Source organism: Podarcis melisellensis (assembly GCF_964234715.1).
Source record: "Podarcis melisellensis genome assembly, chromosome: 14".
Lineage (NCBI taxonomy): Eukaryota > Metazoa > Chordata > Lepidosauria > Squamata > Lacertidae > Podarcis > Podarcis melisellensis.
The window spans coordinates 45,963,360-46,018,735 of NC_138546.1; the positions used below are offsets into that span (position 1 = coordinate 45,963,360).

The window sequence follows — 55,376 nt, forward strand, 5'->3', positions numbered from 1 at the left end:
CTTGTTTTTGTTCCAACATAATCGCCCATTTTTTTAAAAAAATAAGCCTGATGAAATAATCTCAACCAGGACTAATACACTGCTTAAGAGAAATTATTTCCAATACTGCATATGGCATCTTCACATAATACTGCATTGTGTATTGTTCCTCCATAAGGCCAGTTCCTCGAACCGAACTGATCCCACCACCATTAAGCTCCTTCTCAGATTTCAGTCTATTTAATGTATTGCCTCGGTAATGGACTGGATGAGAGCCAACAAACTGAAACTCAATCCAGATAAAATGGAGGTATTGTTAGTGGGCGGTTCCCTCGACTGGATAGATGGGAGGTGGCCTGCTCTTGATGAGGTTGCACCCCCTCTGAAGGAGCGGGTTCATAGCTTGGGGGGCTCCTAGATCCTTGGCTCAGGTGGCCTCAGTGGTGCAGTCTGCATTCCTCCAGCTGCACCCCTATCTGGACAGGGATAGCCTAACTTCTGTCATCTGTGCTCTGATAACCTCTAAGCTAGATTACTGCAATGTGTCTCTGAATACAGTTCAGAAACTTCAGCTGGTACAGATTTGGATGACCAGGTTGTTCACCAGGAGAAGATGGTTTGAGCGTATTACACTGATCCTGGCCCGACTGCACTGGGCCCAAAAGCATGATGTTTGCATATCAGGGCTCATGTCTTTTAAATGCATTATGACAAGCAGAAAGTCGATAGGAGAAGCAGCAATGAGGCTCCACCTGATAATTTTCTGCCTGTCCAAGATTAAAACTAATGGAGTGCAAGGTGCATTGTGTTGTTCTGCTCTTAAAGCATAATTACCAGAAATAATAGCGATACAGTTTTCATTTTATTAAATGGGGGGGGGGTGCAAGTTTCTGCAGCCATCAAGATTCATTAACTAATCTCCTTTTACACTTCCCAATTCATCACATAACACTAATATTGTGTAGAGGTTTAATAATATTAATAATATTATTATTTATACCCTGCCCATCTGGCTGGGTTCCCTCAGTCACTATGGGCGGCATCCAACACATTAAAAATTGTAAAACGGACATTAAAAATTTCAGATGTCTTCTAAAAGTCAGATACCGAGAAGGCCCTCTGCCTGGTCCCCTGTAAGCCCACTTCTCGCAAGTTAAAAGGCTGGACTTAATTTTGGGAGACCTGACAAATATTCACAGTTGCTTCTCTTAATGTATACTTCATTATTATTTAAAGTACCTAAAACAAGCACCGTAGACAGATTTTTGGCAAACAGGGTGGCGCTGTGGGTTAAACCACAGAGCCTAGGACTTGCTGATCAGAAGGTCGGTGGTTCGAATCCCCCTGACGGGGTGAGCTCCCATTGCTCGGTCCCTGCTCCTGCCAACCTAGCAGTTCAAAAGCACGTGAAAGTGCAAGTACGGTAGATAAATAGGTGCCGCTCCGGCGGGAAGGTAAACGGCATTTCCGTGCGCTGCTCTGGTTTGCCAGAAGCAGCTTAGTCATGCTGTATGCCAGCTCCCTCGGCCAATAAAACGAGATGAGCGCCGCAACCCCAGAGTCGTCCGCAACTGGACCTAATGGTCAGGGGTCCCTTTACTCTTTACCTTTACCGGCCCTACCCTTGGGCATACAGGGCAAGAGACACGATACATTGCGGCAATTTGGAGGAAGAAGGAAACAAGCAAATGCAAGTTTCCAAACTGTTAATGGAAAGGACTCTGCTTCTTAATACTTCTTACATTCTTCCATGCCTCCTTTACCCCGCCTGCAGCTAGGTTTGCAAGAAAAGCCCAATGGCAACCAGCCAGCCCCAGTGAAGCAAACAGAACAAGCCCTGCTGTCTCTCCTTGCTGCAAATGGGTGGAGCTGCCACTGGGAGTTTCAACAGAGCAATTTTGGTGATCATTGGGCGACCTTCAAGTCTCAGCCTTGCCTACTTTACAGGGATGTTGTGCTAATAAAGGAGGAGCACAGAATGCTGCTCCTTTACTCTTTGGACAGGATGGGAAATTCATAAACGCTCTCCAAACCACTGCAATAAAAAAGGAAATGTGCTCTGTGAGCCCATAATTTACGAACACACACACACACACACACAACAACAACAACAGGCACCTCTGGGAAGTGTACAGGTGCAGGGAATGTTCTTTGATATGTAGTGGACATACAAAAGGGTAAATGAATATTGGGAAATGATTTATAATGAATTGAAAAAAATGCTTAAAATTACAGAGTCCTATTTGTTGGGGATAATTGAGACTGAAATTTCCCCAGGCGTCAGGAAATGTTATTTATGTGTGCAACAACTGCAGCCTGTGTTTTGTTAGTCCAAAAATGGAATATGAGCCAGGTCCCAACCAAAGAAGAATGGCAACTTAAGTTGACAGAATATACACAACTTGAAGACTTGGCATATAGAATAAGAGAAGAAGAAGAACCTATGTTGAAAGACGTTTGGAAAACGTTTGTTGAATATATGGAAAATAATTGTGTACAGCTGAAAACGCTGGCAGCATTAAGATAAATTCAACGTGTAAATAAGTTTTGATGGATGCAATAATGGAAAACTGATTGATAATAGTTTTTGCACTGTTTTTAACACTTGATTGGGAGCCGCCCAGAGTGGCTGGGGAAACTCAGCCAGATGGGTGGGGTATAAATAAATTATTATTATAATTATTATAATTATTATTATTATTATTATTATTATTATTATTATTATTATTATTATTTGCAGGGGTATAAGATACGTATATAAAATGGACCATGGAAAGAGAAGAAGGGAAGTCATGGATATCTCAAGTATGTGACATGTTTATCTGAAATTGTAAAACAAAATTTAATTAAAAAATCGTATTTTAAAATAAGCGCCTCGGTTTCTTAAACGTTCTGCCTTCACCTTCCTCGGCGCGTGCAGCTCCGGGAGGGAAGGGGCGTGGAGGACCAGGTTCCCTCGGGCCGCTCTGGGGAATGGATCTCCATGGTCGGGCTGGGCGGAAGCGGTGTCAGGCGACCGGAAGCGGAAGTGCGGGGCTCCATTGGTTTCCCCGGTGCTGGCATTTTTTTTTGTTCCCCCCCACCTCTCCCTCCCCAAGTCCCCTCGTGATGCTTTCTCTGGATTTCTTAGACGATGTTCGGCGGATGAATAAGCGGCAGGTGCGCGAGGACGCCCGGAGGGGACGGGGAGGCGCGGCCCCCGAGGGCCACGAGGGAGGGAAAGAGAAAAGGAAGGGAGGAGGGAAGGGGAGCTGCAGCCCTGAAGGGGGGAGGGGGGAGGAAAGGGAGGGGGAGGGGAGCTGCGGCCCCTGAGAGAAGAGGGGGGGAGGGGAGCCGGAGGGGGGAGGGGTGGTGCAGCCTCGTAGGATCAAAGGCCTGAGGGGTCGTCTTGAGGGGGGAGGAGGATTAATTAATTTAAACCCCGCCTTCTCCCCTGACAGGGACCCAAGGCGGCTTGCAGATAAAACCAAGAAAAGCTAAGAACATAGGGGAGGCGGGGGGGGGGGGAATCATTAAAAAAAAAACAATTAAACATTAACAGAATCAAAACTAGACTTTGATATCCCTCCCTTCCTTAATGGCAGAACTTGGAGGCAGGGAGGAGCCACCTAATGATGGGAAAAAAACCTCGCTGGCCGTAGATTTAGGACAGACAGCATAGAGCCGTGGTTCTCAAACTTTGCTCACACCACACCAACTTTTTTATTCATTATATATACAGTGGTATCTCAGGTTAAGTACTTAATTCGTTCCGGAGATCTGTTCTTAACCTGAAACTGTTCTTAACCTGAAGCACCACTTTAGCTAATGGGGCCTCCTGCTGCCGCCGGGGCACAATTTCTGTTCTCATCCTGAAGCAAAGTTCTTAACCCGAGGTACTATTTCTGGGTTAGCGGAGTCTGTAACCTGAAGCGTATGTAACCTGAGGTATCACAGTACATTGGACAACACAGCTAGGATTGTCCTCGGTATCAGGTGGTGCTCTAGCTCTCATTTTGAAAAGATATCTGTGCACATTCTGTAAACAGAAATATTTTGATACAGTGGTACCTCGTGTTACGTACCGTCCCCCTTACGAATGCTGTGGGTTACATGCTCCGCTAACCCAGAAGTAGATGCCCCTCATTGCGACCTTTGCCCCGGGATGTGAGCGGAAGTCGCGCTCCAGCGGCACGGCAGCAATGGGAGGCGCCATTAGAGAAAGCGCGCCTCGTTACGGGCAGTTTCCTGTTATGAACAGACCTCCGGAACGGATTAAGTACGTAACACGAGGTACCACTGTACTGTGCTAAACTAAACTGAAATGTTTGAATGTTTCTTTGATTGCCCTTGAATCTTCCCACCACAACCTTTGAGAGCCACTGACATAGAGCATAGGAAGCTGGGAGTCAGGATTCTCATTGGTCCATCTAGCTCGTTATTGTCAGTACTAACAGGCAATAATAAGTAGCTCTTTGAGGTCTTCAGGCAAGGAGCCTCCCCTAACCTGAAGATGCCATTGGAGATTGAGCCTAGGACCTTGCACATGCAAAGTAGGTGCTTTGCCTGTTGGATTGTGGCTTCCGCCCTATGCAATGGGCCCTCTTCACATAGCACATTGTTTTAAGAGCACAGGGAGCTTCCTTCTGCTAGGCTGACACCTGTATGTTTATCTAGCTCAGTGATGTCTGATTTGACAAGCAATGGATTTCCAGAGTCTTTCAAAATGAGCTGCTCCCTGATCCTTTATAGTCTTGATTTGCAGTGAAATCCTTTTTATGATGGTGTGCACTGTCAATTAAAATTGCATGTTAGGGAGGGACCGTACTTCAAGTAGTATGCCACTTGCTGTGTACAAAACAATTTTACTCAGAAGTCAGTCGTGTCTAAGGTGGCAATCTTAGGAAATTTGATGTTACATGATGTGCCTCCCCTGGCTTACAGCCTGAGGCTAAACATCTTTATTTAGAAAGAAACCCCATTGATTTCAATACAGTATGTGCTTATAATTGGCCTTAGATGGCTTTGAAATGGGGTTTGGCAGGTATCGTCAACCTTTTCCAACCTTGAACTTACCTTTAACCAAGCATGCATTTGGGGGCAGATTTCTTAATCTTTTACCATATATTTGCATCACTGCATGGTGATAATGCTGTTGTGACCCACCTTGGATCAGACTTGCTCCCACTATGCTTAAAGCTTGGTTGTCCAGGTAAAGGATGCTTTTTCCTTTTTCCTTGGCTCAGCTGGAGATTAAGAGCAAACAGATTGTAGATAAAGCTATTTGGAAGTAAGTCCTGCTGTGTTTAGTGGAGCTTGGTTCCGTTTGCAAAGGACTGAAGCCATGCAATATGAACTCATGCTTGTTTATTTAGAAGTAAGTGCTATCAATTGAAAAGAATTTACTTTCAATTAAGTGTGGCTAAGATTGCAGCTTGAAGGTGTGGTGGGAAGGGGCGCTGTCATGCAACACTTGCATGAAGCAGTGTTCAGCTGCTCGACTCAAGGTGATTTGCTATCAGTAGATACAGGAAGAGTTGAGCTGTTAGCACAGAGCGCCAATAAAACCATCCAAAGTCCCAACATCCTGCTGCAAGATTGGAAGTCCATTAATTGGCCCCTGTGCACAAACTTGTGTTCAGTATCCCCCAAGGAGACAGCAGAGCACTGAAGGGCAAGTGTGACTAACTGTTTTGGGGCAAAGGGCTAGAGAACCAATGACAGACCCTCCAAGTCTGATGTGTGATTAGTGCAAAAGTGGGCATAGTCATTAAAATTCAGATCCAGTATGTTGACCTCCAGACAATATCGGGTCTCAGAATATTTAAAGCTGCCAGTTTAAACCACTTTATTTGAACTGGGTTCCATTGTTTTAACAGTGCTTGAGAATTCAAATGTAATTGTATGTCCGGGCAAGCTGCTGGTTGCACTCCACTTACTCCCAAGTAGTGCTGTTGACAGTGCTGGGACTTGCAGACGAAACAAGTTTGCCAACTACAGTTAGAGAAAGCAGGGTGGGCTTTTTGGAGTGGGGTTTCTCTTGAGAGAGATCTTTGTGCCTATGTATCTTGGGCAGTGGGGTGGCTTTTGTGTTCTCAGTGCCTACCTCACCCTTGTCCCCTTCACCCCCTCCCAGCTGTATTACCAGGTGCTGAACTTTGGGATGATCGTTTCCTCAGCGCTGATGATCTGGAAGGGGCTGATGGTGGCAACGGGCAGTGAAAGCCCCATCGTGGTCGTGCTTAGGTAAAACTGTGCTGGGAATCTCTGGTTGCAGGGTGAGACCTCAAGGACTGCTGGAGCTCAGATAGCCTGGAATGGCTTGTCTGGGCTGGAGCATCTTCTGGGCATGGCCTCTGCCAACCAGCACAGACCCTTTCACCACTGCCATCTTGACAGAAGGGCCTATGAAACCCAGAATAGCAAGAAACTGCTATTCAAACATCTGTAAAAAGGCAGGGTGCAAACCCTAAAATATCCAAAAGCCCACCATGTAGGGGGTGCGTTTCTTGGGTGACAGAGTGCAAAAAGGCCTGTCCGTTATTAAGTAAACTGTATTTTTCAAGATAGGCATTACACTTTTAATGTAGGGAGGGAGAGATCTTTTGAAGAAGAGAGTAATGAGCCCTTGAGGGGAGGCATTCTAGGAATATGAATGTATCTATTCATATGAAGTCAACTCCTTGGGCTATCTAGTCCAGTGTTGTCTAGTTTGATTGACAGCAGACCACAAAGACTTCCAGTGTAATACTTTCCTAGATGTGCCTCCTGAGGCCCTTTTAATGGGAGCGGGTTGGGCTTAAACTGGGGCTGCAGAGCAGAAAGAGACCGTAAAACTACCCAGAGTTCTGAACCTGCATTTTGCTGTGAGGGAGGCCAGACCATCTCCACTGGTGGCCACTTGAGCTATGGGGTTTCTGATAGCTTGATTATAGTAGTAAAATAGTTGGGCTAATGCTGGCAGATCTTCATCTACTCCAGGATAGATTCCCAGGGTTACCTAGGTCTTCTACAGCTGCCTTTGAAGCTGCTACTCTAATGGAGCCAGCAATGTGAATAATAAGTACTAAACTGTTACGTAAAAGGGAAAATATGGACCCACAGCTTGAGAAGAGCCAAGATCTGTTTCTTGGTACCCACATATTAATGTGTATGAAATGAAAAGAAAGGCTGTCAAGAGATCAGTAGTCCAAGTCAGCTGGCAGGGAAGACTAAAAGGCACAATAAAGTGTGCAGCTTCCTGGCTTCCTCAGTACAGACTGTCCTGAGAGAGCTGGTGGTGTATTTCTTTTCTGGCTCTTTTAGCTGCAAGGATAGAAGGCCTTGTGAATTTTTATCTCTCTGCCTTCTGCATGCAGTTGAGTCCACTTAATGGGGATCCTTCAGCCCTCCAGATGTTCTTGGCCTCCAGCTTCTATCCAACGGTCAGGGATGATGGGAGTCCTGGTCCAACAGTATCTGGACAGCACAGGTTCTCCATCCCTGCTTTAAACATTAACAGCAATGCCATGAGATGGACTCAGGGAAAAGAGTGTAACATGTCGAGGACTCCTGTAGAGCTCATTACTTCTTGGAAAAGTTTCCATTGTCAGGTGTGGCAGTAGAGTAAAGTAGCTTCAGATGGGCTGGATTTTATATAAAGGCAACTCCCCATTTGCGCAGGGGTTGCGTTCTGGGTCATAGCACGATTGTGTGAAATAGCTTCTTGGTGGAACACCCATGGAAAAGCCTTCACACACCTTGTTCTGCCCCCTTTTTGTGACATATTAGGGTCACTTCCTGGTTCGACATGATGCACGCTTGTGCTGTTGCATACATATTGGACACACCTAAAACATTTGCTGCCTGTACTTACGATAACATGTCTATACCAGCTTCCTTTGTGATGCAGACACAAGACACATAGCAACAAACAAAATGAAACAAGACCCTAACAATAAAACTGATTGAAATATAAACAAAGTCCTTAAAGATGGAACAAATCCTAAAACGCTTTAATTAATAAAAACACACACACTGAAAAGGAGCAGTCTTAGGATACCAAATATACCCATCTGAGATTGTTGTTCCACAGTATGGGGCCACTACTGAGAAGGCCATCTCTTGTGTTTCTATGAGCCTCCATCAATGGTGGGACTGTAGGAAGGGCTTCAGATGCTGTGCAATTTTCTCTAAAATGTTTATACAGGAAGAAGCAGCTCTGAAGAAAACCCTGGTCTTAGACAGTAGGCCAGTGTTCCCCAGTTTGGGGCCATTCAGATGTAGTTGTTTTCTATAAGGGTTGATGGGAGTTGTAGTCCCAACATCTGGAGGGCCCCCAGGTTGATGAAGATTGCAATAGCCAAATAATATTCCTAAGCTTACATCCCATATGGCTGATGGCTTGCACTATCTGCAGATCTTCTGCCAGAGCTTGAAATGAGACACCAGAAGACTCCCTCTTTGCCTTTGCTTTCCTTGTCAGAATGTCAGTATTTCCTGGCAACTGGAGGCATAGCACACAGATACACAGTGCTTACAAAGTTCAGCATCTCTGCCTGCACTAGATCAATTATTGTAAAATTTGAAAGGTTAAGGATTTTGAATCACTTTGCCATTTCCCAGACATCAGTAATGACCTAGCAGTGCCTGGGATAAAATAATGCTGGTGATAGAGAGAATCAATAACAGTCCCTTACTGCAGCACATGAGGAATTAGATTCCCGGGAGTATTCATTTGCATGCACATGAAGATTCCCGCTGTATTTCATTCTTAAAGTGATAGCTGGTGTAGTTTAGTCCATTCTAGCAGTCCTGCAGCCCTTCAAAACCACCCTGGGTGGTGATATTTCACGACACAAACGCTGTGCTCATTAACTGATGGCTTTGTCTTCCAGCGGCAGTATGGAGCCTGCATTTCACAGAGGAGATCTCCTGTTCTTAACCAATCGTATCGAGGAGCCAATCAGAGTGGGCGAAATCGTGGTTTTTAGGATAGAAGGAAGGGAAATTCCAATAGTGCATCGGGTTTTGAAAATTCATGAAAAGTACGTGTGCCTTTCTGGATGGCGATTGCTGCAAAAGTCTGTTGACATGTCGCTTTATGCTGGAATCCTTTTCCAGACAGCGGCTGCGTTCAGATGTCACATTACCATGGTTTAGATGATAGAGAACAAGTTCTGTGCTTGTGCAATCCCTTCTCCTCTTCTATGCTCAGTTTCATTTGTTACTTTGTGGTTTGAATAAACCGCAGCCTGCCATTGCATCCAAACCCTCAATCTGGCTTGAGCAAACCCTCTGAACCAGGAGTGCAGTCATGATTTGATCCTCATTTTGAAATTGTATTTGAACGGCTTGTTCAAATCACAGGTTACTGATTCAGATCAGCAAACTATTTTGGTTAAACCTGGAGTAGTTTTATTAAGTCCAGTGCTTGAAGAGAAGAGGAAGCTTCTTCCTGATCCTTTAAAGATCACAAGATAAGGGTATGTGATGTCTGAACGTGTTTGGCTGCCTTGGAAATAACACAGGAAATAGCATTCTGTCCTTGGCTTAGTGGGGGTATTTGCAGTTCTGGAATAGCTGTGGAATCTAAACCATGGCTATTTTATGCTTTGGCACAGTTTATTGGATGAATGCTGCTGTTCCTGTCCCCCCATCGTCGTCCCCTGCTGAGTTTATTGGACTGTTTTATTCTTTTAATCCATCTTGCATCCTACCGTATTTTTTGCTCTATAAGACTCACTTTTTCCCTCCTAAAAAGTAAGGGGAAATTTGTGTGCGTCTTATGGAGCGAATGCAGGCTGCGCAGCTATCGCAGAAGCCAGAACAGCAAGAGGGATTTCTGCTTTCACTGCACAGCGATCTCTCTTGCTGTTCTGGCTTCTGAGAGTCAGAATATTTTTTTTCTTGTTTTCCTCCTCCAAAAACTAGGTGCGTCTTGTGGTCTGGTGCGTCTTATAGAGCGAAAAATACGGTATGTTTATAAGAAGGCCTCTCACATCTATTCTCATAAAAGTATATATGCAGTGACCAAATAAAATTGTCTTTTTGATAGGAACTACTTTTAATGTGATCCCCTCCCCAATAGCTTGATTCGATAACATTTTTTCTGTCCTTTAGCTTTGCAACATCCCTTAAAACCTGTAGTCATATGGACCTGACAAAGTATCCCAGTAGAGTGTGTGTGTGTGTGTGTGTTTGTGCAGGAGTGCATGCAACATGGCTGTCTAAGACTGAAGGTGCATACTTTATATTCTAGTCGCTTTGGGGTGTCTCATGAGAAGTGACTAATAAATGAAATGAAAATCAATGATAATTTTGTAGAATCTCTCCCAGACTTGCATCCCAATCATTTTCTCTCTCTGGCGCAGGCATTTCTGACCTTTGCACACATTTGTAACCCTGTTGTGCAATGCCATCCTGTCCAGAGGAATGAGAGGCACACCAGGTTTTTTTTATTTAAAAAGTTGCTGGATTCTTCCTTGGTTGCCCTTCAGCAGCTACCTAACTTTGGTTTTTCCTCCCCAAGACAAAACGGAGACATCAAGTTCTTGACGAAGGGTGACAATAATGCTGTTGATGACAGAGGCTTGTACAAGCAAGGCCAGCACTGGCTGGAGAAGAAAGACGTGGTGGGGCGAGCAAGAGGGTAAGCTGTGAGCCAGCAGGGGACGATGTGTAGCATACCTTGCATGTTCAATTTCCAGTTAAGCTGTCAGTCTTTAGCTCACATTTTTTAACATTCCTCTTTGTTAAAAGTAAAAAGAAACCAGCACCAGAAGGGGAGGGGCTGGGGTGGAAGTTCTCTCTCAATGTGCTAACTTTTGACTTGCAGAATTTTCGGAGAGCAAGCATTCAAATGTTGCATTCCCCCACCTGCTCTCTGAAATGGTACCATTGCATGAGTCGGCCATCTTGTTTTTCCTCCATGTGGCCAAGGCCTTGTCTTATCTATCGAATGCATCTTCAGAACCAACAGTCAACCCAATGTGTGTCTAACAGTGGCATAATCCCTTTCTTTTTAGATTTGTGCCATACATTGGAATAGTGACCATCCTTATGAACGATTACCCAAAATTTAAGGTATGATCTTCCACTCAGTTCATCTGCTGGAGAAATTATCTCCTCCCTTAGGCAGGAAGCTTTTATGTAGAAAAATTGTTAGCAGGATCTCTGCAGTTCTTCACAGATCTTCCCACTTGTGCAACAGAATTCCTTCCTCTCCTCCCCCTGTATATCCTCTAAATTGGCTCTGAGGCTTCCCCCAACCCTGTGGAACAGATGTGGGGTGGGGGGCACATGGGGAGAGGAAAGGGGACAGGAAGTTCCATTGTGCAAGATGAGCGAGTCAGATACTGTCCCAGATAGAGATCCTGACCCCCTTTTAAACAGATCAGACGATGTGTTTTTATTTTATTTTTAATTTTTATTGGAATTTTATTTACAACATAACACAACCCCCCCACCCCCAATACACAAATCCACCCTCATTAAATGTGAACATAACAAAAATACAAAAGCTTTTCTACTAGTGATAACAGACAGATATAGCAAGAGAAGATCAGAAAATACTCCTCTATGCCACCGGAGCGGCAAGGATCCTAATTGCTAAAAACTGGAAAAATGAAACTGTGCCAACCAAAAAGGAATGGCAAGACAAACTGATAGAGTATATTGAACTGGCCAGATTAACAGAGGCAATTAGAGATCACACTAGACGAGTTTCAAAAAGCATGGGGGGGGAGAAGCATGTGGAAAATGCAGAGAATATTTCACAAAACAGTGCCCTAAAATACATACCTGGACTTGTTTCAATTAATGTCTGCAGGAGACTTTGTGGATATTTAAGTTATAATTAGAAAAGTCTTAATAATTATTCATAAAGGAAACAGTTTATAAGAAGTAAATAAGGAGGCCAGATACAGGATAAAGGAAGTCATTTATTTGGTTGTTTGTATTGTATGTTATGCTCACTGTATGTTATGTTCAGATCAGACAATATGAATCTGCTTCTAATTATGTGATCGCAGTGTTTGAGCATACTCTCCACCACCACTTTGCAGAGCTTGGAGCTTTGCTTAACTCTTTGGGCATGGACTGAGGGTGAGGATAGGCCAGAATACTTAAGGTGGGGAGGCATTGATGAGGACTTAGCATGATAGGGAAAGCCAAGGAATTGCAGCACATCCCACACTAAGACTTGTTCTGACTTCCAAACGGGTAAAGAAACTCTACATATTCTAGACATTTTCCATTGCATCTCTTCAGGCTTGCTCCTCAAGGAGGTGATAACCCTGTGCCTGGGACGTCCCACTTCAGATTGGGGTGTGTGTGTTACATGATTAATCCCTCCATTAAAAAATAAATCCCTGAACCTAAAAAACCAGCACAGTCAGGGTGAAGGCTAAGCTAGAACCATTTCTCCTTTGCCATCTAGCTTTTTGTGGAGAGAGAGAGAGAAGAGCAGGGGTGGGTTTGATCCCATCACGTAAACCCCACCTGCAGTCTGAAGGTGGTGGTATGGTCCACTGGCCAGGTATTAGTTTGCCACCTTGATGAGCATTATTATTATTATTATTATTACTGTTAGGTTTTTTGTTTTGGTTTAGTTAAGCTGGGATGTTGTGGTTCTATGAAATCTTGAGATCCTGTATAGTAGCCTGTCTTCCATTCTATTCTACAAATCACAATTGTGCATTCTTATACCTAAGCTGTAAGTGTGTTTGACAGCTCAAATCCTTTTGTCTTTCCCCCCCACAGTACACTGTCCTCTTTCTACTGGGCTTGTTTGTGCTGGTGCATCGAGAGTAGCCTGCCACCCGGGGAGGCCAGCTGGAGATGCCATTTGCTCTTGAGTAGACAGTGAGGTGTGATGTATGTACATTTCACTGCTTCTTAACCAAGTTCGGTTTGGCTTTTGTTTTTGTTTTTCAACAGCCGTGTAACAGGAGAGTCGATCCCAGTATTTTGAACAGTTTGTCACATTTTAGCATTTTTGTACATCAGTGAATTTTTATATTAAAAGATTTAAGCCAAAGCATCTTGTCTTTCTATGAGCTTATGAGTTCTCTCTTTGTTCTTGCCTTGGTCACATTAAGTTAGACAGGAGCAGGACTTTGGCTACCAGCTTGAGGTCACCACGAGTGAATGAATCCATGGGACAAGCAGGCTGCATCAGGATTTGAATGAAACCTTGTGAGGCACCCATAATCCCTATCATACCTTCTGATTTTAAAACTGTAAAAGTATAGCAGCTTCTTGAGAGTCCCATGGACTGCAAGAAGAACAAACCGATCCATTCTTAAGGAAATCAGCCCTGAGTGCTCACTGGAAGGACAGATCATGAAGCTGAGGCTCCAATACTTTGGCCACCTCATGAGAAGAGAAGACTCCCTGGAAAAGACCCTGATGTTGGGAAAGATGGAGGGCACAAGGAGAAGGGGACGACAGAGGACGAGATGGTTGGACAGTGTCTTCGAAGCTACAAACATGAGTCTGACCAAACTGTGGGAGGCAGTGGAAGACAAGTGCCTGGTGTGCTCTGGTCCATGGGGTCATGAGAGTCGGACACGACTAAACGACTAAACAACAACAACAACAAGGTCTCCTTTGAGAACTACAGGGAACAGCATTGAGTACTTGACTTGGCATTTGAATAGCCATGCTTATTTTACCTGGCACAATACAATTCTCCTCCTCCATCTTTCCTTGAGTGAAAGGCTCCAATTTTTGTGGCACGTATAGCTTCTATATGTTTGCAAGAACTCCCATTAGGACAACACAGTCCCTGCTGTGTTGTAGTGGAACATTATTTGACACAGCATGCAAAATCCAGTTGCAGTAGGAACATCAGAAGCTACCTTGTACTGAGCCGGACCATTGGCAATCTAGCTCAGTCCTGTCTCCATTCACTGCCAGCAACTCTCCAGAGTTTCAGGTGGGGTTTTCGCCCCCAGCCCTACCGGGAGATGCTAGAAATTAAACCTAGAGCCTTCTGCATGGAAAGCAGGAGCTCTGCCAGTGATCCATGAGGCATCATTAAGACAACTAGGAAATTGTTTTAAAATGTGTGCCCTGCCCCTCCCACAAGAAAGCTTCAGGATACAGTGGTACCTCGGGTTACATACGCTTCAGGTTACAGACTCCGCTAACCCAGAAATAGTGCTTCAGGTTAAGAATTTTGCTTCAGAATGAGAATAGAAATCACGCGGCAGTGGTGGCGCAGCAGCAGCAGGAGGCCCCATTAGCTAAAGTGGTGCTTCAGGTTAAGAACAGTTTCAGGTTAAGAACGGACCTCCAGAACGAATTAAGTACATAACTAGAGGTACCACTGCAGTCATACCTTGGGTTAAAGTTGCTTCAGGTTGAACGTTTTTGGGTTGCGCTCCACGGCGACCTGGAAGTAACGGAACGTGTTACTTCTGGGTTTTGCCGCATGCGCAGATGCTCAAAATGATGTCACGCGCATGCGCAGAAGTCGCATATCGTGACAAGTGCAGATGCAGGTTGCATTCTCTTCAGGATGCGAACAGGGCTACGGAATGGATCCCGTTAGCATCCTGAGTTACCACTGTACTTGCACAGGACACAGTGGGATGTGAATGGGCAATGGTGTACAGCCTATCAAGAAGAGGTACTGAGTTCTACCACAAAAGTCAAATGAAGACCACATGGGACTCTTCATAGAAAGGACCTGGTTGACACCTGCAGCTGAATAAGATGGGAGAATCTGGAGGTGCAGAGTGGACCGTACCACCTCAGACTGGGAATGTCCTTTGTGAATGCTTCCCCCTTGTGTAAAAACAAAAAAATAAGGTAATCAGACAGAAAACTGGGGAAGAAACTTCTAACCCAGCTCATGCTTAGCTTTCTATTTGCAGGGAAATGTTTAAGCAGGGCTTTTGTTCTTTAAAGAGCAGAACAGAGTACTTTGGACTCGGCTGCTTCATTGCTGCAGGGATCTGTTGGGCGTGTAGAGCAGTTCAAGTATATTGCCATCACTAATGGCAATATACTGGTGTGTGTGCAAAAAGGGCCTTAAAAATGTGCCAGACTTTTGGTAGAAGCAAGAAAGTCATGTCCCTGTGCAAGGATCTTGCATTCTAAAGCCAGACAAGTCTGAACATAGCAGAGGAAATGCAAAGGTGAGGGGAAACGCAAAGGAACATGAGCAAATGTAACTTCACAGACTTGGGGACAAAGATGGGTTAAGCACAGGCTTTGGCGTACCTCTTTGGGGAAAGAGCCATAGCTTGGTGGTAGAATGCATGCTTTGCCTGCAGAAATTCCTAGGTTCAATCCCTGGTATTTATCATCTGGTATCAAGTGAATAGAGAGAATGCACTGTCTGAAACTCTGGAGAGCTACCTTCAGATACAGAGGAACAGGCAATGATTGGTTAGATCAGGGATGGGGGACATGTTGGATTCCAACTCGACATCAACCTCGTCCGGAACGGTCAGGCATGGGGGGTTGTAGTCCAACTGCACCTGCAGGGTCAAAGGTTCCCTATATCCCTGGCCTAGATGGACAAGGAGCCTGACCTGCCACAAAACAATCTTCGGTGTTCCTAAAGCTGGGTTCTGAGACAGAACTTAAAGGAAAAGAAAAGGAGCCCTTGTGTTCTGGAGTCTTCACTGTGCGCTACCCAGAGACTTGCTTCTCTGCATTCTAAAGATGTAGAGGACCCCTCCCCCCCCATGGTTTCATTGATGCTGTGCTTGCATGGCAAGCTTGGGAGTGCAGGGATGCTTGTCAATATCCATTGCATGCCGCAGTAAGGAAGCCAGGTGACCAGAGGGAAGGTAGCATTGCCTTCCGTGCTATGTACGTGATCTCTAAATGCTGTGATTTTATGCGCTGAGATCGCTTTTCTCTTTGTAGCTCCCCATTAAGAGCAGAGGGCACTTTCTCATTAGTAACTTGACTCCTGCCCCAACGGCATCACACCTCCTTTAGAAAAGGTCACCAAAGACGTGCGTGTGCTTTAGCACAATCGCATCCTCATAGCCGTGACGGCGCGAGCTCCTCTGGCAGTTTCTAACATGCTGGTTTGTCGCTTGTGTGCGCATCACCAGCTAATGTGCTAATATTCCCACATCTGTCACTTTGCAGTGAATCTGGAATCCAGCCTGGCTTCAGGTTGAAACCCTTGGCGGAGTGGTATCTTTAATCTTTGCTCAGGGATAGGGAATCTTTGGCGGCTCTTCAGATGCTGCTGAACTACAACTCCCATCATCCCTGGCCATTGCCCAAGCTGGCTGGGGCTGATGGGAGTTGTGGTTTGGCATCACCTGTTGGGCCAAACATTCCCTACCCCTGACTTAGGTGGTACAATTTGGAAGCAGAAAGAAAGCCAGTGTGGTCTAGCTGTTAAGAGCAGTGAAGTTCAAATAACTCCTCACTTGGTCACAAAACTGGCACTTGATCAACATCTCAGCCTAACTTGCTTCATAGGTTTGCTGGGAAGATAAAATGAGGATAAAACCTTGGTACACTCTGCCCCTAAGAACTTTGAAGTCATCCTGCAGCTGACCACCAAACATTTGATGTTGTATCTTGGACCAAGTGGGCTACTGATAAGGGCAAATATTTTGTGTGTACAGTTGTACCTTGGTTTTCAAACAGCTTAGTTCCCAAACGTTTTGTCTCCCAAACGTCGCAAACCTGTTCCGGTTTGCAAACTATTTTTGGAAGCCGAATGTCCAACAGGGCTTGCAGCCAATCAGAAGCCCCGATTTGGTGTTTGAACATTTGGGAAGTCGAATGGACTTCCGGAATGGATTCCATTCGACTTCCAAGGTATATGTATATATAAAATAGCCCTGCCCTGCAAAATGCAATGCTGCCGTCAATGCAGCCCAGTAACACCAAATTGCTAGTTTTGGAGCATCTGAGACAGAGAGAAGCTTGCAAGAACCCTACAACATCGTCTACTGTTGCTGTTATATGTTGGAGGCTGAGGCTGAGAATGGTTCACAACAACCCTAGTCTAGTGCTAGACCCTGATTGCAGATTGAAAATGAGGCAGATGAGGCTGTAAGGATAGCATACAACAACCCTGTTTGCCTAATATGTGGGCAAGTGGTGATGAACTGGGTCTGGTTGGTGTGCCAGATCCTCCTTCACCCCTGTGGAGGTGACTTCTTTGAGGGGGCTCAACATCCATCAACTGATCTGCACTGAAAGCAGGACCCACTGGCTGCACTAGGGAGTTCCTGATGGCTATGCCTGTCCACATACAATGTCCAGGATGGGGCAGGTGGGAATGGTTTGGTGGCGGAAACAGCCTTCTGGGCTGAATTAGGCCCACAGGCCAGAGGTTGTGTGGAGGCCACAGGGGTGTGGAACCTTTTGCCCTATAGAGATTGCTGAGCTACAGCTTCCAACTGCTCCAGCAAGCATAGCCAATGGCCTGGGGTGATGGGAGTTGCAGTTTGGCAACTTCTAGAGGTTCCTCCCCCTCACGTAGGATGGTTACCATCACCACTTTTTTGCCAGTGGGCTGCAGTTCCATTGTAGAGCATCTGCATTGCAGGTGGAAAGTCACAGGTTCAATTCCTAGCATCTTCGGGTAGCGTTGGGAGACATGGCAGCCTAAAACCCTGGAGAGTTGCTGCCAGTCAGTGCAGGCAATACCTAGATGGAAACAAGGGTCTGAATGAGTGTAAGGCAGTGTTCTATAGTCCTATGAGCCTTAAAGGTAAAGGTAAAGGGACACCTGACCATTAGGTCCAGTCATGACCGACTCTGGGGTTGCGGCGCTCATCTCGCTTTAGTGACCGAGGGAGCTGGCGTACAGCTTCCGGGTCATGTGGCCAGCATGACTAAACCACTTCTGGCGAACCAGAGCAGTGCATGGAAATGCCATTTACCTTCCTGCCAGAGTGGTACCTATTTATCTACTTGCACTTTGACATGCTTTTGAACTGCTAGGTTGGCAGGAGCTGGGACTGAGCAACGGAAGCTCACTCCGTTGCGGGGATTCAAACTGCCGACCTTCTGATCGGCAAGTCCTAGGCTCTGTGGTTTAGACCACAGCGCCACCCGCGTCCCTCCTATGAGCCTTAGTGCCACTTTAATATTCACTGTCTTCAGGTGAGTAAGGGAGTCAACTTGTCTGAAAAGCAGGCTAAAAAGTTACATGTGTGTGTTTTAATAGTCCTTAGATTTGCTTCCGTGCCTTTTAAAAGTACCAGAAATGTGGTCCTTTGGCTGCATCCTTTTCTTGGGCATTTGTGTGCGTGTCCCCTGATGCAAATGTTGCTAATCAACACCTTGTTACACTGTGTGCAGGTGCTGATATTCTGCATGTAGGCAACAGCTAATTGCTGCGAAGAGAGGTGTCACCCACAAATATTGCCTAAGAATGGCACTTTTTTTCCCAGAAAGCAAGAAAAAAAAGCATTAAGATTCTTTTGTCCCATGGGATTTAACTGTAACGAGAAGCCTACAGCAGACTTTGCTGGCAAAGAGGCAGGGTTTGGGGAGGAGAGAAGTGAATCTTCTATCTATCTACCTCCCAGCATCCTTAAGAAGCCCTGGCTGTTGCACACTTTCTCCCTCAAATATTGTTCCAGCAGCATTGTAGCCATTGCATGATAATTCTGCAATGGTAGGTAAAGCCTGTAAAAATGTGTGCTGCACATAGGAACCACAAGTATGTTAAATGCAGGGTAAACTGTGTGTGTCAAAAGGGCCAGAGCAATCTCTAGCTGAGGCATGTGGAAGTGGATCCTTAATCTTCCCCAGTTTAGGGGGGCTGACTTTGACAAATGCGCTGGGCCTGTGACTCCTCTGATGTCACAATGATGTCGGGTGACTACCTTTTGCAGGGCACTGTGTGTGGGTGTCTTGCAAGACCCAGCGATCAGTTGTTTACTTGCCTGGGCTACAAACATTGCTCTGATTTCTGCTTTCACTTGAGATGGAAGCTTCTCTTGTGATGAACTGGCAGCTACTAAATTGGGCATATTAGGTTCAGAGGTACCCTAGATACGTTCTTTGCCAATGTAAATCCAAGTTCTCTGATAAGCATAAATTAAGCAGATGTTGATTCCCTTTGTATCATATAATTCTGCTTCCAAAATGCAAGCTTTGGCTGTATTTTGCTTATTATTATTTTTCAGGCTTTGTATATTAAGAAATGAAAAACGAGGCTTCTGAGCTTTCTGATCATTATCGGTCCATCCCAGCATTGTAGGCTGTTTAAAAGGGAAATGCAAGAGCAGATTAAATCTCCAACTACTGAAAAAATCCATCAAAATGAGTTCTAGGGACCAAGGCAATGTCCATAGCTGATCGGATCGACATTTAAAAACATGGAGACATCAGAACGAATGGGTAGTTCACCTTTGGCAGGCAGTGAGAGATAATACTTGAGAAATCTGAGCTGTCCTTTCACAGTTCTTAGATTCCATCAGATTTGACTATCCCTGTGCAAAGTATACCTAGGTAGACTCCCTCCTCTCTCAATTGGGCCCTGGTGGGCTGAACTTGTTGTGTTGACAGCACCCCAAGTTGCCCTTTGAATTTCCCACAATGCTCCAGGGTGATGCTAGAGGTCAAGGGCATTGTGAGAAATTCAAAGCATGGCTAGATCCAGCCACCTGGCACTGCTGTGTCAGACTGGGTGCAAGAGGGTTAAAAAAGCATGGGGCATGCCCTGCCAGGGCAGTGGGCATGGGCAGGTGCCCAAGGATGTAAAGTGGTGTTGCCAGCCTTGGATTAGACCATAAAGGAAACTGATTATTGCTCATAATTAAAACAAAACAACAGAAACAATGAATGACTGCTTATCATACTTGGACTGATCCTCCTGTGCTCTATAGAAAGGCACTCAACTTGTTTCATAGTCTCCCCACACAGAACGCAGATGGAAGCCTCCTTCCAGTCTTCTCCAAATGCCAACCATACTTTCACTCACAGGTAAAGGTAAAGGGACCCCTGACCATTAGGTCCAGTCATGGCCGACTCTGGGGTTGCGGCGCTCATCTCGCTTTAGTACAGCTTCCGGGTCATGTGGCCAGCATGACTAAGCCGCTTCTGGCGAACCAGAGCAGCACACGGAAATGCCGTTTACCTTCCCGCTGAAGCGGTACCTATTTATCTACTTGCACTTTGACGTGCTTTTGAACTGCTAGGTTGGCAGGAGCTGGGACCGAGCAACGGGAGCTCACCCTGTCGCAGGGATTCGAACCGCCGACCTTCTGATCGGCAAGTCCTAGGCTCTGTGGGTTAACCCACAGCGCCACCCGTGTCCCTTCACTCACAGGTACAATATAAAAATATAAGAAGAGCCTGAGAGCCTGGCATTCAGATCCCCACAGCCATGAAGCTCATGGGGTGACCTTGGGCCAATCACAGCCTCTCAGCCTGACCTCCCTCGCAGGGTTGTTGTGAGGATAAAATGGGGAGAGGACCTTGCACTCCTTGGAGGGAAAGTGGGAGTAAATCAATAAAGAATTCTAATCCTGGGTCTTCTCAGGTGCTCTGTAGAACACTGACCATTCCCAGCAGTAATGACCATCCTATTCATATAAACCTCTTGAGCAAGCAAGGGTTGGGCATGCTGTAGTTGCACAGACTTTCTTTTCCTCCATGCTCTGAAACAAAGTCTGATTTAACAAAGACGGGGGCATGTTTCAAGTGGTATGTAGCAGCCTTATACTGTTTCAGATCTAGATCAGAACCATCTGCACTGACTGGCAGCAGCTGTGCAGGTCTGAACCATGGCCTTTCCTGGTCCTACCTAGAGCTAGACTAACCTGGGACCTTCTACAAGCAAAGCAAATGTCCGACCACTGAGCTATAAAGCCCTGCTTCTTGAACATCACTGGGCATGCAAAGCGCGACTTGCACTGAGCCAGACCATTGGTCTATTTTCCTCAGTATTACCTACATGGACTGGTGCCTTTTCGGGGATTCTAGACAGGTGACTTTCCCAGTCCTACCTGGAGATGCCCAAAAGTACAGAACTTTGTCCTTTTGCACGCAAAATGCTGTGCTGCGGCACTTCAAGCAAATCCACCCCACATTTTCCCCACTGCATAGGATGTACCGATCTCCTGCTTCCTTTGCTCTAATACAGCCTCTTGCATCTCATCAGACATGCCTGGATGCATCCAGTAATTTCCCCTGGGAATACGAGGCCAGTGCTTTCTTTGGTCAGCCTGTACTTGGTATCAGTTAATCCCAGTTCCTTAGACATATTCACTATAATCCTTTCTAGGCTCTGGCTTGTTCACTCTAATGCCCACCTACCCCTGCAAAAAAATAACCAACCAAATAACTCCATGCTGTAGGTGCTTCTCATTCGCCTGTACTCTGCATGCCCCGAAATCTTGGACACTAAATCCCCCCCAAAGTTGACAATCCACTGCTTGCCGAACAAGATAAGGGCTTGAATAATGCAATCTTGGCTTCCTAGGTCTTCATGCAGCACAGTAGGGGTTTTTTTTTTTTTTAAATATTTTTATTAAGTACAAACTAGAAAACATACATATTTACAACAAAAGCAAACACAAAAGAAAAAGAAAATACATATAAGCAAGGAAAAAAAAATAGAGAATATTTTGTCTCTTTTCATATTTACAGTTATTTATACCTCTATAAAATGCTATTCACAAAAAAAGAGTGAAATGAAAGATAAGATATCAGAAAAAAGAAAAAAGAACAAAGAAAAAATGAAGTAAAAGAAAAAGATCATAGGTGAATTTTTTTAAAAGTAGATAAGTACTCACAATACATAGCCATTTCCCATCTATATTTATATTCAATTGTATACCTTCATCTTGTCCTTATCTACCTTAGATAAAGTGTTAAAAAAAAAAAAAGACTTCCACCATTTACCTCCCGCGTTTTAATAATCAGTTCATCAGATCCTCTGTTCTTCATATTTTCCCTTTGGATTTCCTTAATGTCTCACTTTGTATTTTTTATATTACGCACAAGATTATTCTAGACACAACCAGATTTTTGTAGTCGAGCGCTGGTTTTGTAAATAATAATTTAAGTATGGTTTTTGTTTAGTTGCTTTTTTTAAAAAATATTTTTTTAAGCTTGCACCCAGGGAGGTCACTTCAGTGATGCTAACACAGTGGTTTGACTTCACCCCCAGAGGCACACTCCATTGTCTCCTGAGACAGACAGATGCCAACAACAATTGTATTCGAAATGTGTCCACACCATAGACATATGATACTGACAGTTTTGTTTTCAATTCCTTTCCTGAGGATCCCCAATATGGAGTCTGCCCTTTAATGGCTGTGCATCCTGGGTGCTTGGCACTCTGCAGGTACAAAGGTCCCAGGTGAAGCTGGTAGTATTTCTGGTTGAAGGATCTCAGGTGGAAAGGATGGCAAAGACCTTCTGCCTGAGACCCTGGAGAGCTGCTGTCAGTCCAGGCAGGCTACTGGCCTAGGCTGACCCATGGCCAGGAGGCCTCCAGAGAAACATTGATCTAGGCCTGGCATCCTCTGCGTAGGTTGCGGCTGTTGCAAGGCAGAATGAGAAACAAGGTGCTATTCAATGCACCTGTAAAGCACATGGCTTCCTCCAAAGAATCCTGGGACCTGTCGTTTCCTTCTCATTAAGGGTAAAATTCCAGCATGATTAACAAACTACTGTTTCCAGGATTCTTTGGGGGGAAGATATGTGCTGTAAATGTGCATTCCATGCACTAGGATTGTATGGTGTGGACAGTGGCGTAGCGCGGGTTGTCAGCACCCGGGGCAAGGCAAGTAATTTGCGCCCCCTAACCCATGGATTTGCGCCCCCTAACCCTAACCCCCAGATGTTGCGCCCGGTGCGGCCGCCCCCCCTACACCCCCAACGCTACGCCACTGGGTGTGGACAGTAGTAATACACACAAACCAGGGGGTTATTTCCCCCACCCCAGCATACAAAGTCTGCTCTCACAAGGAGGACTTTAAACATTTATTTTAACTGGGCATTGTGAACATGAAAGTGGTGGGTGGGCTGCAACAGCTTCTGGGGGCAATCTTAAGTCACAGGCTCCCACTTCTTCTTGAGATGGGCATGTGTATTGCTTTAACCTATGTGTTAAGCCTCTGCTACGTTTTGGGGCCCCTCAGACTCAGTCCACCCCTAGAGTTCTGCCCCCAAAGTCCTGTCCTGCCTGGCCGTCTACATTGCAGGGGGCAGCAGATCTGTGGTCCTCCCCTTCGAACAAGGCTCTCCTTCCTGCACCTCCCTGTCCGGCCGCCAGCATTGCTTCCTCACCTGCGCGTCTCTCTTGCCCCGGAGTCCGCGCACCGCTGTCGCTGCTGCGTCTGTCCGGAATGCCGCCCGTCCCGTCGGAGGCGGGTGGGGCCGGGGGCGGGGCCGAGCGCCTCATTTGCATGACCCTCCGGCCTCTATATAAGAGCACCTCCTTAGACGGCGCCGCTTAGACAGTAAGTCTCCCGCGCAGCTGTGCCCACGGCCGCGCGGAAGGGATTGCTCGCTGCGTAGCGCCTTTGCCTTTGCCCGACGGGAGGGGACCAAGCAGGGAGGAGGAGACGGCAAAGACCCCGCAAGACCCCCGCAAGGAGACGGCAAAGACTCCGCGCCGCCACCTCCAGGGTCCCTAGACTGAGGCTAATCAGAGGTTGGATGGACACCTGTCATTTGGGCTCATGCTGCGTCCCAGAAAGGAATCTTTCCCTGCGCAGGACTCCTCGGTCGAGAGCAGAGGGAGAGACACAAACAGGCTCTTTCTTTAGCCAAACGCAGCGTGACGGCGGGAGGAACATCTTCCCACGGGCAGCTGTCCATTTATTTATTACTGAAAACTAAATTTCTTGTCACACAAGGGTCTCCAAGTGACTGACATCGTGATATACAGTATGCCATAGAATCGCATGATATATTAATATTCTATACGACATACTGGGGAAAGAAAGACAACACAGTCCACCCCTAAAATTAATCTAAAAAATTAATACTCAAACAATAAACTCAAACAATAAAAAAGCTATAGTCCCACCCACTAATTAGCGGAGAAACATACAAACTTAACACTGGCAACCTCCTTCTGTTTCAGTGTATCTGAAGAAGTGTGCATGCACACGAAAGCTCATACCAAGAACTAACTTAGTTGGTCTTTAAGGTGCTACTGGAAGGAATTTTTTTTGTTTTGACCACAACACATATGGTGGTCTTTCAGGAGCCACAGAAAGTCCATCTAACGGGGCCTCCCGGGCTCTCTCGGCTTGAGCGCACAAAGCCTGCTTTGCAAAGAACCCTTGAAAGTTATATATAATATTTATGATTTTCAGTTTTATAGATTTCAATAATTTTACAATCTTTTTAACATTTCAGAACTCACCTTCCTCCCCCCTCTTTCTGCGGTTCCTTAAATTTATTTTTAGTATTCTCTGCATATCCAAATTAACTTAATTTGTTCAATTATTCATCTACTTTAAATGCACACACTTTTGAAACTGCGGGTTATTACAATAATCCTGCCAATGTTCTTACCTGTTTACAGTTTGTAAATATTCCATAAACCATTTCCATTCTTTTATTAAAAGCATGTTACCTTGATTTCTTATTTTCCCCATAAGTTTCGCCATTTCTGCATCTTCCATAGGTTTTTGTATCCATTCTTCTTTTGCTGGGACTTTTTTTTCCATTTTTGGGCAAGTAACAGTTTTGCCGCTGTAGTCACATACATGAATAAATTTCTATACACTTCGGGTAGTTCTGCCCCTATAATCCCCAAAAGCAAGGCTTCTGGGTTGTTTTGTTTTTTTTTGCAAACTTTATTTTTAACCCTTGAAAGTTTTCAAAGTGCAGGTTTGCGATGGGTAGGTAGGAATGGCCCAATTGCATAGAAGCAGGGTGCCAACTTGAATAAAATATTGGGGGGGGGGGTTAAGGCAAGCCCTGCCCCGCATAATCGACGATCACATGACATGGTGCGCACACCCTATTTGAATGGCAATGCCCATCAACTTTGGGAGGCCTCAGCCCCTAGGAACTGGCTCCCAGGCATGGAAGGTCCCGATCCCCCAGCCCTGCCAGTGTGCAAGCAATGGCCATCATTTGATTGACCCTGGCATGCGCACGTGGTTATACTCGGAAGTAAGCCTCGCTGGATTCGATGGGACTTGACTAGAGGAAAGTGTCTGGGCGCGGCCTCCTGCCCAGAATTGAGGAAGCCGCTTTCCTCGGCCAATGCACCAGGACATCTTCTTTCGTCTGGGTTCTGCCTCGCTGGCATTTGTAGGGGAAGCTCTCCTGGCTTATTTGACGGCAGCTTTTACCACATCCTTCCGTCTCCTAGGGCTACCCAGTCGCTCTGCACTCTGTAGGTGCTCAGAGATACTGCCTTTCTGTTTTTTCAGGTGGTTCAGGATTGACCCTGGCGTTCCAATAGGTCTGGGAGCAGGTGGGCTCGGATCAAACCCTAACCCCTTGGATCCGTGCTTGCCCCATTCCTTCTTTTTTTTCTGCCCCCAAACCGTCCCGGGGGCAGCCAAGTGTCCCGCTGGGCCGCAAAATCGTGATAAGGCAGTTCCAGGGCGACCCCTCCCTGAGCAAGGTGACGATGCCCCCGCGTCAGTCCCCGCCCCGACGGCTGGGCTATTTAAACAGCAGGAGCGCACGCGGGGCGAAGACCAGCAAAGAGGCTTGGAGGAGAGGAGCCATCTAGTGGTCAGAGGAGGCGAGACAAGGGCGTCGCGTCCGCCCGTCGAAGTCCGCTCGCTGCCCAGAAAGAGAGCCATGGCGGCGGCAGGATTCGCCAGCAGGATCCTACAAGTGGGGAGCTTGGCTTATCTACTCCTTTTCGCCACCTTTTCTGTCTCGCCCTCGCTCGGAGGACCCATCCGGCTCCGGGAAAACCTCTGGGCTACAGGTACGACCCCTGCGTCTCCCGGTGGCGCTGGAGGGGGCGGTCTGCCAAGGGGGGAGCTTCCCAACGCAGACGGTGGGAAATGCTTGCCTGTTAGTAAAGATCCTGGCAGAAAAAAGGCTGCGTGTGTGTGTGTGGAGAGGGTGGGGGTGGGGGGACAAGAAGGACTGGAGCAGAGGCTGCAAAATTGTGCTCCTTACCTATGTCCGTCTTTAGACGACATCTGAAGGCAGCCCTGTATCGGGAAGCTTTTAACGTTTAATGTTTTCGTATGTGTAAAGATAATAAAGTTATGGGGCGGGCTTGGGGTGGGTGGGTAGAATCTGTGCTGCTAGATCAGTTATGTGCCCAGTTCCTTCCATCATCGAGGGCACATTTGGATTCCCTGTGTCTGAAACATCTGGAGGGCACCAGGTTGGGGAAGGGTAGTCTAAAGGACCTGTGGAAATGGGGGTGGGATGAAGTGAGCCTGGGGGCACTTCCTGCCACCAAGAAGCTGGTAGGTCAATCTGTGGGGCGAGAGAAGGAAAATTGTATGGGATTTGGTTAAGCAGTGCCCTGCAATACTGTCATTCTGTGGCTGAAAGTTACAGTGGCGGTGGCGATTTTTGTGCTGCGTTTTAACACCGTATCCTTTAACTAGATGGCAGATCAATACACTGCTGTTTTGCTTTGTTTTTAAGACTTTAATGCAGTGCTGGGTTTGATTTGGGTGTGGGGTTGTTTGGAAAGCCATGCACAGAGGGTCAGGAAGCAATGCTTTCAGCAGCAAGGGAGGGGACAGCTCCCCGTGTCATCAGGTTGAAAATCCAGTCTCTGTCCAGGATGGACAAATTAACAGAGCAGCAATTATTTCACCACTGGTGATGCTTGGAACTTTATTCATTTGTTTATTAATCACCTTTCACACATATGTCCCAAGGGGATGCCAAAAAAATAATTCGAGAACAGCTCAAAACAGTTTAAAACAATGCAGGAAATAACAGATAAATTTTAAAAAGCAATGCGAAGTAAATACCCATGGTGCAACCTGTTTATCCAGCTGTTGGAACAAAAATTTAAAGACTATTTGCAGAAACATTGTAAAATTAATGAATGTTAAAATGATGTAGGATTGATTGAATTGAGACGGTTTTCGCAACAAAGTTAAAAGAATATGTAAAAACGGATTGATAACTAGATGACAATATGAAGTTAAACATGTTATGATATAAAATTAAGATAAAAACAAAGAGGGTAAGGATTTGCTGAATTAACTATGTGAACAGGAATACAAAAAAGGGAGGCGTGAGGAGGTCAGGAAAATAAGTGAATGAAATACAAGTCATGAAAAGACTGATTTGTTTTTAATGTTTTTAATTTTTAATTTATTCTTTTTTATGTATTTTGTATTTGTTAACTTGTATTTTTGTATCTTTGTCTTTTATTTTTATTTTTTCTTCTTTTTATTCTGTAATCCTTTTTTGCTTATAAAATCTTAATAAATATCTTATATAAAAAAATTGTCTTCCGTTGGTTCGGGAAAGGTGCAGGTACTGGGCACCTGCTGTGCCTTGATGGGAATGCTAATGGCAGCCACGCTGACTGCCCTGCTCTGAGTTTATTTTATTTTGATTTGATTTATATACCACCCTATACCTGCAGGTCTCAGGGCAGTATCCTACCAAGCAGGATACAAACTACTCTGGAACTTGTAGGAGAAGCTCTGCCACAGACGGCAGCAACCTGCTGCATATATAAGGGATAATGCAGTCTCTCGAGTAACCTGGTCCTGAGCTGCAGAGGGTCTTACAAGCTAGTACCAAGCCTTGACACCTTGTAGCAGGTGTGCAGCTGGTGCAAATCCCACAAAGGGTTACATGACGGTGGTAGTTCGGCCCCTCAAGCAACCTGGCTGCTGCATTCGGCACCAGCTGAAGCTTCCAGACCAACCTCAATTGCGCAAAGCGCATTACAGGAATCAAATCTCCAGGTTACCAATGCGTGGACAACTGTGGTCAAGCTGTCCTGATCCAGAAACAATCATAGCTGTCTTAAAAGCCAAAGTTGGGGGAAAGTACTTTGGCCACCAAGGGCACCTGCGCTTCCAGAGGCAGGTGAATCCAGGCACAGCACCAATGCGTCAGGGACAGCAACTCAACCCAAGGCAGGCAACTTGCAGACTTCCTGGGTCTGGAAACCAATTTTCTAGAGACTCCAGCCTGTCAGGATGCAGACTTTATTATTCCTCACCAGGAATAATACTATTCACTGCACCCCAACATTGGTCCTGGGCCTGCTCAGCCATTCCCAGTTCAGATGTTGATGAGAAATGGGAGTTGGGTATCATCAGTGTACTGATGACGGCTTGCTCCAGATCTCATCCTCTCTGCTCCTGATGGCTTCAAGTCAATGTTAAATAGCATCGGTGCCTTACGACACCCCGTAGTTTCTCTTGCAGGGCTGCCATGGTGTGGCGGTTGAGGTAGAGGGCAGGTCATGCAGTCCAAATCTCCACCTTGATTGTTACTTAAAAGTGCTTCCTTCCTCTGAAAATTTGCATTCTGGTAAGGAGATGGCCACAAGCTCCCTGGAAAAGTGGAAAGACGGGGTGATTTTTTAAGGGCAGGGCTATTTATTTATTTATTTATTCATTTGTTTTTAAAGAGCACACACATGATATCCATTTTCAATAGCATATAATAAAAGGTGGGATCTGCAATAAAATGTTATTGCGTGGAGTTGTCCTTTGCAGATTTCTAGGCACTTGGTTCCATTCTCCCTGTTCAGAGGTGTTTCTAGGCTCCCTTGTGCCCTTGACAAGGAGCTGTGTTGGCCTGCCTCCACCTCTGGCACACTTGGTAAGGATGGCCCCAACTCTAAGGCAAAGTGGAGAGGCATGATTTTTGCATACACTCCCCAGGCATGTGCCTTTGGCAGGGCCCAGCTTGATGAACCCTAGGTACACCCATACTCCTGTTTGAGCCCAAATGAAGAAAACAAGTCAATGGGCCGACAACAGCAGCAAGGAAGAGGATGTGGCAGTGGTGAAACCCCTCGAACAATCATGCACAAAAGCCTTCCTTCAAAAAAAATTAAAATGAAATTGGGCCAGCACTGTCCTGACTAGAATTGGTGTCATTTCAGGGCATTTCATGGGGAAGAAGAGTATGCTGAGCTCTCCTCATGTTCAGTCTGCATTCTCAGAAAGTGCTGAGACCAACAGCACCCCCAAGGCTTTCAGAGAGGGGATGAAAGACCTGATGATGAGTGAACTTCTTAAAATACTCCTGCAAGAGAAGCTGCTGGAGGAGAACCGAGGGAAGCGTGATCCCAATGACCAGGTGAGCACCATCCTCCCTAGATGTCCTGAAAGGAACGAATGTGGTGGCTCGTGCCCAGTGGGACTGATGGCACACAAGACTAGGGGGATGACAGTAGAGCCAATGATAGGATCATAGTATGGTACAGTTGGAAGAGACCCCAATGTGGGAATGTTCAGGGATGCAGGAGAGGATATATTGTTCGATTATAGCCTTTCCAACTTTTGTAAACAAGTTAATAATTTAGCGGAGTAACATTCCCCCTTTTAAACTCACAGCGGATGCGTTTGCTCAGGCTCGCTAAAGCCTCTATAATAACTGACCTGGTATTTCCCCCGTATTCCCTTATAAAAGATAAGACACGACAGTCTTCTATAAAAGTATAAAAAAGTTTACTCACATTCTGTTCACAATCAGATCCCAGAAGGCAGACTTAGCTTAGAAAAGTAACATATACCTGGAAACTATCTCATAAGGAGACAGTCCCTCTGTCCTCCCTTGGCTGGAAGCCAAGAGAGTATCTTTTCCTAAGCAGATGTTGCATCCTTGATGCATGTAGTCAAAAAGAGAGAGATAGCTACCCTGCCCTGTGCTTTTGTTGTTACCTGCACAGGTGAGGCCACACCCACCTCTAGTCACATGCAGAGGAAGTCTGTCCCAGCCCAGAAGGAAACAGGAAGTTTACCTGCTGGCTTGACAAACATTCCTCCCCATGTGTAAACATGTTCACTCTAGGAATATTGTACTTGGCTGCTCTTGTGTTTCACATCCCACACCCAAGGGTCATTTACTTCAACCCCCGCAATGCAGGAACCTCAACACGTGGCCCCCAATCCATTTTGAAGCCATACCTGACCTAGCTTTGCAAATGTGCTATCAATTTGATAGCTGCACCAGATGGAGCCAGAGCCAATGGCAGGCAGAGCTAACTAATTCTAGTCTCATTTTGGAAAACAGGACCGCCTGTGAAATGTGGTCCATGTTTGAGTTAGCTAACTGTGCTCAGACCATTGTGTGTTGCAGACAGTGGTCTTTTTCTTTAAAAGTGTTTAGGAGTACTCTCATTTTTACTCAAGAAAATCACCATTTTATAGTTCAAATCAAGGAAAATAAATACAGTAAATGGACAAAAGTACAGAATGTTTAGGGGTATGCGTACCCCTGCATCCCTCCGGAAAAAAAGCACTGGTTGCAAACACTTGTGCGATGCATTGCAGCCGTCAAAGGAAACTGTGTAAGGAATTTGTAGGAAAGGAATACAGTCAGAGTCTGTATTTTATATATTAATGCCTTCTCAGTGGGTTTCCCTTGGTCCTCCTCCTACTGTAGGAGCAGACCAGCATGGCAAGGATCCTGCTGGCATCAGTGGTGGTAGAGATTACTCTGGGGAAACCCCCTCCCCTTTTCTGACACTGGGATTTAATTGTGGGGATTTGATTGTCAGGCCAAATCCTTGCCTCTTCCAAGTTTATCAGGTGGGCGGAGTCAGTGCTTCCTAGGTTCCTCCAGCTATTTCTTGTGGGCTGGTACCAGAACCCCTCTCCCTTTAGTGCAGTTTGGCTTTGTTGCACAACATCTCCTGCTTGGGCTAGAGAGCTCTCCAAGGTCCTGAACCCCACCCAGATGCCTGATCTCAGGGATCACCAGATCCTTGTTGCTCATCACTCTCTGGTCTAGGTAGGTTCATTAACAGAGAGGTCTTAACGTAATAAATCCCATTTCAGTGCAACAATTTGATGTCATCTATTTACCTGAAGGGGATGCGTGTGGTGCTGTGGGTTAAACCACAGAGCCTAGGGCTTGCCGATCAGAAGGTCAGTGGTTCGAATCCCCATGACAGGGTGAGCTCCTATGGCTCGGTCCATGCTCCTGCCCACCTAGCAGTTCGAAAGCACGTCAAAGTGCAAGTAGATAAATAGGTACTGCTCTGGCGGGAAGGTAAACAGCATTTCCGTGCACTGCTCTGGTTCTCCAGAAGCAGCTTAGTCATGCTGGCCACATGACCTGGAAGCTGTACGCCGGCTCCCTTGGCCAGTAAAGCAAGATGAGTGCCACAACCCCAGAGTCGTTCGCGACTGGACCTAATGGTCAGAGGTCCCTTTACCTTTACCTATTTACCTGAAGACGCGGGTGGCACTGTTGTCTAAACCACTTAGCCTACGGCTTGCTGATCAGAAGGTCAGCGGTTCGAATCCCTGCAATGGGGTGAGCTCCTGTTGCTCGGTGCCTGCTCCTGCCAACCTAGCAGTTCAAAAGCATGTCAAAGTGCAAGTAGATAAATAGGTACCACTCTGGCGGGAAGGTAAACGGCGTTTCCGTGCGCTGCTCTGGTTTGCCAGAAGCGGCTTAGTCATGCTGGCCACATGACCCAGAAGCTGTATGCCAGCTCCCTTGGCCAGTAAAGCAAGATGAGCGCTGCAACTCCAGAGTCATCCATGACTGGACCTAATGGTCAGGGGTCCTTTTACCTTTTATTTACCTGAAGGCCTCAGAAGGGTGGCTGTCATCCTTCTAACATTGGCTGACTTACTAAAAGGATGAGATCATGTTGCTTCCTTACATAAGCAGAGCAAGTCAGGGAGCCCACACAGCCCAGGAGGGTGCAAAACCCACTTTAGATGTCCAGGGTGGTGATGGAGTAGCTATACTTTTCTCTCATCAGTGGGCAAGGCCAGTTTGCTTTCTATTATGTTGAAGCGTAAGCTACTGATGCCTGTGTTTTTCGTTACAGGAAATACCTTTCTTCACACAGTACCTGGCAAAATACATTTAAATGGATGAACTGAGGAAAACACCACAGACTTGGGGGAAAGGGAGCTCCTGAAGGGCTGTTCCCAATGAAAGCATCAAGAATACCAGAATTATGGTGTAAAATATCGAATTTATAACTGTAATCCTAATACTGACCTTTCCCCCCCTTCTCTGAAGAACCAAGTATTGACTGTATAGAAAATTCCTGGCATTTCCTTGTGCTGCAGCAGCTGGTGGATGAGGCATGATGAATAAATGTCTCTCTTTGCACAGGTGAGAGGATTGTTTTCAGTCCGCAGTGCATCGCTGTGTGCAGCAACAGAAAGCAAGCAGCCACAGAAGGACTAGTTCAGAAAGGGATGGAGAACCAGATGTGATTGGGCTACAACTCTCACCATCCCCAATTATTGGCTATGCTCTCTGGGACTGATAGGTGCTGCAGTCCAAGGAGATATGGAGGTTTCACATCTGCGAAAGAGAGCACAGTGGTACCTCAGGTTACAGACGCTTCAGGTTACAGACTCTGCTAACCCAGAAATATTACCTCGGGTTAAGAACTTTGCTTCAGGATGAGAACAGAAATTGTGCTCCAGCAGCGCAGCAGCAGCAGGAGGCCCCATTAGCTAAAGTGGTGCTTCAGGTTAAGACCAGTTTCAGGTTAAGAACAGACCTCCAAAGTTCTTAACCCAAGGTACCACTGTACTGCATTTCAACCAATCTGTTCTAAGTTGTTGACAGCTGCTGTTGACAGAATGGACTGGTATGCAGAGGAAAGAAGGGCCATTTCTGGAGGACATGAGACACCTATTTGGGAGACAAACCCTAGCAATGGAACCATAGATGGCCCAATGACCCAGGCAGTGGGTGGTCAGATGGCTAGGTTCAGGTACCTCATCCATCTATGACAGTGCCTCCTCAATCAGGGCAGCTTTCATATTTCTCTTCTGCAGCGATGAAACTAGAAGTCATTGGTCTGCTTGCTGACAACAGCTTTCAGATCCCACGATGCAGTGCAAGTAAGCAGATTATCCCCCCCCCCATAAAACCCCCACAATTCTACACTCGAATCCCTTAACCTGCATTGCAGACCTCTAATGGGTGCTTTGTGGATGTTTTCCATACAAGATTCCAACTGCACCTGTGTGCACTTCCATATTTAAAGTAATAGGTCCTAATATTTCTTTATTTGCATATGCATCATTTGATAAGCATGGCACTGCTTTACTGCTTGAGTAATATACGATAGGCCACAAAGTCAGTGGTCACTTTGGTTGGCAATGTACCTCAATACAGTAGTCCTGCTATGTATGCAGCTAAGAGACCCTCAAGGTCTCTCCTGTTTCCCAGGATGTTCTCAGGTATGGAGGGCAAATGACCACTTCTCCTTCTTGCTCCTGCTCCACCCTGGCTCAGTGTATCATAACCGAAGGCCAGAGCCATTCCCACATCTTAATCCCTTCTAATATAGGAAGCTACAGTACTGTACCTTATACCAAATCAGATCACTGGACCATCTAGCTCACTAATGTCTATTGTGACTGCCAGTGGCTCTCCTAGGCTTTAGGCAGAGGGCTTTCCCAGCCCTAACTCCCATTTCCAGGGATTGAACCTGGGACCTTCTGCCTGCAAATCAGATGTACTGCTACTGAGCTATTGGCAAGCATAATAGGAAATGCCAACCATGTGTCCAAGAGGCACCTTGATACCTGAGTAGTGATGGGGAACCTGTGGCCCTCCAGATGTTGTTGGATGCCAGCTCCCATCAGCATTGTGGGCATGGTCAATAGTCAAGAGGCACTGGATGTCATAGTCTAGCATCACCTAGAGCAGTGTTTCCCAACCTTGGGCCTCCAGATGTTTTTGGCCTACAACTCCCATCATCCCTAGCTAGGAAGACCAGTGGTCAGGGATGATGGGAATTGTAGTTCAAAAACAGCTGGAGGCCCAAGGTTGGGAAACACTGACCTAGAGAGCCACACGTCCCCGCCCTACTGCTGCTCTTGAGAGATATCTGAGCCTTCTTGGAAGTCGTGCCACAGCTGCCTTGAAGGCTCAGACAGAGCAGATGATCAAGCAGGAAACTTGGTTGCCCTTGGTCACCCCAGATACTACTTCTTTCCCTGGTAAACCTTCCTCCTTGCCTTGTTTGAAGTGAAAATTCAGGTGCATGTGTAGAATGTAGTTGAGAACCTCTGCAGAAGATCCCTCAAAGGTTTGGGGAACCTTTGGTCCTCCGTATGTTACTGAACTCTCATCAACCCCAGCAAGCATGCTCAAAAGCTAGGGGTTATGGGAGTTATAGTTCAGTAACATCCAGAGAGCCAAAGTCCCCCCCTCCATTTGATCTAGCAGAAGCTGCAGTGCTTAAGGAGAAGAAATCCAAAGCAGCAGGCAAAGGCAAGGCTGTCCTGCTCTCCCATTCCAACGCTTTAGCCACAACCACTGCAGTGGTGCACATAATCTTAACATACTTCGCAAAGCGGGGAGAGCCAACCTGGTGGCCTCCAGCTACTGTGGACTCTTAAATCCCATCAGCCTCAGGCAGCCTGGCCACTGGTCACAGATTGGAGTTGTAGCCCCAAACACCTAGATGGCACCAGGTTGGCTAACCCTTGTTTAAAGTAGCCCAAGTCCCGTTGACCCAGTTTGACCATCAAAGGCGTAGGGAGGGGTGGGTGGGGGGCAGATCACCCCGGGTGTCATCACTGAGGGGGGGTGACATTGGGCGCACCACCCGCCCACAACTCCCAAGCCTACCCCGAGCTGCCGATGGGGGGCGGGTGACCAAAAAAACGTCCACACCGGGTAGCACCTGACCTTGCTATGCCTCTGCAAAATATACATAATTGCATCAGGAATGGTACTTTATAAACCACGAGCGGAAAACCTGTGGCCTTCTAAATGCTTGAACAACATTTTCCATTTCCCCCGACCATTGGGCTCTGCTGGCTAGGGCTGATGGGAGTTGGAATTCAATAATGTCAGAATGGCCACAGGCTACTCATGCTGGGTATAAACCAGCCTTCCCCAACCTGGTGCCCTCTGTGTGTTTCGGACTACATTTGGGGAAGGCTAGAAAAAACAAAAACACTCCAATTGAGTATCAAAACACAAGCACTGGTGCAAATATTCCCAAGGTACAAACCTCATGATGCTTCCCCCAGACACATTGACATACAACACAAATGGCTTTTACAATTTTATTAACAAGTCAGTTTGGTACACAGAAACACAAAATGTAACATTAATAAGCTCCAAAAAGGCCTTTCCGAAGATGCACTCACTGCTTTTGAAGTGCCACATGGACGTTGCTGCTAAAGGAGAGCCATGCCCAAGACTGAGATGCTTAGGGATCAGTCCAGGTGCAAGAGGGTTCAGTTCCGCATCCTGTGTGAGACTTGAGAGCTACTTCTGACATTCAGCTTGGTGGCTTTTGTCTCCCCACCAAGGCAGAGAGCAAAACAGCAACGCCTGTTTGGTTTAGGCACATTTTCCAATAAATTTTTGTTGCTCAGGTGAGGAGCTGCACAAGGGGTGGGAAATCTTTGGCCCTCCAGATGCTGCTCCCACTGATCCCAGCCAGCAAGTATTCTGAGTCTTGTCCATTCACCTAACAGCACTAGCTTAACTGAACTCTTCCTTGCAGTCTGCCTCCTCTTCTGGACTCAATTGTCCTCTGCCTGTAACTTCTTCATGCCCCATCAGGGCAAAAGGGACACTACTTCATCTGCAGTCTGCTCTCAACTGGGTCCCCCTTCCCAACCACCTCAAGGAGCAGCCACCAGCTCCCGGCCTCAGGGTTGTTTTTGGGACTCAGCATGGAAGCAGTTGGCTTTGCCTAACATTAGCTTTGGCTCTACTGCAGACTCCTCTGCTTCCTGCCTTACCAGTCTCACTGGGCATCAGCCACCACTGGTTGGAGGCATTACCCAAACAAAACAAGCAAAGTGCTTTCCAGTTGTTCTCCAGACTTAATAAAAACAAGGCTGCTGAACTGCAGCTGCCGAAGGCTGTGGGCAGCGAAGAAGCCCAGCTTCCAGCTGCCCCTTTTCAGGATCAGTGCATAGGACAGAGTCATTTTTCTCTACTGGCTATTGCCAGGGCAGATCACAGTCAATGTCCCTGTTGGAAGAACAGGTCCAGAAGGTCCCACCACAAGCCTCGCTCTAGCTGTCCATGATGGTCAGCCTCAAATTGGCTGGCGAAGGAGCTGCCTTCGTTCGAGCATAGTGGGGGTTAATGTACACTTCTCCCAGCATCCCCTCTTCCTCCTCTTCATCCTCACACAGGTCAAAGAAGGCTTTTAGGAGGTCAGGGCAGGTGTAGTGAAGCGTTATCACCACGGCTCCGATCAGGAAGCAGAGAAGCCCTGGAAAACAGAGACGGACAGTCAGTTAGTGAACCAAAGACAGACTTTGTTGCTGGCGAGGAAGGAAGCCGGAATGGCAGATTTGATGCATCCATGCTTGTTTTCATGCTCAGTTTAATAAAGTTGAGAGTTTGTAGAGCAACGGATGGGGAACCTCAGGCTCAAATGAAGTTCCTCCAGGCCTTCCATAACACCTCCCCCTAACCAGCTTTGTACCCTTCTCAAGCACTTTTGCTTGAAACTCTGATCATTATTATTATTTTGCTTGCCTGGATTCCTTGTGCTCTTTATATGTTAATGCTTTGATCCCCAGTATTCACTTCCAATAGTTGACAGTCTATACTTGGTGCTATTCCGCCCCCCCCCCCATGATAATAAACACTGAGTTTTATGTGTCAACAGACAACCATGAATTCTCTGCAAGGATCCCCCATCCAGAGTTCTGTGCAACAATAGGGTGCCCATCCACATAACTACATGTGCAAGTAGACTCACAAGAGACCACTCTCATGGTCCACGGTGACAGCAACCAACAATGGTCTAGCGCTGCTTGTGTCATTCTCAATTCAGTGTTGGAACAGTGCACACATGCTGTAGGGTGCTCAATTCCTATATCATTCAGTGTGGTGCAGTGGTTAGAGTTGGACTAGGGCGGCTTGGGTCCAAATACCCACTTGGTGGTGAGTTGCACACTGTGGAGGATGCTGCTACCCTTTGGGACTGGTAGGGTGGAAGCCAGAACACATGGCTGGCAGAGACAACAAAAATTAAAAATTAAAAATTAAAAATTAAAAATTAAAAATTAAAAATTAAAAATTAAAAATTAAAAATTAAAAATTAAAAATTAAAAATTAAAAATTAAAAATTAAAAATTAAAAATTAAAAATTAAAAATTAAAAATTAAAAATTAAAAATTAAAAATTAAAAATATAATTAAATAAATAAGTAAATAAGTAAATAAGTAAATAAGTAAATAAGTAAATAAGTAAATAAGTAAATAAGTAAATAAGTAAATAAGTAAATAATCATTAAGGCTTCGCCTCCTCCTCTGTTATGTACTGAGTTGAATATGATCCAGATTGCGGCAGTCTGATTGGTCCACAGGAGCCACCCAATCCAGCTCCAGGTGGAAGTGAATCCGCAACCTGATTGGCCTACAGGAGAATCCCAGAATTAGCCAATCACGTGGGGCCCTTTGTGTAAATAATGTATATAAAGCAGACATTCTGGGGGAACTTCCATTCCTGCTCACCACTATGAGCTGAATAAAGAGCATGAAATCCACTCTCGACTCCGAGTATATTTCACTGGCGACGAAGGTGGGATCCCGCTGAGCTGACCGCCACACACAGCAGTGCAGCACCACCACCTGCCGCACCGCTGCCTCGCACCGTGTGGGGCAACACAGTTTGAGGAGGAAAATGGCAGAATAGCCTGCCCCTGGACTGGTCATCAATGAGAAGGCAGGCAGCAGGGGCTGTTTGGGGGGCAGGCAGAGGTTGCTCTGAACCCCAGCCACTGAGGAGAACCTCAGGTTACCAGACATCCCCATTTCCCGGGGACAGTCCCCATCCAAAATCCATTGAAGTTGAAAAGTGTCCCTGGATTCATTGAAAAAACATCTGTTAACCTTAGGATAAGCTCACCTGTGGCAAGGGTCAGCCAGAAGGATGCACCATAGGCGAGCTGCAAGGAGGTGGGGCCAAACTGGATGACACAGGAAGCACTCCTCCCGGTGGAGAAAGAGAGCAGAGCAAAGATGAGGAAGCTGCCTGTGACGAGGGTCATGTAGCCGCCATAGACAGGGACCGGCATGGAGAAGAGCATGTTGGAGACCAGCCAGGCGCAGAAGGCAACCCTGCAGGGAAGAGACAAAGCGCTCGCCATTTATCACAGCTCAGAGGAGAAGAGACCCGCTCCACGGGCAGAAGGTCTGTGGTGGAGGGAATTCTCAGCGCAATCCATTACGCCACAAAGCGACCGGCAACCCGAAACTGAATGTTGGGAGATTCAGGGGGCAAGCAAAAGGGAAGGCCTTCTTCCTGTGCAAGTGCCTGGAGGCGGTTGGAGGATGGATGGCGGCTAATGGACTGAGGTTGAATCCTGACAAGCCAGAAGTACTGTTTTTGGGGGGACAGGAGGTGGGCAGGTGTGGAGGACTCCCTGGTCCTGAATGGGGCAACTGTGCCCCTGAAGGACCAGGTGCGCAGCCTGGGAGTCATTCTGGACTCACAGCTGTCCATGGAGGCGCAGGTCAGTTCTGTGTCCAGGGCAGCTGTCTACCAGCTCCATCTGGTACACAGGATGAGACCCTACTTGCCCGCAGACTGTCTCTCCAGAGTGATGCATGCTCTAGTTATCTCCTGCTTGGACTACTGCAATGCGCTCTACGTGGGGCTACCTTTGAAGGTGACCCAGAAACTACAACTAATCCAGAATGTGGCAGCTAGACTGGTGACTGGGAGCAGTCGCTGAGACCACATAATACCAGTCTTGAAAGACCTACATTGGCTCCCAGTACGTTTTGAGCACAGTTCAAAGTGTTGGTGCTGACCTTTAAAGCCCTAGACGGCCTCAGCCCTGAATACATGAAGGAGCGTCTCCACCTCCATCGTTCTGCTCAGACACTGAGGTCCAGCGCCGAAGGCCTTCTGGCGGTTCCCTCACTGCGAGAAGTGAGGTTACAGGGAACCAGGCAGAGGGCCTTCTCGGTAGTGGTGGCAAAGAGATAAACAACTACCTGACATTTAGATGACATCTGAAGGCAGCCCTGTTCAGGGAAGTTTTTAATGTGTGACATTTTAATGTATTTTTAATATATACAATGGCTATGCTGTGCCTCCATGGACAGAAGCAGTATAGCTTCGGAATTCTGAATAGGAGCCAGTGGTGGCCTTAACCGTTAGTGTGTCGGACTAGGGATTGGGAGGCCAGGGTTCGAATCCCCACTCGGTCATGAAGCTCCCTGGGTGACCTTGGGCCGGTCACTGCCTCTCAGCCTACCCTACCTTGCAGGGTTGATGTGAGGATTAAATGGGGGAGGGGGAGAACTATGGAAGCCACCCAGAGCTTCACAGAGAGAAAGTTGGGATATAAATGCGACAAATAATAATTTCAGTTGCTGGGAACCTCAGGAGGGGAGAGGGCTCTTGGGATTGGGGCCTGTTTGCGGGTTTCTCTCGGGCATCAGAGAGAACAGGATGCTGGACTAGATGGGCCAGGGGTCTGATCCTGCAGGGCCCTTCTTATGTTCTCATGCATTATCCTGCACACCCCCCCCCCCACTGGTGCAAAACATTTCATGGCTAAATTGACTTTAGACTTGACGCCACCTTGGAAACAGGCCTCAGTTCGCAACATCTCCATCCAAAAAAGCAGCTTTTGGGAAGATCTTCTGTCTGAAGCCCTGGAAGCAGAGCCTACCAGCGAGTTGGCCTTCCTCACCCTAGTGCCCACCCCTGATGCTCCTGCGACTCCAGCACCCATCACCCCCGACCATTGGTCATGCTGGCTGAGGCTGATGTCTGATCACTTCAAGCTCCTTTCAAAGTGCAGTGCAAAGCAGCGCTTTGAAAGGGGCTTCTGGAGACCCCCATGGGCAAAATAATGTGACTTGGTGATTGGGGGCAGGCTTCCACCCACAAGGCAATGGGGAGATAAGAGCCTGGGCTTGCTGGTCTCAAATGGTCCCCCCCATCCCTTCTGGAGTCCCAAGATGTCTGGGGGAAGCAAGGTTGGGGGAAGGCGGTGAGGTTCCCCCCGTTCAGGAGCCTGGCGAGGCCCACTCACCACAGGGTGGCTGACGCATAGTGCCCTGCCATTCTGTAGAGGTGATGGAGGCCACAGGGACTGTCCCCGGTGAACTTTTCTGCCACGTAGAGGATGGGGCTGGGCAGGCCGTGCTCCAAGCCTTCGTCGAAGTCGTTGTCGTAGTTTGCCCCAAACCACCAGGAGAAATGCTCGTTGTAGTTGATCGTTTCATTGAGCTGTTCCACGGGGCTTCCTGCGGAGGCAAGATTGGTTAGTGTCCAAAGAAGGGCTGGGTTTTTTGAAGCAGTAAAGGAAAAGGTAAAGGGAGCCCTGACCATTAGGTCCAGTCGCGACAGACTCTCGGGTTGCGGCGCTCATCTCGCTTTATTGGCCGAGGGAGCCGGCGTACAGCTTCCAGGTCATGTGGCCAGCATGACTAAGCCGCTTCTGGCAAACCAGAGCAGCGCACGCAAACACCGTTTACCTTCTCGCCAGAGCGGTACCTGTTTATCTACTTGCACTTGGATGTGCTTTCGAACTGCTAGGTTGGCAGGAGCTGGGACTGAACAACAGGAGAGCTCACCCCCTCATGGGGATTCAAACCGCCGACCTTCTGATCAGCAAGCCCTAGGCTCTGTGGTTTAACCCACAGCGCCACCCGCATCCCTTTGAAGTGGTAGCCAGGGGCAAATGAAGGGGTTGTGACACCTGGAGCGGGACGTTGCTACATAGGGCGCATGTGTGGCATTGCTACGTACGATGCATGTACATAGTGGTTTGCTGCCGCTCCAGCACCGGACGGTGTGGGGATCCTCTGCTCGCAGCTGCAGCCGTGAATGGAGGATCCTCTACATGCAGCTGTAGCGGTGATGGAGGGATCCCAATGCCATCTGTATGGCGCTGGAGCGGCACCGGGGGCAAACCGCTATGCACCGCACATGTACTGTATATAGCGGTTTGCTGCCAGCGCTGAGATCCTCTGCTCATGGTTGCAGCTGAGGACAGAGGATCCTCTCTACATGCAGATGCAGCGGCGCGATGGCTGCTCACACCGCCATGGGGTGCCTTCTTGTCACCTCCGCAGACATGGCACCAGGACCTCTAAACTATGGTTATTCATGGATCTTAAGGTCCTCTGCGGGGCATACTGTAAATACTGTAGCTGAAACTGATAAGACTGTGAAATGTTGGGGCACATCCAGAAATGCGCTGTTAGGACTCCCCCCTCCATGTTGGCACCCCAGACTCACCAACTAGAGTGACGTTAAGTCCTGCCAGACCGACGTGCAGCCCGATCTCTGCATGGACTTTAGCTGGGCTGAAAGACTTGTAGGTGGTGATTGCTGTTCCCTGTGCCCTCTCCCAGTCAGAGGTGAAGTGGACAGCTGCAAAGGTGCGGAAAGTCTCTGTGAGTGTCGGGCGCAGCAGAGTGTTGCCAGCTCTTTTTGGGGATGGCGGTTCCCCCAGAATTTACCCCTTTAGTTCCACACATCACCACCCTCTGCAATCACAGATTAGCAGCCAAGGTTTGCAAATGTGGGTCAGGTCAACACCACACTTTTAAGGCACACTGCTTCTCACAAAGAATCCTGGGAAATGGCTCTTTTACCCTGTGCAAAACTGCAATTCCCAGCACCCTGAACATACTACAGTTCCCAGGACTCTTTCGGGGGAGGGGACTTTAAATCTACAGTGTGGATGTGAGCACAAAAGGCCAAAGATGGAGAGGTTTGCTGAGGTCAGATGGAGAAGGGGACTCACCAACAATGACCCCTCCGATAAAAAGGCTTGCGATGACCCGGAAAAGCCAGTACAGTCTCTGCCAGCAAAAGAGAACAGAAAGTCAAAGGGGGAAAGAGGGTTTGCCATTCGCTTGGGTTACAATTTCATCTCCCTTCCACCCCCCTCCCGCCGCCACTTAGCCCTACTTGCCGTGGGGGTGGGGAGGAGGGTCTGCAAGGGGCCGGGTGGGAACGTTCCAGGGGCCATATCTGGCCCATGAACTGGGCGCTCTGCATCGCTGCTTTAAAGCAACAGTTTTGGGAGAGAGTTGGGTTTTTTAACTGAGCAGCATCAGCAGGGTTGGTGTTTCCCTGAACTAAACTCCTCCTCCCCCAGCTGCTAATTAATTAATTAAAAGCATTTCAAACTGCTTCATATTTCAGGGGGAAAAACACACCACTAAGCCATGCACAAGATCCATTGAAACAAACCAATAACACAGAATAAAAACCATCTAATAGCAAATAAAGCAAGCGATCAAGAGAATTCAGACACGTAAAACGGGGTCCAGTCTTAGGGATCAAGGAGGATCTGGGCAAAAAGATGCCTGAAGGAACAGACAGCTGCTGCTTCATGTATGTCAGAGGGGAGGGCATTCCACAGTACTGGGGCAACAGCAGAAAAGCCCCGCTTTGGGGGTCCCCACCCTATAATGGTTTGCAAGGTGCATTTCAAAGTGTCGAAGGGATCTCAAAAGTCTATCCATACAGGGGCAGGCGGCCTTTAAAGTAACCTGGTCCTAAGCCACCCTGAATATGGCCCCATAGCTGTTTGTCAGCCAGTACAGTTCCCTCTACACAGGGGTAAGATATGTGTATCTGGGTGCTCTCAACCTGTTAATCATGTCCTGGAATATAGGCAGACATGATAGTGATACCTGCATTTCCCCCCACCCTTCTGTGAGTTTAAGGGGTGGGCTGGGGGGGGTTAGATCAGGAAAATGCAGCAAGGGAGAGGAGATGGTTAAACACAGCCCCCACCAGCTTCATGAGAGTAGGATGCTGAATTAAGAGTGCTGAATTAAGGCTGGACCCGGGTTCAAATCCCACTCGGCTACAAATCTAAGTCACTATCTCTCAGTCTGGTCTACTTCACAGGGCTGGGTGAGGACAGAGCAGAGGAGAAGGGAGAACCTTTCGCACATGCTGCCTTGAGATCTTTGGAGGAAAGGCAGGACAGAAATGTAGTTCTATAATCACACTAATAATAAATACACAGCATAGCACAGTGTCTGTCTCCCCCTCGTGGTCAAACTCCTGTGAATACACCATGCCAGTTCTTTTAGGGTGGGAGACAGGGAAGGAAATGTACTCCTGAAAAGGTTGATAAAACTACCAGGATTTTATTTTTTAATGTTTCCTTTCCATTTTAAGAATGTGACATCATACCTTTGTATTCTGGCTCTAACCACTGTGGAGACTACCACTGAGCCTGCCACCCCCAGGGTGGACTTCGATAATATGGCACCCTGAGCAAGGCCATAATTTGGCGCTTTCCTCCGAAATATTTATTTTCACAATAATTCCTTTTGGTACAGTTCCTTTTTATGATTCTTCTCAGCAGGTATCTGTATTACAGTGGTACCTCTGGATACGAACGGGATCCGTTCCGGATCCCCGTTCGCATCCTGAAGTGAATGTAACCTGCGCCTGTGCAGATACCACTTCCGCGCATGATGCCATTTTGACCATCTGTGCATGCGCACGCGGCGCAACCTCAAAGCGCTCAACCGGAAGCATATTTAACCTGAGGTATGACTGTATTATTATTATTATTATTATTATTATTATTATTATTATTATTATTATTATGCACCCCCTCAGCTCAGCCTGCACCACCCTAAATCCAGCGCTCATCACTCCCTTTCCCTTCCTGCATAAACATTCACTCACAGCTGCATCATGTAGCTGCAGGTCTCTGTGGTTTTATGGCTTTGCACACAAAGACAGGCACACCCACACACTGCCAAATAACTGAAGATAGTTGTGTCATTGTATGGAGATGGTGCTATGCACAGCAGGTTGTGAACACAGCTCCAAAGCCCTTTTCTTTTTAAATACTAATTCCTTCTAACAGCAAAGTCGGGTACCACCTTTCCTTCCTGCCACCCCTTTGCTGCCTCACCTTTGCTCAAAATCGCTGCCTCCCGAGGCTGCTTTTCATTTTAAACGAATGCAAACGTATTGCCGTTTCATTGCAGGGCTCAATAATATGCTCTTCTGAGCACAAAGGGCGACACAGGGAGCTGCCTTTTGTCCAGGGGAGGAACGATCGCTGGGAGAAGAAACATTATAGTGCTCCTGTAGCAGCACAACTGGATGCAGCAAAACATGTCTCTCCTGTGTTGGTCTCTACAGCCACAGCAGGTGCTGTAATACTCCAATGGTTTGATTTCACCCCTGAAGGCTCACTCCTCACAGATGGATGACAACAACACTCTGACCCTGTATTATCAACACTGATTGGCAGCAGATTCCCAGCATTTTCAGGCGTGACTCTCTCTGAGCCAAAGTAAGAGAAGCCAGGAAGCAAACCTGGGACCACCTTCTAGCAAAGCAGATGATCTACTACTAAGCTTTGGTCCTCCTTCAATAACAGTACTCACCGCTCTGCCCCGAATTCCAGGAAGGATGAGCAGGAAGCTGAAGGCAATTACAAGGAAGACAATAATTACAACGATGGTATCCACATCAAAGACAAAGGGCTTCCTGGGTTGGGGGTAAAAGGGATAGATGCCATCAAAGAGCGTCATTCTGAGGCAGGATACCTGCAAGACAGAGGTGAAAGGTGAGTCAAATGCTGCCCAGATCCAGAGCTGCCGAGGCCTCATGCCCTTTGGTCCCATGCGCAGATACCCTTTATGTCTTAAGTGGGCTAATTTGGCCCACCTAAAATACTGTTGCAAATCTGGGATGACAGAGTTTGGTGTGCAAAGGGCACCCATAATGGCCAGCATTAGTGAGTGTTATAAAATAATACACGGTAGAATTTAGATAATATCTGGGAGTACTGAAGGGAAGATAGAAGACAAAAGTCATAGAAGCAAGTCATTAACCATCAACCAAGCAGGCAAGCTTGGTGAGGGGAGGAGGTTGCCAAAGTGATGGGAGCAAGGGTGCATGATGTGACACAGAAAAAATGTTGTGATTTAAGAAACAGGTCTGGAAAAGGGGTGAGCAAGACAGAGGGAGGAGCTGCTTGGAGCAGCGGTTCTTGGGAAGAACGAAAGTGGGCCAGATTCCAGGAGGAGGCCAGGCAGGGAGGAGCATCTTGGCAGGCAGAGACAGAGGCACAGAGATGGACTCAGGTGCTGCACTGCTCTGGGGAACGAGACCCTATTGAGATGTACTGTAATACTCCAACCAGCGGTTCTCAACCTGTGGGTCCCTAGATGTTGTTGGACGACAACTCCCATCATCCCTGACCACTGGTCATGGTGGCTAGGAATGATAGGAATTGTAGCCCAACATCTGGGGATCCACAGGTTGAGAAACACTGCTCCACAGTAGACCCAGGTATAAATATGTACAATAAACTATATTTCTTAAAGGTACTGCTGTGCCTCGATTTCCCAACGGAAACCCAAGCCGGGGTGAGCGCCTGGAACCCCCTGGAATCCTGCGATGGCTTGGCAGAGTTTGGAGGGTGGCGCACAAACTTTGCAGCAATATGAGGCGACTTGGAGAGATTTTGCAGAAGAGGGCAAGTCTTTGTTTTAACTCTTATGCTACCTTTACTCCAAAGAGCTTGAGGTGTGTCTCCCTTAAAAAAACCCCAAACAAACAAACTTAACAGCCCTGCAAGGTAGGTTAGCTGAAAAATACAAACTTCAGCAGGCAGCCTGGGCAGATGGCCAGCCAGCCAAAGAAAACAGAGGTCATGCCCGTCAGTCACGGACAAAGAAAAAGGCATGGCTACTGTCTCCACCCCCAGCCCTGCTAATAACTCCCACCTGCCCCATGGCAAAAGGTTCGGTGGCCCTTCAGATCGGCTGAGAAATGTTTGCAGAGCAACAACAAGTTTTAGCTCCATCACTGTCTGTTTCCCCAGCATCCTACAAAGTTTTTGATCATCTTCCCACGCTTTTGGAGAGGAAGCCTGGGTCTGGGAAGCGCCTGGAGTTGGGAGAGTAAGTGATGGTTTTAACATCAGATTAGGACCTCAGACTTTGAAATAAGGAAAATTATGGGGAAAGGAACTGGAAAGGTGTGTGTGTGTGTGTGTGTGTGTGTGTGTGTGTAATTGTGTGCCATATCATATAGCCCCCTCATGCTAGAAGGAAAAAGAAAAACCCAATATCACCTGACCTCCCTAGTCTTGAAGCACACAATAATATACAGGACACATGACAGCCGCTGTAATTTTGAGAGCTAGTTTGGGGTGATAGTTGGGCTGGAACTGGCGAAATGAAGTTCAAGTCTCCACCCAGCTATGACAGCAACTGCCCTTAGGCAGTCACTGCCACTTGGTTTCGCCTACCTCACAGGGTTGTTTAGTGATGAAAGACGCAACTAGAGTGGGATGAAAAAAGTAGCCAACAGTAGAGGTCAGCTACTCAGATCTTCCACATCCTCACTGGACATTTAAAACGTGTGCAGCTTCTCCCAAAGATTCCTGGGAACTGTAGTTTGATAAGGGCACTAGGATATGTAACTGAGTGATAAACTGCAGTTCCCAGGGTCCTTATGGGGTGGGGAGCAGAGCTTTAAATGTATGGTGAGGACCAAACACACAAAAAAGTGTGTGCATGCACATTGACATCCAAGTAGCAGCGGGCGGTAGCAGATGAGGACTCGAAAGTTAACCCTTCCCGCTCACATCTGCTCTGTGATGCACAGCTGCCCCATCCTTCATGTTAGCGCAGGTAGCAAGCCGTCAAAACTTAAGAGGAAATTTGCTTGCCAAAACGGGCATTTTGGCGATCAGGACGCGCGACCAATGGCATTAAAAGCGGGGAGTGATTCCCCCCCTCTAGCCCTGCGGTAGCCAACGTGGCGCCCGCCTTCACCGCTGAACTACATCTCCCATCATCCTGGACTACTTGACGCGGCGGAGGCTCAGGCGCCGATGAGAGTCCAACAGCTTTTGGAGGACACCCCCCCCTTTGCCTCACCACCCTCTGGGGAAAACCCACCTGCGTCTGGAAAATCTGAGGCTGCAGACCGCGGGGGGCGGGGGGGGGGCAGCAGCGGTACCGCAGAATAGAGAAGCCGCTGTTTGTCCTCCGTGCTGCGGCCACGCGGAGCCCGAAACGCGCGACGCCCCACCGCGCCCTGCAGGGTTGGGCAATGGGAAATGTTCGACGGGCGGGAGCCGCTCAAGAAAAGCCGGTCGCCTTAAGAACACAAGAAGAGCCCTGCTGGGCCAGCCCAAAGGGCAGGTCCCACTCTGCCAGGGCCAAAACAGACGCCTGTGAGGAAGCCCTCGAGCAGGGCACGAGCGCAGCAGCGCACTCCCCAGCCCCGGGTATGCACCGATCCTCGAGGTAATAGGGAGCCATCGCGCTTGGTAGTCCGCCGGTAAATGGGCCGGCAAGCGGCTTATGGAAAGGGAGGCGGGCTGCAGACATATGAGGCGCGTGTCTTCCCCGATGGCAGAAGACCGTTTCTCAAAGGAGAAGATCGGGAGCTGAAAAACACTCGGGTAATGTACTGACGGGCACCCACTGCCCCTAAGGCTCCCTATTAGTGGCAGGAAAAAAAGGGGCGCTCTGCGTACGCTCAGAGACAAAGCCTTCTATCTCTAACATATCGCTCGGCGGGAATCCCGCCCACCACCGCGTCCAGTTTGGAGTCAAATTCACTTTTGAGAAAGGGGTCTGGCTGCCACCTTTGGAATCTCCCTGCATTAGTAGATTCCATGGGGGCTCAAATCCTCTAGTGACGGTCAGCGGGCACCTATGAACACTAAACATCTTGCGCATCCTGTGCACGCCCAGGGACACTCGCTTCTATTGCCCGCGTGAGGTTGGAGGGAGTTGAGCATGAAAAGCGGTTCAAAGAGATGGATTTGCTCTGCCTTACAGAATCACAACTCCCTACAGTGCAGGAATTTCTCCTAGATTATACATGACAGGTGTCCATCCAACCTCTGCTTAGAAATCTCCTTTGGAGCCTCAGCCTAGGGACCCTGGAGGTGGCGGCGCGGAGGAGAGATTTGCGGGGTCTTTGCCTTCTCCTCCTCCCTGCTCGGGCCCGTCCCGTCGGGCAAAGGCAAAGGCGCTACGCGGCGAGCGCTCCCTTCCGCGCTTCCGTGCGCAGAGCTGCGCGGGAGACTTACCGGCGGGGCTTCGGCGGCGCCGTCTAAGCTGAGCGCAGAGCGGGCTGTGGGCGCCCAGCGCGGGGCGGCGCTCTTATATAGCGGCCGGGGAGGGTCGCGTGCCGGCCTTATGCAAATGAGGCCCTCGGCCCCGCCCCCGGCCCCTCCCTCCCCGCCCGGCTCCGACGGGACGGGCGGCATTCCGGACAGACGCAGCAGCGACGGTGGTGCGCGGACTCGGAGGCGAGAGAGAAGCGTCAGCGGCGGTGGCAAGGACGACAGCAGCAGCAGCAGGCGCAGTGGCCCAGGTGAGGTAGGCGACGCGGGGGCAGGACAGGGAGAGTGTGCCGCGAAATGCGTGTCCGGGGCGCGGGGCGAACAGCAGGGTTGGAAGGAGCGAGCGAGAGATCGAGACATTCACCTGGGAAAAGAAGGCAGCAGGTCGCCTCCTCGGCTGCCGCGAGGATCATGCGTAGCTCTTTTTCGTTGCCCGAAGGCAAAGATCCCGAGAAAGGAAGCCGTGGGAAGTGCGCGCTGGGAACTTTTCTTCTCAGGGAAACCGGGTTGCTTTCCCACATCTGTGGCTCACGACTGGGACTTCACTTGATGGTCCCCACCGTCGACCCCATCCAGGGCTGGATTTAGGTTTGATGAGGCCCTAAGCTACTGAAGGTAATGGGGCCCTTTATGTATGATATTTTAGGGTAGGCATAGGCAAACTCCGGCCCTCCAGATGTTTGGGACTACAATTCCCATCATCCCTAGCTAACAGGACCAGTGGTCAGAGATGATGGGAACTGTAGTCCCAAACATCTGGAGGGCCGGAGTTTGCCTATGCCTGTTTGAGGGAACAGGCTAGCAGGCTCCCATTGTTTACATCACAGGATCCTACACAAAACAAAACAAAACAAAACACTGTTGCTGTATGTAGGTTTTATTTTATTTTATTTTAATCTTATATTTTCGAAATGTACATCCAGTTGTTTTTTTCTTTAATTTTTTTGGGGCCCCCAAGAGAGTGGGGCCCTAAGCTATAGCTTGTATAGCTCAGTGTTTCCCAACCGGTGTTCCGCGGCACACTACTGTGCCGTCAGACATTGGCTGGTGTGCCGTGGGAGGGAGGCGGGCGAGTCGGGCGGTGAGAGGCGGCGGCGGCGAGGATCCGCGTCGAGCCGGGGGCGGCTCCGCGGTGGTGGTGCCGAGCGGCGGGGCAGCGCGTGCAAAAGGGAGAAGCGCGAGACAGCGGAGGAGGAGGAGGCCGGCATGTCCGGGCAGCAGCAGCAACAACAGCAGCAGCAACTCCCGGCGACGGCTCCTCAAGCCCCGCCGCCGCCCCCTCCTCCGCCCGCTATCGCCGCCACCACCACAACAGCCGCCGCCGCCTCAGTTGCCGCCGTCCCTCAGTCCCTCGCTCTGCTGCCTCCTCCCACCCCCAAAGCTTGGAGGTTCCCCGGCAAGGGGGAGGGAAAAAACTTTCACTTTCGTGCGTCCCTCCCGGCGTGACGCTGCGCGCTGACGTCACGGGGCGGGGCTTTAATGGTGGTGTGCCGTGAGATTTTTTTTCAGTAAACAGGTGTGCCGTTGCCCAAAAAAGTTTGGGAAACACTGGTATAGCTTATACGTAAATCCGGCACTGCGCCCAGCATGCACACACAGAGGACCTTGCAGACTCTTAAGGCAATTTTATTGCCTTCTACCTACCCATTGTTACTTTGGAAGGAAAAAGAAGCATGGCTAAGTTTCACCACTGGAGGACAGAATAACAGTGCAGGCGTTTTGTATATGATGCAGTCTGGAATTTCTACCAAGTGTCTGTGTTTGCATGCACATCCATGTATATTAGGGATAGTCAGTGTAGGACTACAAGTCCCATCAGCCCCTGCCAGCAGATTATAGTTAATTTGGCATAATCACACTGGCTTTCCTTAATCTTTACTCTCTATTTCATTCAGACTTGGAATTCATGTATATGTGCCAATCACATTTCAGGATCAACCATGACACGTGTTGTGTGTTGTGTGTTGTGTTTCCCTTCCTGTCTGCAAAGGCATCAGGTGTAAAGGACATCAGGTGTTCCTAGACACACTGGAACTTGTGCCGATCTGAAGTGGCTTGGTCCAGCATGTAGTGCTGCATGCACTGCTGCAGTGTAATTTGGGGGTGATTTTTGATGTGGGAAGGCCTTAGCTCAGTGGTAGAAAACATGCGTCGCATGAAGAAGGTCCCAAAGACCTCTCCAAACTGAGTAAAGGGGTGGTAAAATGGCAAATGCAATTCAATGCAAAAAAGTGTAACGTGATGCATGTTGGAGCAAAAAAAAATCTTAGTTTCACATACATGTTCATGGAGTCTGAAATGGAGGTGATATACCAGGAAGAAGACCTTGGGGTCATAGTAGATAGCTCAGTGAAGATATTGACCCAATGGCCATAAAAAAACAAAAAAACAAATTCCATGATAGGGATCGTTAGGAAAGGAATTGAAAATAAAACTGCCAATATCCTAATGCGGTTATACAAATCTATCGTGCGACCGTACTTGGAGCACTGTGTACAGTTCTGGTCTCCTCAGCTCAAAAAGAAAATTAGAGGAAAGGTGAGTAACAGGCAACATGATAAAAATAGATAACCTTATGCATGGATAGAGAAACGTTTTTCTCCCTCTCTCAAAATGCTAGAAATTGTGGGCATCCCATGAAGGCGAATTTTGGAAGATTTCAGACAGATCAAAGAAAGCACTTCTTCATGCAACACATAGTTAAGCTCATAGCTGTCAACTTTTCCCTTTTCTTGTGAGGAATCCTATTTGGAATATGGGAATTTCCCTTAAAAAAAGGGAAACGTTGACAGCTATGGGACTTGCTCCTGCGGTTCCCAGTGATAGCCACCAGCTTGATGGAGGAGAGGGGTAGCAATGGCTACTAGCCATAGATCGTTGTGCCCTGCCTTCCAATGTTGTATGCAACATTGCATGCTGTGGTGTACCTCCATAATTGCAGGCAGCAATGCTTCTGGGTACCAGTTGTTGGAAACCAGAGGAGGGGAGAGGGCTCTTGTGCTCATGTTGTGCTTGCTGGCTTTCCATTGGGGCATCTGATTGGCCACTGTGGGAACAGGATGCTGGACTAATGGGCTATTGGTCTGTTCCAGTAGGCTATTATGTCCTTACCTGAGTTTGCTTGCCTGCCTGAACTCTTGAGTGGTACCCAAGGTGAGGTAGCCCATGAGGTCTTCTGGCAAGTTGTGATGGATGTCGTCTTCCAGACACCCAGCTTTGCTAGTTCTTTCCACTTACTTGATGTTGCACTTAGAAGTACATTCAATGCTGTCTTTGAGTGCATTGTATTTGGAATGCTGTAAGGAGATATTTGCCTTAAGGAAGAAGTTCCACTCCGGGTGAAAGCAGAAGGCTGGTGTTTTTCTAAACCTAGGATTCAAGGCCCACCCCCCACCCCTTTAAATGCCTCTAACTGCATTTGCCAATCAGGTGCAATAACGTTGAAGGAATGTCCTGAATTTCTGGGATTTTTGTTTCAACACTTGCAAATGTACACACACCTTAGAATGACTCACATCTGTTGGTTGTTTCAAAACATATTTATTCAACACAAATATAGTTGCTTTTGTGTGTGTGTATGTTTGTTGTTTGTTTCTATCTACACCCTTTCAGATGCTTTTGTGAAGCGTTGTGAATGAAGGGTGTGTTGCCAGCAGCAAAAGCTCCCTCTTTTTTGCAACAGAGTTCCTTGACGTGAAACAGATGGAACTGCTTGTCTTCTGCCTAGTGCATTCATGGAACTCTGAACGTTTTGTGGTCATAGTACTGTATTTGCAAGTCTTAGAGAAGTAATAGGAAGCACATTTATGTAGGCAGGAGTATGTTAAGATCTACCTTCAAAGTAAATGCTTTTCTCGAATATGGAGCAAGGAAGGCCCCATCTGCGCTATAAATTTTAAGCAGTATCATACCACTTTAAGCAGTCAGGCTTTGCCCCCAAAATACTGGGAACTGTAGTTTGTTAAGGGTGCTGAAAATTTTTAGGAGACTTATCTAACTACAGGCGGGGGGGAATCGTGCACGTTTAAAGTTCTGTGGTCCTGCATTAAATGTATAGTTCAGACGGGACCCAAGAGGTTATAGTCAGTGGAAGCCACTGGACCCGAAGACCCTTTTCAGAGTATGTGAAGCTCATTGGTATAGAATCCTATATACTAATAGGAAGCTCATTCTCTGAGTGAGGATTCTTAGAGTTGCCAATGTTACTCCTACTAGGAACAGACACATTGAAATTAACGGGCATGACTAATATAGGTCCATTATTTTCAGTGGCTCTACTCTGAGTAAAAGTTCATTGGCTACAACCTTTATGTAGCCAAATCACTTCCACACTTGCACAAGAGGGAGTAGCGGACATACAAAACATCCTTTTTGGTGGGGGCAGGTAGAACAGAGGGAACAAAAAACATGGGGGACGAGCAATGTAATGGAGTACTTTGCAAGAGGGCATGGCTGGCTGGCTGGCTGGAATACTGAACAGGAGCAGTCTACGCTGTAATATTTTGTTTGAGGTTCCTCTTGGCTTGAGCATAAATGCAACCCCCTTTTCTAAAAGAGTTAAATAAATGCAAGGTGGATAGATGTCAGGACATTTACTGACTCTGGCAGCCAAAAACATAATATAGTTCCAGTGACTATATAGTTGCCCAGAACAGAGAGGTAGAACTTTCTCAGCCTGAGGGCCACATTATTTTCTGGGGAACTTTCAGGGGGCCACAGACGAAAGTGGTTAGAGTAATTAATATAAACTTTACCCTTGTATAACTGGCTTGTTGCTCCGCACTGTCACACACTGTTCTCCATTTTCCATCCAGCCAAGCAAGAAACAGTGCCTGAAAGCAAGGACACATTCCAGGCAGACAAAAAACAAAAAACGTGCCTGAGGAGAGTGCAAAACAGGGCCAGAGAGAATGGACGTGGCCTGTGGAGAGAGGATGTGGCTTGGAAGAGTCCTGGTGACCAAGCAGAGAGGCCTGGAGGGCCACATTTGGACCCAAGAACCAGGGTCAGAAGAAGTCTAGGAAGCCAAACAAAAGGAGACCTAAGGGGTGGCTGAAGCATCCTTACTGGCGGCGTGGAAAAGTTAGAGTGGCCAAGGATGCTAGAAAAAGCAAAACCATTCATATGCTGCAGTATTCACTGGAGCAGGGCAGAAATCAGTTTGTCTTGCGAAAGAAAGCACACAGATGCAAATCTAGAAAGTGCAGGCATTCATGTTGCAGTTTTGAAGTTGACCAGCTAACTGGGTTCCCAGAGAAGACAGTAGAGGTTTTCAGGGAAGTTTTTAATGTGTGATGTTTTATTCTGTTTTTAATCTGTTGGCAGCTGCCCAGAGTGGTGGGGGAAACCCAGCTGGATGGGCGGGGTATGAATAAATTATTATTATTATTATTATTATTATTAGTAGTAGTAATAAGGATGGATTTCTAACTTCTGTCCTCTGTGCCCATTTGCCACGCTGGCTGGGGCTGGCAGGACTTGTGGTCCAACAATATATGGAAAGCCACAAGTTCACCCATCCCTGCACTACAGAAATGGGAAGCAATTGTCAAGCCTTTTGGCTGAGCAACCCTTTGAAAATTTAAAGGCAGCTGAAAGGAACCCCATAGCAAAGCCCTTGTGGGGTGGCCATTTGGGTGCTGAGGAGGTATGGGGAACCTGTGGTACACCCAGTTTTGCTGAACTACAACTCCCATCATCCCTGCCCATTGGCCATGCTTGCTAGGGCTGATGGGACTTGTAATTCAACAACATGGGGGGTGGGCGGTCAAAGGTTCCCCACTCCTGGTGCAGCAGAACAACTAAGGGCTGATGTCTCTATGACAGCAGTGCACTTTTGACTATTCATGTTGTTCATTTGCTGCCAGCCTTATGGCATGGGAACCGCAAGTGGCATAGGAGTGTTGGGTCCAGGAGGTCTTCCCGTTGGACTGGCTGTGGCATAATATCAAACTTGCCCTCCCACAATGTGCTTCTGCTGGACCTCTTCTAAGAAGACAAGAGGGGGAAAGCCACTACAGTCATACCTTGGGCTACAGACACTTCAGGTTGCATTTTTTTTTTTGGTTACGGACCACTGAAACCCAGAAGTACCAGAACAGGTTACTTCCGGGTTTCGGCAGTCGTGCATGTGCAGAAGGGCTAAATCGCGCTTTGTGCATGTGCAGAAGCACCGAATCACAACCTGCGCCTGCGCGCTGCTGCGGGTTGCGAACGTGCATCCCACATGGATCATGTTCGCAACCTGAGTGTCTACTGTACAAGCCATATGCTGCAGTGGTGCTTAGCCATACTTGAGAGGGGTTACCCACCCCACTGATTTAATGGCATGCAAAAAGTAAGTCTAGGAGCATCCCTTTGAGAAAGGTAATAATGGCTGGTCTGTTTCACTTGCAGTATAATTAGGAAAAAAAACTTTTAATAGACCTTGTGAATGAATGAATGAATGAATGAATGAATGGGGCAAATCACTGCTTTCTAGCTAACTTGGGGGAATTCTCACAAGCTTTGTATACCGGAAAGTCCTTTTGGGCAAGTTGGCTAGTCTCTGGGCTAGTGACAATTCTGGATTGCATTTGTGGGCTAGTAACTTTTCTGGACTCCTCCATCTTTTTGAGACAGTGTTAGGACTGGTGTCATAGTGCCTCTATCAACTCCCACTCCTTTTACTGTCACAGCTCTTCCTCATCGGTTAAGATATCGAGCTGTGTATCTGTGTAAGTAAATATTATCGCCTGTTTCCTTGTAGTTTGGACCTTGAAATTGGCAAGGAGATGATTGCCCAAGGCTTCTAAACTTGACCAGTAAATCTCAGCATCCCTTCCGCCCCAACCCTGCAAATATTGCTGCAATAGACTGCAAATAACCTGCACTTCCCTTTTGCAGAATGGATATGGGAAAGCCCCAGATCTTCATCTCTCTCTCTCCTCCTTCCTGCTTGGAGGGAGACTGGTTTTTCTCCTTTCTGCATTCCCTCCATGCACCACCCCTATATCTTTCTCCCACCCTCCTCTTACCAACCACCTGACTCATCACTCAGCAGCCCAGTTAAGTCATAGAATCAGAGCTGGAAGGGACCCCGTGGGTCATCTATTCCAAACCTCTGCAATACACTAATCTCAACGAAAGCATCCATGACAGATGGCCATCCAAGCCCTGCTTTAAAACTTCCAAGGAGGGAGAGGGAAAGCCTTTGTGAGCACCTGTGCACCCTTAGGTGCCCATAAGGCTTAACACATTGATAGCAGGATAATGCGGTTTATTGGAAGTTATACAGAGTCTCTACTTTTATATTGCCAGAAATCCCAGG

At 47.5% G+C, this 55,376-nt stretch overlaps 3 protein-coding genes across 5 annotated transcripts; 2 read left to right on the forward strand and 1 right to left on the reverse strand.

Moving 5' to 3' along the window:
- Nucleotides 1–2,979: 2,979 nt before the first annotated feature.
- Nucleotides 2,980–12,976, forward strand: SEC11A (SEC11 homolog A, signal peptidase complex subunit). The gene is made up of 6 exons (XM_081889016.1): nt 2,980–3,138; nt 6,095–6,204; nt 8,835–8,984; nt 10,469–10,588; nt 10,965–11,022; nt 12,700–12,976. Exons 1-6 carry the CDS (start codon nt 3,088–3,090, stop codon nt 12,748–12,750), a joined length of 540 nt encoding a protein of 179 aa, XP_081745142.1. The 5' UTR covers nt 2,980–3,087; the 3' UTR covers nt 12,751–12,976.
- A 12,611-nt stretch (nt 12,977–25,587) lies between these two features.
- Nucleotides 25,588–32,079, forward strand: NMB (neuromedin B). The gene is made up of 3 exons (XM_081887357.1): nt 25,588–25,801; nt 28,925–29,121; nt 31,832–32,079. Exons 1-3 carry the CDS (start codon nt 25,669–25,671, stop codon nt 31,871–31,873), a joined length of 372 nt encoding a protein of 123 aa, XP_081743483.1. The 5' UTR covers nt 25,588–25,668; the 3' UTR covers nt 31,874–32,079.
- A 3,473-nt stretch (nt 32,080–35,552) lies between these two features.
- DUOXA2 (dual oxidase maturation factor 2) lies at nt 35,553–52,852 on the reverse strand. 3 transcript variants are annotated; one of them, XM_081887809.1, is made up of 7 exons: nt 52,822–52,852; nt 44,358–44,519; nt 41,732–41,789; nt 41,221–41,355; nt 40,010–40,223; nt 37,867–38,078; nt 35,553–36,220 (listed from the first exon to the last, which is right to left on the reverse strand). In XM_081887809.1, the coding sequence occupies exons 2-7, from the start codon at nt 44,502–44,504 to the stop codon at nt 36,018–36,020; spliced, it is 969 nt and encodes a 322-aa protein (XP_081743935.1). In that variant the 5' UTR covers nt 44,505–44,519; nt 52,822–52,852; the 3' UTR covers nt 35,553–36,017. The 3 variants fall into 3 exon arrangements, with proteins under 3 accessions (XP_081743935.1, XP_081743933.1, XP_081743934.1); XM_081887807.1 differs by lacking the exon at nt 52,822–52,852 and adding an exon at nt 48,432–48,552; XM_081887808.1 differs by lacking the exon at nt 52,822–52,852 and adding an exon at nt 48,032–48,063.
- Between the last annotated feature and the right edge of the window lie 2,524 nt (nt 52,853–55,376).

Coding starts and splice junctions, on each gene's coding strand:
- NMB (XM_081887357.1), top strand. CDS start 25,669: ATGGCGGCGGCAGGATTCGCCAGCAGGATCCTACAAGTGGGGAGCTTG. Junction 25,802..28,924: donor GGAAAACCTCTGGGCTACAG/GTACGACCCCTG, acceptor GTGTCATTTCAG/GGCATTTCATGGGGAAGAAG. Junction 29,122..31,831: donor AGCGTGATCCCAATGACCAG/GTGAGCACCATC, acceptor TTTTCGTTACAG/GAAATACCTTTCTTCACACA.
- DUOXA2 (XM_081887809.1), bottom strand. CDS start 44,504: ATGACGCTCTTTGATGGCATCTATCCCTTTTACCCCCAACCCAGGAAG. Junction 41,356..41,731: donor TATCGGAGGGGTCATTGTTG/GTGAGTCCCCTT, acceptor GCACCTTTGCAG/CTGTCCACTTCACCTCTGAC. Junction 36,221..37,866: donor CTGGCTGACCCTTGCCACAG/GTGAGCTTATCC, acceptor TCTGTTTTCCAG/GGCTTCTCTGCTTCCTGATC.
- SEC11A (XM_081889016.1), top strand. CDS start 3,088: ATGCTTTCTCTGGATTTCTTAGACGATGTTCGGCGGATGAATAAGCGG. Junction 6,205..8,834: donor CCCATCGTGGTCGTGCTTAG/GTAAAACTGTGC, acceptor TTTGTCTTCCAG/CGGCAGTATGGAGCCTGCAT. Junction 8,985..10,468: donor GTTTTGAAAATTCATGAAAA/GTACGTGTGCCT, acceptor TTCCTCCCCAAG/ACAAAACGGAGACATCAAGT.